General features: G+C 37.6%; 2 protein-coding genes and 1 pseudogene across 2 annotated transcripts; all 3 read left to right on the top strand.

Moving 5' to 3' along the window:
• The first annotated feature begins 47,217 nt into the window (after positions 1 to 47,217).
• On the top strand, positions 47,218 to 50,848 carry LOC144997912 (uncharacterized). Its single transcript, XM_078957785.1, has 3 exons — positions 47,218 to 47,355; positions 49,565 to 50,285; positions 50,354 to 50,848. The coding sequence occupies exons 2-3, from the start codon at positions 49,613 to 49,615 to the stop codon at positions 50,818 to 50,820; spliced, it is 1,140 nt and encodes a 379-aa protein (XP_078813911.1). The 5' UTR covers positions 47,218 to 47,355; positions 49,565 to 49,612; the 3' UTR covers positions 50,821 to 50,848.
• On the top strand, positions 48,325 to 48,848 carry LOC145005957 (L10-interacting MYB domain-containing protein-like). Its single transcript, XM_078965058.1, has 2 exons — positions 48,325 to 48,642; positions 48,723 to 48,848. Exons 1-2 carry the CDS (start codon positions 48,325 to 48,327, stop codon positions 48,846 to 48,848), a joined length of 444 nt encoding a protein of 147 aa, XP_078821184.1.
• Positions 50,849 to 53,565: 2,717 nt separating the features above from the next.
• On the top strand, positions 53,566 to 54,278 carry LOC144997904 (RING-H2 finger protein ATL70 pseudogene; annotated as a pseudogene).
• The last annotated feature ends 17,811 nt before the right edge of the window (positions 54,279 to 72,089 follow it).

Here is a 72,089-nt window from a genome sequence, read left to right as displayed (position 1 = left end):
CTATCCTGCCGTCTTTCTGCACCTCCCACACTATCTGGCCGCTTGTAAATGTTACGGCTGCCCCGTAGTCTTACAACACTTTCCACACTATTTGACTACTAGTGAATGCTACGGCTCCCCCGTAGTCTTACAACACTTTCACCCCTACTGACCATTAGTAAATGTTACGACTCCCCCATAGTCTTACAACAATTTCACCCTAACTGACTATTAGTGAATGCTATGGCTCCCCCATAGTCTTACAACACTTTCACCCCCAACAGACCATTAGTGAATGTTACGGCTCCCCCGTAGTCTTACAACACTTTCACCCCAACTGATCATTAGTGAATGCTATGACACCCCCGTAGTCTTACAACACTTTCATCCTAACACAACTGCAACCCAATGCCTTACCCCTAATCTATCAATTCGAAACACATACATAGTCGATCACGCACTCGACCGAACACCCGAACTGAACTCAATTCATGACTGGAGTCCCAACCCGCTTCCTCAAATTCTGCTATTTGACGACATCTTATCTTCAATGGAAACGGGCAGTGGCGGCAACCGAGGAATGCAACGGCAACGCTCTCCAGTGAGGTGATGTGCGAACAGATGGTGCTTGAGCTCGACTGTTAGCGGCGGCAGCGTCTTCGCTCATTCAACGCCCAACAACCCCGTCGTCCAAAATCTCCAACTCGTTGAACTCTCCCTCGCCTGCAACAAACATGGTGGAAGTCTGGTGGTCGTTGTGGTCGTTTGCTGATCGGAAAAGGGATGGTGGCGACGCCGGTGGGGAAACATAAGGGTGGTGGTGGCGGCCGATGAGGGAGCCCTAAGGTCAGGGTTATGCGACTGTATATACCTGACACCCTTTGGAACTTCATTCTATAATGACACTATTAGTCCCTCATTTCCATATCTTTTTCAAACTAAGTCCATAATTTACCTTTTTAACCCCAGCCATCCAAAAACCCTTCAACTTAAGTCCCAAAATTTACTCTTTAGCCCCTGCTTCCATAAATTCATTCATTTAAGTCCAAATGATACCAAACACCCACTGACTTCTAAAAACCTTTACAAAATAAATCCTGAAATTACACTTTAATTCCCAAATAATCCAATTCATATCATTTGGCTCCCCGTAACCAACACCCCGCTAAATCTTATTGATTTGGCTATAATAGTATAAAATAAAATAATAATAAGAATTACATCTCAGGGATTTAGAGTTCCATGTTTATTTAATTGATTTTAAATGGAGTGTTACACTTGGTGCCTTCGACCCACAAGTACAGTGAGGAGAACTCACCTCTCAGTCTGAACAGATAGTTAAATAGGACACTGCTCTGAATATCAGCTCTATCAGTCACCTATACATCAGATAATGACAAATATCAACTACAACTCAAAATACCCAAATACCGTTAGGTCAAACTTTGTCAACATCTGGTCAAAGTCAAAAGTCAAGAATATCAGCCGAGTCAACTCAGCTAAGTACATTGGGCGTACTCAACTCGTATGCGGGGCGTACAAGCACCTTGACCAAATTGCGGATTGTTGACCACGTACACGCAACATACCATTTTGTACGCCCAACGTACGTGTCTGCCAACCACCTTTTCTAATAAGTGCTTATTCCATTAAGCTCTTCCGTCCAAAATCCAAATCTAGTCCATAAATGTTGTCCTAAGTCATAAAACTTCCAACTTTGTGACTTAATATGTCTAGAAGGTGCCCAACAACAAAACCCTAACTTATTAACTCCTTAAGACATTCTAGCATATGCATGGAAAGAATCTAAGAGCGAAGATCACATTTTTTGTGCTTCTAAACACTACAGAATGTCTTAAAGGACAACTTGTATGAATTAGAGTAGCCCATACTCATACTACCAAGCTTATAGGACCAAAATGAACACAAACCCATGGATAAACAAGATCTAAGTGTAGCTTCACCAAGTTTAAATCTTTTTACCTTCAAAGGGTGTCAAATGATGATGTGAATCTAGATCTAAAGTGCTCAACTATTCTAGGATGGTTTCCTCTTCCTCCTTTCTCTTTCAAGAACACCAAAATGCACACTTAAGGCTCAAAAATGCTCTCAAATGGATTAGGGTTTGCAAAGGGGTCAAAATGGGGCTGGAGGCTGATGAAAGAAAGGTTAATGGGGGCTATAAAGTGTTTAAATAGTACATGAACCCTAAATATTAGGGTTTTGGGTCCAGACCACGTACACCCAGTATACGTAAGGAATGTCCAAAAATTACAAAAATGCCATTAGGACCAATTTGAAAACAATTCTCATACCAAGGGGATACATGGAATACCTGAAATCAAGATGTTACAGTATCGTAAAAAATAAACTTTTGATAAATTAGTTTTTAGCCTAATTGGTCTAAACAAAAGTTGTAGTAGTCGTTAAACCGAGAGCGTGCACATAAAGAACGTCTAAATCTGACTTCATTAAAGGAAGTTATGATTTTTTTATAAGATTTAGCGTAGCCATATACAACTCAAAAATTGAATTTTAGATCGGTCGATTTTTAACCGAAACAATTTAAACAAGAACTGGAGATCTTGTTAATAGGAGTCCATCGATATAAAGATAGTTGAGAACGGACGCCGGATGAGAGAGTTATGAATTTTTAACGGACTTTAACAGTCTAAGAATATTAAAAATATAACTTTAAAAATAAAGTCAAAATTAGCCGATAGAGTCTAAATAAAAGTTGTAGATCTCATCGATAGCTACACGTGAATATATAAAACCCATCGAAAAACAGAGCACGTATGAATTAGTTGTGAATTTTATAAAAAATCACATGCAGCTGCGCGCACAGAGAAGATGTGTGGTGGACATCGACAACCCATGAGATTGCGACACGTTTTACCATTAGATCGATGCCACGCCACCACTCTCGACCATTTGCACGGCGCGCAATGCCTTTTTCAAGTATAAATAGCTTTCGAATTTAGTTCATTTCTCACACATTCTCTCTCTCTCTCTCTCTTGTTTTAGTGGTAATAGCCCATTTTTTTTAGTTCTTAGCCTTCAGCGAATCCCTGCGAGCCCTAGGAGCCCGATAGTTAACAAACCAGGGTTCTGCCAATTCTCAGACTTTTGTCTAGGGAATCGTTGTTACGTCAAAGGAAAAGTCAGTTGCTAGAAGCGAAGCATTGTCCAAGTTTAGAGTCATCATTTTAATAAGTGAGTGCATAATTACTTTCATCTTATATATAGATATGAAGTATGTATGATAATTACATGTTATATGTGCCTATTATTTGTATCTATGTTAGATAAACGATTTATACATGTTTTACTTGATTTAAATTGTATATGTGTTTTATACCTATAATGGATTGAGTGGAAATATGTGAGGAGGGTTGAATAGAATAAAGAGGGGGATAGGTGATGAAAGATGAAAAAAATAATAGGCATTGACTTTAAAGACGATGTCATCTAACAGAGTATAGATAAAAAGCACAAACTATTCTAGATAGGCTCGCAACCCATTGGTGTTGTAAACCATGTGTTCACCAGATGTACTCTAAAACCTATTGACATGCATTATGGCTGGACTCCCTAAAATAATACTATCAATAAAAGAAGATGGTCCCTAGGATAAATCCTTAGGAATAAATATAGAAGAAACCCTACTGACAAATATCATGGAGGAATCCTTGAACTTGTACTGTCAGCATAGACGATCCTTAGGGTAGATCCTTAAGAATAAAGAAGATATTGATGATGAGAAATTGGGTTAATTATTAGATAATTAAACATATAAACTATATTATTGTGGGTTGAAAACCTTATGTACTCACCAGGCTTCCGAACCTGACCAACTTAGTTTGTTGTATCACAAGTAGCGATATAAAAGATACATTCTGCTGAGAGATTCGAGGAATATTAGGCCACTAGTTTAATTATTGTAAGGCATGTAAGATTTCGTTATGCTTATGTTTTTATATTGACAATGACATCCCAACCTTTTAATATAAATAAAATACATTTCTTATGAAATGCTTTGATAATATCATTATCATATTTTTTTGGAACAAATTCCGCAATATTATTCTTTAGAAATGATACTTTGGTTTTAAATAAGCATAAACAAATCGGTCTTTTCTGGTCGTGAAATTGGAAATGTCACAATATATATTACATTTAGAATATTGCAATTGATGGCTTGATAAGTATAATTATTGAAATGATATGCTGACATGATAGGTTTGGTGGGTATATGGTGGTATTTGTTGGTAGGAAATATGTGGCAAGATCAATCATTGCCTTTGTTGCAAACAATACCTACATCGTCACCAGTTTTACCCTCGTAAGATTATATCATCGACTACCACTAACATGTCACAATTTCTTTGGGCATCACTTTAAGAAAAAGTTTATAACTTTTTTCACTACAGGTGGTGGAATTCCAAAATGGTAGACTACAATATTTGTTTTGGAAAAGGGATAGGTGCGCTTAATGTTCAAGAAGAAACAATTTTATGTGCCTTAACAGATAGGATTGTGCAATCAGGACAAATTATTGTTTGAATAGAGGAGGGGGGGGGGGGTGATTGTAGCATTGGAATACAACTAACATCATCTGGAAGTGATAAACATGAATCGGTTTTTAATTCATGGCACGAGGTTAAAAATCTTCATTAGCAATTTTTGTTTGGGCTTTATCAAAATCTTAAAGATTCGCTCACCGGTCAACACAATAGTTTCTTTAAGTTTTAAACAATATATATATATATATATATATATATATATATATATATATATCAAAATCTTAAAGATTCGCTTACCGGTCAACACAATAGCTTCTTTTAAGTTTTAAACAATATATATATATATATATATATATATATATATATATATATATATATATATATATATATATATATATATTGTTCATTCACGAATCCTTTTATGTTTTGTGTGAAGTTTGGATTTGAAAACACACTAATCAATTAATATCCGGGTAAAAAGTCTCTAATACTTATGTTTACTTTTCTTAACTCTTGTACATAGGAAATGAGATTCAATCTTTTACTACAAAATGATAAACCGTCTCTTTCATCCATATAACTATTTGGTTTTTCTTCATCAACCCCTGAATAATGAATAAAAAACGAAAATAGATATTCAAATCATGACACTTCTTTCCTAGAAAGAAAAGAAGTAGGGGTCAATTTATGTTTTAACGAATCACCCGTAGAGATATTGATAACACACACACACACACACACACACACATATATATATATATATACGGTGGGGTTCAATAGGGAACCATAATTAATCAAGGAACCAAAGAACCAATCTTTTTTAGAACTTATTTTTTATCAAAAAAAAAAAAAAAAACTAAACATATAGAAATTCATAACTTTTTATCCTTTTTACAATGATATAAAATTCAATTTTTTTTACGTCAAATTCACAATGTGAATTTTCAAAAATTCACAACGTGAATCCGGATTCACACGGTGAATCTGAAAAATAATTTTCACATTCACAATGTTAATATATGAATTTAAATATTTTTAAAATTTTTTTCGATAAAGAATAAGCTCTATAAATTGAAAAAAAGATTTGGTTCCTTGAAGAACCCATAATTATGGTTCTCTATTGAACTTTTCCATATATATATATATATATATATATATATATATATATATATATATATATATATAGGGTTAGGTTATTTTGTTTTTACTAACTATTGTGTGCCAGAATGTACAGATCTGGACCATTGGATGGAATATAATCAAAGATCATGATCTGAGGGTCTATAATAGTAGAATAGGATATCATGTCACATATAATCACACAAATTTGAACATAAGGGCATTCTAGTCAATTAACCTATATTAAAAAAAGGAAATTTTTGGATTTTTAGGGATAATTAATTCCTTTATTTTTAAAAATCTAAATATTTTAAATTAATTTAAAATTAAAAATCCGATTTTTATTCTGTCAGAATGATAGAATTTTAACCATAAAGTAGTAAACATATTTTTCGATTTTATTCTGTCAGAATGACAAAATGTCAACCATAAACTACTAAATATATTCTGAAAGAATACGCAAAATCGATTCTTGAACTAATAATATACCAAATATATACATTGTACGATTGTGATTCATTGAATTATAACAAACATTCTGAAAGAATAACAAGTATAATTTTTAAAAAATAACAACATTCTAGATGTCTTGTGTATGTTTGACCTCTAAGCCAATTCAAAATATGCTAGCATTCTATGAGATTGATATTTTGTGACATTGACATTCTGTCAGAATTGGATTGCATGAGAATGATTTTATACAAGGAGTCTTTCCCATCAAGTCTTCAAGCCATTCTTCCAAGCCATTTTGATCACAAATTCATTGCCAAATACTTTGTAGTGATACACTTCTAACAACTGCACATTAAACATATAATTAATTAACTACAAATTCTATCAGAATAAAGCAATAATATTCTTATATAATAAACTATTCTTTCAGAATGGAAATATTATAAAAAGGTAAACAAGGTCAAAGCTATGATCAGCCCATATGTCTGTTTGCTTCAACATCATAAACATAAGGAAAAGTTAGTTTGCTTCAACATCAAATCCTGATCTATGTCTGTTTGCTTCAACATCATAAACATAAGGAAAAGTCAGTTTGCTTCAACATCAAATCTATGATCAGGATAGATATTTGCTTCAACATCATAAACATAGATTGAATCATCTATACTTCAAGCTACAAGTTCTTTGCCATCAAAGAATGGTGTCTCTGAATTTCTGAAAAAAATAAAAAATTACAAAAACCCAACTCAAAAAACTTAATCAAAGATCAATAAAGTTCATGTAAACTTACCAGCATCTCCTCATTAACTGGTGTTCCATTACTAACCATGAATACAATCTGAGACTGTCATATTTCTCTTTGGCATTTCATCAAACACTTTAAGGGCGCTCCCTAAATCACCAAATTTTCTATGAATCATGAATGAAAAAAATACCAATTCAGAACCAGCAACATCAAATGAGTTACACAGGAGGGTATACCTCCTGTGTTCGGTTTCCATACGATCGAACAAAAAAAAGCATAAATGGTTATGTGGCTTTGGTTTTGATTGAACTGATAATATTTGAGAAATATAATTACATACCTATGACTGGTGAGTATAAATCATTGTATTCTAGGATCGGTCCATGGATTTGGAACGAGAGAGATAAAGATAACGACTGTAAAATAAGATCGAATAAAGCCTGAATCTTGTTGAAGGTCCTTGCAGGCGGTGGTGCAAATAGGTACATGGAAGAAGCAAGGTGCCAGACAAGAGGATACATCAATTGTAGAAGAAGAAGCATAATCGGCGATGGTGAGCCGATGATGAATGTGTTCAGCCCCAAACATAACTAGGTCAAATATATTAACTTTATTTCCTTAATTGAATGAATTCAATTAAATCATTTCCTTAACTATAAGTACCAAAAGTCTAAAATACCCTTTAATGATTTAATTAATTCTTTATTATTTCTTGAATTCTCATTGGTGCATTTAGGCACACAATAGTTGCTAAAAATATTTGAACCTAACTCTCTCTCTCTCTCTCTCTCTCTCTCTCTCTCTATATATATATATATATATATATATATATATATATATATATATATATATATCATTCACGAATCGTTTTTATGTTTTTGTGAGTTTGGATTTGAAAACTATGTGTTTTTGTAAAATGTTATATCCCACTAAGTTGATATATTAACCGTGTAAGATATCCTATGGGGACAGGTAATCAGCTACCCCTCTACCTTTTTTTATCCCCTCCCCTATGAGATTTGACATTTTTTAATATATATATATATATATATATATGAATATTGTCCATCAACTTAACCCAATTCCTTTATTGTCCCCTTACTTTGTCGGATGGGGTTAAATTCCACAAATATTCATAAACTTGGGTTAAATTCCAATTCCACCTCAACAACTTCAATTTCCAATTCCATTTAGTCTTTTTTAAATATATAATTATATAAGCATATTTTTCAATAAATATTATTATAAATAATTAATCAATGTTGCAATTAAATTGTCAAACAATAAAACCAAAAAAATTATTATTATTATACATATTTAATCATTAAAAAATAATTATCTCCCATACAAACACAAGTTTAAATGCCATAAGTTTCAAAAGTAAAGGGACTATAAGTGTAAAATATAGATTTTGTATGTGAATGATAAAAAAAAAAGGGGGCGATTGATTTAAACGCCAAAAAGAAAAGTTCCAAAAGTAAAGGGACCAAAAGTGTAAAATAGATGAAAGAAAAAAAAAAAAAAAAGGGCGATTGATTTAAACGTCAAAAAGAAAACTACCAATATCTAAACAAAATTGCAAGAAGGGAAATGGTGTATAATTATGCATTGAAAATAATGTGTCAAAGAACATTTAACTACCACGAAACCAAACCCTCACCAAAAACTTGTGTACGAAAATGACAACTTGGAACAAATAGAGAAAATAAAAAATTAAATGGTGTATTTGATTGAGACATTTTTTTTGAAGGATTTAGCTATTATTTATGGTTAGATGTTGTTAATAACGTGTGTCGTTATACCAAATGAATCCTTAAATTATTGTAAATATTATTTCAAACTAGTGAAGTTGTGTTAAAAGTTTCATGGCTCAAAATGAAAACCCCTTATTGCTTTAGGGGATCGATTATGAATTAGTCCATGAGTATTTGACTCTCCAAAAAAAATTGTTCATATAAATTAGGGAAAATGACACAAAAACCCTACAATATTTCTAAAGTTGGTCAATTTAGTCTCTTTTTTGTTATTTTGAGGCATAAAATGAATGTCCACCTGTTTATTTTTTGGTCACTCTTAACTAAAAGTTTTGAGTTCTTCATCGTCATCCATTTCTTTGCACTTAATTCCTTCATCTTGTATTAAATAGTTGATTAGGGTTTATTGAGATGTGAATTTGGTTTTTTTTAGTAAACAAAAGACTTGAAAATGGGTTTGACCAATTAGGTTATGATAAATGAAGGTGGATCAATACAAAGTGAAAGAGGAAAATTGGTGTAACATCCCATTTTCATTATCAAAAATTTTCATTTTTATAAGGTAAACTTCCCAATATATTAATCCATTAATTATGAAAACCATTTATTCCGAATTACATTTATTAAAAATCAGAGTACTGTAGAAACGTTGAATCTTCAATGTTGTTGATGAGAGTGTACAGTTTCTCCTTCGCCTTGCAGCAATAACCGATGATACCTAACACCATAAACAACTGGATAAGCATAGTGCTTAGTGAGTTTCCCCCGAAATACCAACATATAAACAGATCACATATACAATCAAACATGTCAGGTCCAGTCAGCCAATATACAACATGTCCAATCAGCAATAGGGCTGGAATACCCAGGGTTTGTTAGCCTACTGCCTCAACCCTACAGCTCTTCCCGAACCTCCATGTCTACGGCTTACAACCAACCCGCACCGGGTATCTTGGCCTACCGCACAAAGTAGGATCGCCTAAACCTAAACCAAACACAATATGTCGACATATAAACAATCAGGATCAAGTAGACACATAATACAGACAAACAACAATCATACAACTCACTACTACCTACTAATCATCTCACAACATACAATCCCGCTACCAGCTAACCCCCATAAAATGTGTAACCATAAGTAACCATAGGTGATATAGCCACCCGGACAAATGGTCTACTCTAGAGCCACAACCAAACAAGGAACATGTAAGAGGGCCTAGACCAAGAGTTTAAGGCTATCCTTCATGACCACCGTCAGTCCCTAAGGGCACTCCATAGATGATAACAAGCAAGCACATATAAAATACAGTTCTACAGATTATTAACACAAAGCAACATACTCAATACTAGGAGTCGGATCTAACAAATCACTTCAGCATAACAACATACTTGATACCAGAACACAGATCTGAAAGATCATTACAACATAGTAGCATACTCAATACCATAACACACATCTAACAGATCACTACAACATATCAACATACTCAATATCAATAATCCAAGGAATGCATGGCCATATATACTCAGATGTGAGATAGTCACCCGGACAGATGATCTCACTCTAGAACCACAACAAAACGAGGAATAGGTAAGATAGCTTGGATCAAGAGTCCGCATTCTATCCTACATGACTATATACAGTCCTTAAGGTATTCCTTTACTAACAGGTAACTAAAACTAGTGGGCCGACATCGGTGCCTTCGACCCAAGGATATAATGAGGTGAAACTCACCTCGATATGCTCGTAGGTAACCACTGTAGCAATGAAGAACTCTACCAGCTTCAACTCACTTTCAATCACCTACATGAAGATACTTGAGTCAATACCTTACCACAAGTTATAGTCACCGGCAACAACGACTATTCCACACGAAATAACGATTAGGGTTTCACATAAAATGACGATTAGGGTTAAGTGAGAACACTTAACCCATTAAGGAACTAATCACCTAAGGGTAGGACTGATTAAGGTTTGAATTAGTCATTCTTGGGTGTAGTAATAATCCAATCAATATCCCAATTACGCACCCAATCATTGCTTATAATAGAGTTCCACGATTTTAGGGTTTTTCACATAAAATGATAATTAGGGTTAGTGTTCCACACTTAACCTCTTAAGGACTTAATCCATTAAGTCCAATATTGCATTAAGTTAAGTGTAGGGGATTTATTAAGTATTATTTAAAGCTTAATTAACAGCTTCAACGCGGGTCCCGACCAACTCTAAAAACTAGAGTTTCTTAACATTAGGGTTTTCTAAACCCTAATTAGGGTTTCCAACTCCTATAGTTAGATTGGGGAAGAAGCCCAAGGGATCAGATGTGGGGCCGACAGGCCAACAGGGACGGGGCCGCTGCAGGAAATGCGGCAAGACGCACGAGGGGCCGTGCAGGTTGGGATCATCAGGCTGCTATAAGTGCGGCAAGTCTGGGCACTATAGCAGGGATTGCACTGCTCCGTCAGCAATTATTCAGACGTCTGAGTTGTTGTGTTTCCACTGCAACTAGAGGGGCCACAAGAAGACCAATTGCCCCCAGTTGACAGTTTCAGCGCCAGTAAAGGCGCCAACTCCAGCGACCCCGCGGATCACAGATGGCCGACAGGGCAAGGCAGAGGCTCCAGTGGTGAGGAGTCGGGCATTTCAGCTGACCGCCGAGGAGGCACGCGCTGCACCCGATGTGGTGACGGGATCGTTCCATGTGAACGGTACCCAGTCCAGGTGTTGTTCGACTCGGATGCTACCCGATCGTTTGTTTCCCTTGCGCTTAGCAAGAAGTTCGCTGAGTCCTCGGGCATGTTGGATTGCCCTTTAGAGGTAGAGATTGTTCATGATCGATCGGTGCGAGCATCAGCAGTGTTCAGGGATTGTGTTTTGAGGTTATTTGAGGAGCGTTATCTGGTGGATTTGGTTCCCATACCGTTGCGGGGGAACAAGGTGATTATAGGCATGGATTGGTTGAGCCCTAATGGGGCGGTGATAGATTGCGCACAACAGCTGGTGCGAGTCAGGACCTCAGGTGGGGGAGAGTTAGTGATTCATGGCGAGAGGCCACAATGTGGACCCTCAATCTGTTCAGCAGCAAGGGCTAGACGATACCTTCAACAGGGATGCGCAGGTTATGTCGTGTATGTGATGGATACCCGCGAGGCGGGTAAGGTAACGGTGAGCGAGGTTCCGGTGGTGCGAGATTTCGCAGATGTTTTTCCAGAGGAGCTTCCTGGGATACCTCCGGAGCGACATGTGGAGTTCAGGATTGACCTTGTTCCTGGTGCGGCTCCAATAGCCAAGGCACCGTATCGGTTGGCTCCTTCTGAGATGCAGGAGTTGTCTACGCAGCTACAGGAACTGTTAGACAAGGGATTCATTCGACCGAGCAGTTCACCCTGGGGAGCCCCAATCCTGTTTGTGAAGAAGAAGGATGGGTCGCACCGGATGTGTATAGATTATCGGGAGCCGAATAAGGTGACGGTGAAGAACCATTACCCACTCCCGAGGATTGATGACCTCTTTGATCAGTTACAGGGAGCATCTTGGTTCTCCAAGATCGATTTGCGTTCAGGCTATCATCAGATGAGGGTTAGAGAAGAGGATATACAGAAGACTGCGTTTCAGACGCGTTATGGCCATTATGAGTTTGTGGTGATGCCGTTTGGGCTCACCAATGCTCCTGCCGCGTTCATGGACCTCATGAACCGTGTGTGTAGACCGATGTTGGATCGATCTGTGATAGTTTTCATTGATGACATCTTGGTTTATTCCAAGACTCAGGAGGAGCATGATGAGCATCTAATGGAGGTTTTGGAGACCCTGAGGAGGGAGAGCTTGTATGCCAAGTTCTCCAAATGTGAGTTTTGGTTGCGTGAGGTGCAGTTTCTTGGGCACCTCGTCAACCATAACGGGATTTCAGTAGACCCGGCCAAGGTGGAGGCCGTGATGAGATGGGAGGTTCCGAAGTCTCCATCTGAGATTCAGAGTTTCCTAGGATTAGCAGGCTACTATCGGAGGTTCATTCAGGATTTCTCCAAGATAGTCGTACCCCTGACACGGTTGATTAGGAAAGCCGTGGTATTTCGATAGGGGCCTGAGCAGCAGGCAGCGTTCGAGACTCTAAGGCAAAGATTGTGCGAGGCGCCGATCTTAGACCTGCCCAAGGGCATGGAGGATTTTGTGGTATATTGCGATGCGTCGATCTCAGGCTTAGGCGCAGTGTTGATGCAGAGGGGGCATGTCATTGCTTATGCCTCGAGGCAGTTGAAGCCTCACGAGGTGAACTACCCGACACACGATTTGGAGTTGGGGGCGGTGGTCTTTGCACTCAAGATATGGCGGCATTACCTTTACGGTGTTCGTTGTACCATTTACACGGAACACAAGAGTTTGAGGTACCTCATGGATCAGCCGAATCTGAACATGAGGCAGCGTCGGTGGTTGGACGTGGTAAAGGATTATGATTGCGAGATCCTTTACCACCCGGGGAAGGCCAATGTGGTGGACGATGCGCTTAGCCGCAAGGCGGCACCGATCAGGGATGTTTGCACGAGGACGACCGTGGTGACTCCTTTGTTGGAGCAGATTTGAGAGGCCCAACAGGAGGCTATGAAGGAGGAGCATCGGAAGAGTGAGCGTATAGTGGGTCAAGTCACCTCTTTCGATTATGACAGTCGGGGGTTATTGACACTACACCGTAGGGTGTGGGTGCCGTATCATGGAGGCGTGCGCCAGATCTTGATGGAGGAGGCGCACAAATCCCGATTCTCTATTCACCCAGGGGCGAAGAAGATATATCGGGATCTTCGCCTAGACTATTGGTGGCCCTGCATGAAGCGGGATGTGGCATGGTACGTCAAGCGGTGCTTGACCTGCAGGAAGGTTAAGGCCGAACATCAGAGACCGCGTGGAAAGATGCAGCCGTTGGACATCCCGTTGTGGAAATGGGAAGATATCACGATGGATTTTATCACGAAGCTTCCCAGGACCGTGCGTGGAGTAGATTCGATTTGGGTCATCGTAGATCGATTGACCAAGAGTGCTCATTTTATTCCTATCCAGGAGAGCATTTCGGCCGAGAAATTGGCCGACATCTATATTAGGGAGATTGTAGCGCGGAACGAGGTGCCAGTATTTGTTATCTCGGACAGGGATGTGCGTTTTACTTCCAGGTTTTGGAAGAGGTTTCATGACGAGCTGGGTACTCGTTTGCATTTTAGCATCGCCTTTCAACCGCAGACAGATGGTCAGAGCGAGCGGACCATCCAGACTCTGGAGGATATGTTGCGGGCGTGCGTGCTAGACTTCGGTGGTAGCTGGGATACTTATCTTCCCTTGGCTGAGTTCTCGTACAACAACAGCTACCACGCGAGTATCGACCGCCCTCCATTCGAGATGTTGTACGGACGAAGGTGCAGGACCCCGATATGCTGGGGAGAGGTTGGTCAGAGAGTTATGGGGAGCACCGAAGTGGTGCTCAAGACTACCGAGAGGATTCAACAGGTTCGGAGCAGGCTGCAGACTGCGCAGAGTCGGCAGAAAAGTTACGCCGACAAGCGTCGATCAGACCTGAAGTTCCAGGTCGGGAATATGGTTCTCCTGAAGGTGTCGCCTTGGAAAGGTGTCATTCGATTCAGGAAGCGGGGCAAGTTGGGCCCGAGATTCATCGGTCCGTTCAGGGTTGTAGCCCGGGTGGGCAAGGTGACATATAGGCTGGATCTGCCAGCCGAGCTCAGCCAGATCCACAACACCTTCCATGTCTCCCAGATGCGGAAGTGTCTTGTGGATGATTCAACAGTGGTACCATTAGAGGATATACAGGTTGATGACAGCCTGAATCACATTGAGCGCCCAGTCGCAATCCTCGACTGGAAGTCGAAGGATCTGAGGAACAAGAGGGTGGAGTTAGTGAAGGTGCAGTGGCATCACCGAAAGGGGTCCGAGTGGACTTGGGAGCCGGTGGAAGAAATGATGGAGCATTACCCCGAGCTATTTCAGGATCGAGCAGCAGACTTCGAGGACGAAGTCTAAAATAAGTGGGGGAGATTTGTAGCACTTGGTTCCTGGTACGAAAAAAATTTATCTAAGTAATTGTCATTTTAGCCTTGGAGTCGGCGAGTTGTAGGTCCGACTCGCCGAGTAGGGACGCGGTCCGGGGACACGCTTAAGTTGGCGACTCGGCAAGTCCATATCCTAGACTCGGCGAGTCATCGCTGTTTGATGAAACCCTAATTCAAGGGTTTGCCCCCTATTTAAGCTAGCTTGTGCGACCCAAGCTTGCCCCCATTCACCCTCAGATCCCTATATCTCGTCCAAGCTTTGTTTCCTTGTGAGTTTGAAGCATTTGGTGTGTCCTCTTGAAGTTTTGGAGTGGGAAGAAGAGTAGATCTAGAAGAAGAAGAGGAGGGCAAGCATCTTTGAGCTATCTCAGTGTGTTCCCTAAGGTATAACTCGTTTTCCCCCTTGTTTTCATGCTTATCGTCCCTTATAGCTCCATTAAAGTCCTTCTTGAACCATTTCAAAGATTAGGTAGGTATGGGGGTTCGTAATAAACTGATTAACCTTTAGATCTAGGCATGGTTGAGCTCCAGGAGCTCAGATCTACTGTCTTTTTGGAACCATATTACATGAAAGACCTAGATCCACCCTTTTGGTGCATTTTGGACCCTAAAACTCTCATGGTTGCCTATTTTCACGTAAAGTTGGAAACTTTACGTGTAAATCAAGCCCCAGGATCACGGATCTATGAATGGCATGAGCTGGATTCGAGCAAAATCGACCATATAGTAATTGCATGGTAAGGACTCGGCGAGTCGTTCATCGGACTCGGCGAGTCGAGACGCGAGTCCCCGAGTTTTCCCCCTTTTCGTTATGGTGAGTAGAGTAGTGAGTCCGGGGTGGACTCGGTGAGTTGGAAGCCGAAATCATCCATGAAGGAACTCGGCGAGTCAATGCCCTGACTCGGTGAGTTCAAGACAATCTTCCTAGATCAAGAACAGACTCAACGAGTTGTTCATACAACTCGACGAGTCACAGCGTAGAGTGTTCTTCGGATGAAGGCGAACTCGGCGAGTTGTTCATACAACTCGGCGAGTAGGATGCAGGACTATTAAGACTTGGGTATAGAGAAAGGGACTCAGCGAGTCGGCAAGCCAACTCGGCGAGTCTGGTCAACTGGCAGTTGACTATGACTTAACTCATGACTTGTTAAGAGTAAATGGACAATTTACCCTGAGGGCGGTTAGCAGTATTTGACTAAGTGTTTGGTGGGAATTACAGCCGAAGGATTTCCGGTGCAGCAGCAGCAGCAGACAGACTATTCCCACACATATCAGCAGCTACTAAGAGGTGAGTTACCTTCCAGTAGCGGTGGGTCTAAGGCCACAATGTCGGCCCACCAGTAGGAGATGTATGTTAGATGATTGTCTTTGTGATATCATCTAGGTTTGCTACTACCTGATATGTTATATGCTAGCATGATATGTTATATGTGATAGTAGTAGAGTTCGGTTGTTAGGACCGAAGGGTAGTCAGACACCCCAGATACGTCTGACAGTATGTGATTATATGTTTGCATGCTGGCTTGTTATGTTATATGCGATAGAGGTAGTAGGAGGGGACCAATCTCCGAGTTCGGTTGCTAGGACCGAAGGGTAGTTCAGGCACCCCATATATGTCTGATAATATGTTATGTTATGATATATGTGATAGTAGCAGTAGGGGGTGAAATAGTCCCCGAGGTTCGGTCGACAGGACCGAAGGGTAGTCAGCACCCCAGAATGGCTTGACATGGGTAGTCAGCACCCCAGAATGGCTTGACACGGGTAGGTCGGCACCCCAGAATGGCCGTACCGGGTAGGTCGGGCACCCCAGAAATGTCTGGCAATATGTATGATATGTGATTGTATGGTATATGGTATGATGGGGGAACTCACTAAGCTTCGTGCTTACAGTTTTCAGTTTTGGTTTCAGGTATCTCTTCTTCGAAGGGGAAAGAGCTGGCGCGGTAGCGGTCCATCACACACATGTTTCGTATTCCGCATCATGAGATCTTCCTGGGGATGTGTACTCTGACATTATTATGTTTTATGAAATGTTTTCCAGACATGTGATATGTTTATAAAATGTTATGATCAGTAAACGTTTTAATTCGAATGTTTTGCTAAGTGTATGTTTTCAAAAACGAAATTTTTGGCTCGAATTTTTGGGGCGTTACATGGTGGGTTTTCCTTGATTTTTCAGCCAAGGATTGTTCATACAACATCATATCCTTAAAACACACACGTTCATGCCATAATACTCACACACAGTCACCTCTCACGGTGGTTAGTGGTGACAGAAGATAGTAACACAACGACAACCACCATGGTTGGCTGTCATGGTGGTTTTCAACCCAGATTCCGGCCGACAAACACCCACACGTGCCTCATCGACTAGAGCACGCACACACTCGTCGACCTAGACTGAAACACACACTCACACACACGAAAAACACACACAACACCGCCACCCTCGTGGTGGCAGGCGGTGGTCAGAAGAATGTTGTCAAATGTGACAGCCGCTGGAGCGGCGGTGGCGGGATGAAGAAACAAAGGAGTGAAAGAGGGTGGGAAGGGATAACACCATTACCGGAAAGGAAGAGGCAACAACGGCCACACTTTCGTCGATCTTCATTGTCGCTGGCAACAACAGCGATGGTGGTTGGCTTCGGCGGTTTCCAACTTCAACTGTGGAGGTGGCGGCGGCTGGAGGTGAGGGGGTATAAGGGTGGCGGCTGAAAGAGTGTTGTAAGGTTATGATTTTCGGGTGAGTGAGAGGCAAGGAGTGTGATGGGTTTAAGTCCCCGTCTCCAACTCCAAACCTAAACCTATTTTGACACTTCCAGTCCCTCCAGCCACAATTTTTTTTAGAATAAGCCCATTAATTACCAAACAGCCCCCAACTTCCAGAATTCTTTACAATTCAACTCCAAAAGTTACCAAACAAACCCCAAATTTGAAAATTATAACATTTAAGACCTCGCGCTAACACCCTGATAATTTACTACGGATTTAGAGCTAAGGTAAAATAAAAATATAAAATACATCTCGGGATTATAAGGTTTATTATTTATTGATTTATTTAATTTTTATTTTAAACGAAATGTTACAATTCTCCCCCACTTAAATTAGATTTGGTCCTTGAAATCAGCTCTCGCTTCAACTTAAAGATGCACTCCCCCACAACAACTAAGACGAATAAATATCCGTAGAATTAATCGGTTTCCGAGCTTCTCGGCCAAACACTAGCACTCTAATCCCGCACCAAAAGGGCATCACCACAATGAAAACTAACCGTTCTCATATCGAACTGGACCAAGCTACCCATTATCAACACTCGGGCTCACCCCTAATCAAACATAACAGACAAGTAAACCCTCACTCGGACTCCTAACACCTTAGGGTTTAAGCGCAAGCACGACCTACCGATGCTATCATATCTGAGATTAATACGAATCGATGGGAAAATCCAACAATTGTCGATGCTCTTGTTGCGAAACCAGAAGATTTAGCAGTTGCGCAGATATCTGGAACTCAAATACATCTGACTGGAAAAACCGAATCTTGGCACAAAGTCTTCCTACTATGAGGTTCTACTCTCCCCCACTTTAAATGTGCTTGAATATGAGAACTTCATAGTCCTTCGATACCCTGGCTAACTCGAACTCTATTACTTGATCCCAACCACTGATATCCATATACATAGGAGAATCTAAACCTACACAAGATTCCCAAATTCCAACACGCCTACAATCGAGGACAAAGATAATTAATCCATTCATAACAAGAATTTAATTAGAATAGAGCTAATAAGATAATTCCATTTAACTGATCATCCGAAATTACAACTAAACCTTGAAACACAAACAAAAATTACAAATAGACACCAATACTACCACAATTGCTAAATAGAAGAACCGCCAACACAAATCTCAGTCCCCAGGACCCCGACGGTCCCCTGACAACCATCGGGTAATTGCCAATCTAAGGTTGTAGGATCCAACACATCATTAAAAATTGAACATTGAGCTCTAATGTGGATCTACTGAACGCAATAGAAACAAACTCGCGCACTCCGCGCCGTTAATAAACAACCCTCCACATCAGACAACCATTACATCGCCATGATCAAGTCCGAGACCCCTCAAACACTGGGGGCTTCGTACGATCTTAGTCTCAATATTGGAAATCTTTCTTTCCTAGAGCCTTAATGACAGCAACAGTCGCAGTGGTTGCATCAACAACGACAACCTCATAAAGTGTAGCATATCGGTCATCGAAGTACTCCATCATAGCTGCCTTGACAGACCCAACCAGCTCCAGCATCTGCCATCGGAAAAAATAAACAACCTCCTAACAAATGATCTCTCTAACTTGGTCCTCTTTTAATCTTGGCCCATCCTTGCCACTAGTTCCGGTTCCTAATCCTGATCTCCAATATCCACCATACTGAAAATATATCAAGGAAATACCAAACATCACAATATAGTGCTTCACACGAGGTGCTACTCCAATTAGTTCCTTAGCAACCTTAAAATTCCTTATGAATCTCATACGGATCCTGTGCTTTCAGTAGTTTGAGCCCATACTACCTTCCACACTTATCAGTAGTTGATTCATAATTCATCCAAAGTTCTAAGTCACTGAACTAATCCACTCCTAGGTGTGCTAACACCCCCTACTCCTGTAAGTTACAACTAACTTCCTAGGTACTCTTCCTAGGATTACCCTCGCACCCGCACCATTGGTTGCTTTTGTGCATGCGTGGTGTACATAATAAAATATTAAATAGACTGCTGAATAATCGAATCTACACTAAATCCACAACCAAACAAGGAACAGGAAGTAAGGCCAAATAGAGCATTCTAGGGTTATTCAATCCTGACCATATACAACTAATCAACATACACGTAGCAAATACACAATCAAAAGCATATATATATATATATATATATATATATATATATATATATATATATATCAAATAAGAACTCCTTAAATCAGGAAGTATCACAGAAATCATGCATCACTATCCAATAGCTTTTAAAAACACCTTATGCACTAGCATGCTTTTCTAACAATTCATATATCAACAAAATCAAACTCAACAAACATAACAAGTATGGGTATTTTGGGAATCACTCTCCTGTTCGGGCTCTAGATGACTGTACACACCGCATCCTCCTGAAAGTCAAAGTTAAGTCAAGGTCCACATTCCTGATTCAATCCAAAAATCAAACAAGAACATGACAAGGGATCGAGACCATGTCCTTAACCCAAGTCTTTTTATTATAATTTCTCTTTGAAAAACATTTGGCAAAACCTCTCGCATCCTAGTTTGAGACCAGATTCACACAAGTGTTCCTCCAATTCACTCAAACCAGGGCTCTAATACCAACCCTATTTTTGGTCGTTTGAGCATAAAAGTCCCATGCATGTACGTAAAGTTCTTGACTTTACGTGTTATATCTACTTACGGAGCCCAGATCTACCTACTAGATGAGTTTTTCCCATCATAAATCGAGTTATTAGACTTCGACATGCATGGACTCAGCAAGTCGTTCTTGGGACTCGGCGAGTCGTGAGTTGGTTCCCAAAAACTATTATGGCTCCGAGGAAACCATTTTAGTTCATAAGGGATTTGGATGAGTCCGAGGAGGGGACTCAATGAAATGGACAAAGCTATGGATCTGGAAACCATGGGACTCGACGAGTGTAGGAACATACTTGACGAGTCCAAGGCTATCTCCCAACTCATGAAGACGGACTCGACGAGTTGTTCATACAACCCGGTGAGTCACAGACTGGACACATTCTCAATATGAAGATAAACTTGACGAGTTTAGGAAGAACTCAGTGAGTCAGATGAAGATTGTCTCGATGTTATGATTGAAGGTGAACTCATCGAGTTCTTACTAAATTCGATGAGTAGATTCGGGTTAGGGGTAGCTGTGAAGATCGGGACTTGGCGAGTCCGGTCAACTGGGAAGTTGACTTTGACCATGATGTTGACTTTAGCCAGGGGTAAAATGGTCATTTTATCCTAAGAGTAGCTATCAGCTTCTGACTAAGTACCTTTGTGGGATTTTATAGTCAGAGAGTCGCCGAAGCAGCAGACAAAGATTCCCCACCCTGAGTTACAACAGTCGGTCACACGATGTGAGTTTCCTTCCAGTAGGAACGACTCTATGGCCACAATGCCGACCGTTTAAGTAGTTGTAGTATGCCGGGGTAAGCCCGATGCAACTTATATGTTTCTGGACTTCGGTCTGATACTGGGGTGGTCCCGAGAAGTAGTTGTGTATGCTTGATTTCTTTGTGATTCATGCATGTTTATGTGTTATGCGTTATATGTTCCGGACTTCGGTCCGATGTCGCGGCAAGCCCGAGGCAGTATGTGCGATTATGTTATATGATATGTGTTCCGGGGTAAGCCCGATGTATGTTAGTTATTATGCCATTAAATATATGTTCTGGGGTAAGCCCAATGTATGCTAGTGTATATGTGTTGAGAATGAATCCGAGATGATGAATGCGGAATATCATGAACAATCAAGAATCAATCACCATAATATGCAAGTAATCTGATAAAGGGTTTTTGTATATTGATTATCTCATGAACGTATAGAGAAAAACCCTAATCTGGTAAAAAGCTTACACCAAAAGTAAACCTAATGATTATTTATAGGGAACAATAAATATCTACCATAAATAGAAAATAAATGCCTAATATAAAACCAATGCCTTAGCAGAGCTCGATTAAGAACTTCTACTGTAAAGGCACTGCAGGGAATCATAAAATGATTAACCCTAAAAAGGCTTCCCTAAATAACCAAATATGCCATATCAGTTTCAATATCTCAAATACTCAACAATCTCCCCCTAGATGTTAAAACTGATGAGGATCACGATTTCCGATCTTCTTGGCATTTCTCCCCCTAAATTGTGGGAATCATCAGTACATGGGGTCTTCAAAGCGAGAGAAAAAAGAATAATCTTCCAAATACAAACTCCCCCTTGAATAATCATCACTCTCCCTTGAATCTTCAACAAATACCATGGAGAGAATCCGAAAAATTAAGAAGTATCACCAACAATCTTCAAAACCCGTCAGATATGATGAAATAAATCCCGTTAGAATAAACCCATTTCTCAAAAATTAAAACCGGAAAAATAACAAAAATTAATTTTGTATTTTCCGATATTTAGACAAAAGAATAGAATAAGAAGCAATTATTTAGAAGGGTTTAAAAAGAATAAGACCAAAGAAAAAGATTGGAAATGAAAGTATTTTGGTAAGAAGGGGTAAAAGGTGATAAAAATCCAAAAAATTTGAAAAGAATTTTGGATAGGCGATTAAATCTGTGAACTTCTGAAAGTCAGGGGGCTAAGAATGAAAATATATCCCATATCTTCAATTTAACGTTGAAATAAGTGGCATCTTCCAAGAGGGGTAGAAACTAGAAAGTTTGTAAATAGTGAGTGACCGGAACTGATACTTTTAGTCATCTTCTTCGTTCAATTAGAGAACGACGCTTCTATGACTTTCAAAAGTCAAAATCGAAGAAAATAAACTTCCAGTGCAACGATTTCAGAAGACAGCGAACCATAAGATCTGATTTTGGATTTCCGAAACACAATCTCTCTATTTCCGTTCCGACTGTCTATCCTGATTTTGATTTACCTTTGAATTCCCGTTGCTTATCACAAATCTCCAATGTCAGTTGCGATGGAAGAAAAATTGTGATACCAGATAGGTCGATCAAGATTATTAATTACGAGATCTGTTAAGTATGAAAGAGTCGATTTTTCGATTTCGATTTTAAAGCTGCAAGATCCAATTTTAACAGCCAAGAACTGAATGACTTTGCGATCTTGATGAATTCCGATTGCTACGAGTTCGTTTGCAAATCTTCTTTTACAGATGATGCTGATACACAAAAGTTCCGACACCCAAAGCGAACCAATTTCAAACACGAGCGTGATGTACTGGCAAGCGAACGTTGATACAGAAAAGTGCCGACACCTTGACTCTCGCTCCAATTTCAAATGTATATGGACCGAAAGTGAACTGCAGGTTCGCTCCCAATCAGTTGTTCATGAACCGAAAGCTAATCAAGGACCGAAAGCTTAATTAAGGACCGAAAGCCCTCAGAGAAGGATGAACCGAAATAGGCCGAACGTTCGGTCCAATTCGGTTCCAACTTTTTGCAAGTTTGCTTCTTCATTTTTGCTTGTGATTGTAAGATTCGCTTCATACCTTGAGTTTTGCCCGTGAGTTCGTTTCTTGACGTACGCTTTTGTTGATAGGTTCACTTTTGATACTTTCGATTCTGAACACAGGAATAAGTTGCGATTCCGTGACCTCATTTCACCGTGAATGATAAGAACTGATGAAAAACGCCGAAAACCACAATTTCGATTTCGAGAAACGAATCCTTCTGTTTGATCAAGTCAGAATGAAATTTTCGTTTTTAACATCTGATTTTAGAATTTATAACTCCGATCGACTCCAAACTCTAAATCGATTTCAACATAGAGACGAAAACTTTTAACGATTTGATTAACCTGTAAATACCGATTCTGAAACCATCAATGTCGAATGTGACTCTCGCTCCGATTAAAAATCCGATTCCAAAGTTTTGCTTTCAGTCTTCACATTTGAAATCAAACTCTTTTGATTTGAGCGAGAGTAACCTGCTGAGTTTCGTTCCGATTCAGTTGACCATGGACCAAAAGCGAGTCTTAGGTTCGCTCCAATTCCAATTGCAGGTTTGTTCCCTTAATAACACAACCGAAAGCGAAATCAACCGAACGTTCGACTGTGAACAGTAGTTTCGGGTTCGGTTCTTGTGGGTTCGGTTCATTAATTATGAGGTTCGATTCTTAATCTGAGTTTCGCTTCTATGATTTCGGTTCTTGTGAGTTCGTTTCTCAGAGTAAGGTTCGGTTCGGTTCTTATTCCTAACAATCGCATTGCTTTTGGATGTTCGGGTCGTTTCTTCATTTTTAGTTTCACTTCTTGACTTTCGCTTTTGATTGCAAGGATCGGTTGTAAGGTTCGATCCGTTGATTACACACCCAAAAAGCGAATCCAACTGAATCGTTCGGTTCCAATTTTTGGACACTAAACCAAGTTCGCCTTTGGTTGTTCTTAAACAATAACCTGCGAATGTGATTGTCGACGACGATATACAGGAACCAAGTGTGAGCAATTTGACCAAAGTTCCATTACGAACCCTTTTCGTTTTAATGAACTTGCAGTTTGTACCCAAAGACCGAAAGTGACAATCATTTTGTGAATAACTCCGAATCTAACAACAATTTTCCAATAAAACCGAATCTGACCCTCCTGATTACAGAGAACTGATATTTTGTACCCTTTAAGAAGAAATCTGTCAGGTGGCAGACTATTTTTATCAGAAAATGTCATTTTTCACCCCTTTTTCAACTTTTCCAGCTTTTTGTCAATTCCAACACACAAAAAAACAAGAAATTTGATTTCCTCAACAAGATTTCATATCTTTGACCAAATATTCACCAGATTTCATCAAGATTCTGTCCTAATTTTCGTGTTTTTTTTTTATTATTACAAATAGAGGACAAAACTTTTATGGGACTTTTAGTACCCATTTATGGTTCAACTTTGAAGTTGGTTTCTTGCACACCCACTTATTTGAAGAAAATATATCATCCTCTGAAAATAATACCCGCTTCTTAGTTGGAAAGCAAAAATTTCCATAAATTTCATTAAACCAACAAAATTCTCTTTTCTTTTCCTTCCAACTTCTAACATTTTTAACTGAAGAAAGATGAGAATCAGAGATTCTTTGAACATGCTTGACTTCAACTTTCTCAATTCTTTCACAAGCAATGGGCACTTGTACCTTGGGCATCCAAACTTTATTCATTTTACTCTTGTTCTTTCTCTTCTTCTTTCTTCTTTTCTGATTTCTAGGCTTCAGAAACAAATTTTTGATCTGAACAATCTTTTCATCTTTCTGAATCTGATCATCTGTAGTTGTTCCAATAGAACAAAACTCCTTCACTTTCACTATTCTAGAAGATTTACTTTGAGATTCTTCTTCAGAACAATTAGATTCGGACTGTGAAGCTACTGAAAAACTTGAAACACTTGACTCCCCCTCAACAAGAACATCTGGAGTCGCTTTTTCTTCAGAAAAATGAAGAACATCAAGAACTTCTTCAAGAACATCAAGAACATCTTCTTTTTCTTTTCTTTCTTTCTCTGACTTCTGTTCTATATGCTTCAAAAGTAAGTATTCTTTGATAATGATAAATTTTTTTAACAAATCTTTATCTTGCTCTAGACAATTACTTTTAAATCCACCACTAGAGATCTGTGTAAAATCACCAATCTTCTCATCAACATAGAGATTATACATCTCAATGGCATTCTTCAACATAGATTGTTCAGGAACATCCCAAAACAAATATCCTTCTTTAAGACGAAACTTTGGATCAGTAACTTTTAATCCTAGTCTCTTAATTTCTTTTAACACCTTATAATCCGCCATTTAATCTTCAACAAGAAAGAAAACTTGAAGAGAGAGAAAGTAGATCTGATGAGAATTCTAGAGAGAGAAAAACGAATCTGAAAGGGTTTTTAGTGAGAGAAAACAGATCTGAGATGGATTTTAGAGAGATAAAGTAGATCTGAACACGAAAATTCAAACAAACACAAAATTTTCTTCTAACTCTCTTCCAGAACACGATTCAAGAACAAATCATATGATAGAATGGGTAGAAGATAACAGATCTGAACAAGATTTTGCAATAAAACGAGATATTAGACTTTTTCTTTTCAGAAAACTTACAAAACTTGAAGAACACGGTGAGATTCAAGATAAAATTTCGCCAAAAACAAGATCGATTCTTGCAATAAACACTGAGATCTACAAGAACCCGCTCTGATACCACTTGTTGAGAATGAATCCGAGATGACGAATGCGGAATATCATGAACAATCAAGAATCAATCACCATAATATGCAAGTAATTTGATAAAGGGTTTTTGTATATTGATTATCTCATGAACGTACAGAGAAAAACCCTAATCTGGTAAAAAGCTTACACCAAAAGTAAACCTAATGATTATTTATAGGGAACAATAAATATCTACCATAAATAGAAAATAAATGCCTAATATAAAACCAATGCCTTAGCAGAGCTAGATTAAGAACTTCTACTGTAAAGGCACTGCAGGGAATCATAAAATGATTAACCCTAAAAAGGCTTCCCTAAATAACCAAATATGCCATATCAGTTTCAATATCTCAAATACTCAACAATATGTTTATGATATATGTTGTGTATGTGTTGGGGGTAAGCCCGATGCCGGTGGGCAGCTCGATGCCCGATGCGGTCGGATGCCGGGGTGAGCCCGATGCCGGACAGGAGTCTGATGTCGGGCAAGCCGATTTCGGGATTCGTCCCACTGCAGTTGGGAGTAGTCCCAGAGTTATGTTATTTGTGATATGTGCTTTGTATGGCATGTGGTAGTTTGGGGGAGCTCACTAAACTTCGTGATTACCGTTTTAGTTTGGTTTCAGGTACTTCCAGGTAGCAAAGGGAAGAGCTCGGGATGATCGCATGGCACACACCACCTTCTTCAGCCCGGGAGTTTACTCTGATATTTTATATGAGATTGTGATATGATGACAGATTTTAAGAGACTTTGAGATACATGTTTTACGATTTTACTATGACGATGATATTTATGTTTGTTAAATGATTTGAAAACGAAATTTTTGGCTAGTATTTTGGGATGTTACAGTCACAGAATACCCCAGGTTGGAATGCCATTATACAACAGGTCTAATCCGCCATCGGGTTGGAATATCCATGGTTTGTTAGCCTACCGCCTCAACCCTACCGCTCTTCCCGAGCCTCCATGCCTACAGTTTAAAGTCGGACCGCATCGGGTATCTTGGCTTACCGTACAAAGCAGGACCGCCTCAACCCAAACCAAACACAATATACCGACATATAAACAATCATGATCAATTAGGCACATAATACAAGCAAACAACAATCATACAACTCACTACTGCTACTAATCCTCTCACAGCATACAGTCCCGCTACTAGCTAACCCCCATAGAATGCTTAATCATAAGTATCCAGAGGTGAGATAGCCACCATAACAGATGGTCCTACTCTAGAGCCACAACCAAAAAAGGAACGGGAAAGAGGGCCTAAACCAAGAGTTCTTAGGCTATCCTACATGACCAATGACAATCCCTAAGGGCACTCCATAGATGATAACCAACAAGAATATATAACATATAGTTCTATAAATCATTACCACAAAGCAACATACTCAGTACTATAAGTCAGATCTAACATATCACTACAACATAGCAACATACTCGATACCAGAACACAGATCTAACAGATCACTACAACATAGTAGCATACTCAATACTATAACACATATCTAACAAATCAGTACAACAAAGCAACATACTCAATATCAACAATCCAAGGAATGCATAGTCATATATACTTAGAGGTGAGATAGTCACCCGGACAAATGATCCCACTCTAGAACCACAACCAAATGAGGAATAGGTACGAGAGCTTGGATCAAGAGTCCCCAGCCTATCCTACATGACTATACACAGTCCCTAAGATATTCCTCTACAAACAGGTAACCAAAACTAGTGGGCCGGCAGTGGTGCCTTCGACCCAAGGCTATTGTAACGATAGAAAATTTTCCATTTTTAATTTCATAAAAACACATGTCATATTATTTAAACACCAAATATTAGTCAACAAAAGTTTTTAAAACATTAAATCAAATCCAGGATCCATAACTCCATCTCAACTGTGTGTGTGTGTACAATCATGTCGGTGCCTTCCTGTGGTCCTCCGAAGTACCTGAAACACATATCACATAACACGGTAAGTACGCATGGTTAGTGAGTTTCCACAAAATACCATGTACATTTAGCCACTCGAGGCTATAGCTCTATGAGACCTTCCGGTCAATTGTGTCTCAGTGGGACCTTCCGGTCCTACCCATGATGACCTTCCGGTCCAAACTATGCAAACATATACATATTACATAGAACACATATCACATAACACTTATAAACACATAAGGCCTTCCGGTCACACATAATTACCACTCGGGGTAAGGTATAGTGAGAAAACTAACCTGTCAACAATCGGATAGTCTCGAACTCGTCTCACCAGTCTGGCCTCCGCCTAACATACACAATAGATATTCCTAATTAATAACAACACTCATAAGGCCAAACAAACCATTCCTATGTACTCTTAGAAGGGTAAAAGACCATTTTACCCCTCTATGGGTCCAAAAGTCCACTTGTTGACCAAACCCTAAAAGTCAATGAAACTCAATAGATTCACGTACAGCCTCGCCATGCATCAGGGAATTCTTAACCATATGTTGGGCATACCAGAATTACACTCAGCGTATGACCCAATTTTGCTCTTTCCACTTATTTGGTCTTAACCCGCTAAGACCTTAGCTCCAATCCCAGATCATGACTTCCTACAGGCTCTTACTCTATAAAGACTGAGAATTTAAGCCTTTGCATGGCTGAAGAAGTCTCAAACACTAAAACCACCACTCTTTTCACACAAATGGGCACATAACTCATGCATGGGGTGGTCATGAAGTCCAAGATCCCGTTTTTATGATTCTACTATACTAAGGACACTCTAAGGAGCATGTATTAGGTCATGGAGTTAAACAAACTCATAAAGTTCCAAAATTTGGGACCAAAACCATAAAATGGTCCAGACATGCACATATCAACGAGATGATAATGCTTTGAGATTTTTACCTCCAATAGATGCTCCAACCTCAGAAAAGCTTAGATCCAACGCTTTCACTCCAACTCTATCTTCTTCAAGGCACCTCCTTCACTCTAAGAATATCTCAAGGTTACTTCAAGCTCACAAATGGACTCTTAGAACAAGGGACGTGATTTAGGATTTATGAGAGGGTTGGAGAGGGGAAATGGTGGCCAGAAATGAGGACACGATGTTCCTTATATAGGGTTCACTCCTCATTTAGGGTTTTCCTCATGAGCCTAGTACGCCCAGCGTACTGGGGGACCTCCGCGTCAAGAACACGCTCACGAGTACGCGCAACGTACACTCCCGTACGCCTAGCGTACTCGATTATTACAAAATCTTCTCAAGGACTAAATTTGATAACTTAAGGAAAGAAGAAGGGCCAGAGAGAAATACTTGATCATAGGATGTTACAATTCTCCCCCACTAGCATTAGACTTCGTCCTCCCAGTCATGTTCTGCAAATAGTCTTGGATACTGCTCCCACATCTCTGACTTCGGCTCCAATATCAAATCAGATCCCCTTCGATGTTGCTACTATACTTGCACCAGGGGCACTTCCTGGTTTCTCAGGACCTTTACCTTTCAATCCAAAATCGCGATCGGCCTCTCAATGTAATTCAGGCTCGCATCCACCTAAATATCCTCTAGCAGTACCACTTCCGTTTCATCGACCACACACTTCCTCAGCTGGGACACGTGGAAGGTGTTATGAATATGACTCAACACTTCATGCGGTTCTAAACGGTAGGCTGCCTTTCCTACTATGGTGGTCACTCTGAAAGGACCAATGTACCGGGGTCCCAACTTTCCCCTTTTCCTGAATCGGATCACTCCTTTCCAAGGGGACACTTTCAGGAGTACGACATCGCTGACCTAAAACTCGAGCTCGGATCGTCGTCTATCAGCATAACTCTTCTGGCGACTCTGGGTTGTTAGTAACCTCTGCCTGGCCTGCTGAATCTGCACAGTCATCTTAAGCACTATCTTAGTGCTACCCATCACTCTCTGTCCCACCTCTCCCCAACAGATAGGAGTCGGACACCTCCTTCTGTACAAAAGCTCAAAGGGAGGCATACCAATACTCGAATGGTGGTTGTTGTTGTAAGAAAACTCATCCAGAGGCATATATGTGTCCCAACTCCCACTGAAATCCATAACACATGCTCAAAGCATGTCCTCGAGTGTCTGGATCGTCCACTCACTCTGCCCATCTGATTGAGGGTGGTAGGTTGTACTAAAGTGCAATCGCGTACCTAACTCCTCATGAAACTTCTTCTAGAACTTGGAAGTAAAAGGCACATCCCGATATGACACTATCAAAGTTGGCACTCCATGTCAACCCACCACCTCTCTCACATATAGCTCTGCCAGCCTCTTTGCGGAAGAGCTCTCACTGATAGCAAGAAAATGGGTGCTCTTCATCAACCGGTCTACAATCACCCAAATTGCATCGACACTCCGCGCGGTCTGAGGCAACTTGGCGATGAAATCCATAGAGATTTGTTCCCACTTCCACGGGGGAACCTCCAGTGACTGCAACTTGCCATGAGGACGTTGGTGCTCAGCCTTAACCTGGCAACAAGTCAAGCACCTCTCGATTACCCAAGTAGCAAATCTCTTCATACAAGGCCACCGATAATCTCTCTTCAGGTCCAAGTACATCTTAGTGGCCCCGGGGTGGATCGAAAACCCCGATCTATGCTCCTCCTCCATCAGTGTACGTTGAGCTCCACCCGTATAGGGCACCTAAATCCTTCCTCAAAAGGTCATAAGTACCCGGCCGTCCGTCATAAACTCGGACACCTACCCAATCACCTGCTCCATTTTGCGGTTCTCCGGTCTCACAACTTCCTCCTGGGCCTGTCGAATGATATCTAAGACTGGAGTTATCACTGTCATCCTCAAACACACATCTCGGATCGGGGTACTCTATGCTCTATAGATTAGGGCATCGACTACCAAATTAGCCTTGCCCGGATGATATAGGATCTCGCAGTCGTAATCCTGCACCATGTCTAACCACTTTCTCTGTCTCATGTTAATGTTTGGCTGATCCATAAGATACTTCAAACTTTTATGGTCCGTGTAAATGGTACACCGAACCCCATACAGATAGTGATTCCAGATCTTGAGGGAAAACACCACCGCCCCCAGTTATAGATCGTGAGTGGTATATCTAGTCTCATAAGGCTTCAACTGCCTTGATGCGCATGTACCCGCTTTATATCAGCACCACACCCATGCCAGAAATAGATGCATCGCAATAAACCACAAAGTCCTCTATCCCTTCAGGAAGGGCTAACATCGGGGCTTCGCACAATCTCTGGCGAAGAGTCTCGAACGATGTCTGTTGCTCGAGACCTCAAGTAAAAGTAACGCCCTTCTGGGTCAATCTGGTGAGAGGAACAACAATCTTGGAGAAATCTCTGATAAATCTCTGATAGTAGCCGGCCAATCCCAGAAAACTCCTGATCTCGGTGCGGGATCTCGGATCCTCCCAGCTCATAACAGCCTCAATCTTGGCCGGATCGACCAGTAACCCATTCTGATTAACGAGGTGCCCCAAGAACTGGACCTCTCGTAACCAGAAATCACACTTGGAGAATTTTGCGTAAAGCCTCTTCGATATCAATACTCCAAGGATCTCTCTCAAATGCTCCTCATGCTGCTCTCTGGATCTCGAATACACCAAGATGTCGTCGATGAACATGATCACTGATCGGTCCAACATAGGCTTGCATACCCGGTTCATGAGATCCATGAACGTTGCTGGTGCATTGGTGAGCCCAAAAGGCATCACCACAAACTCGTAATCCCCATAACGAGTCCTAAATGTTGTCTTATGAATATCTTCCTCATGCACCCTCATCTGATGAAACCCATATCTCAAGTCAATTGTGGAAAACCAAGTCGCACCCTGCAATTGGTCGAACGGATCATCAATCCTCGGTTGTGGATAACGGTTCTTGACTCCAAACATTAAATGAAATCCAGGATCCATGACTCCATCTTAACTATGTGTGTGTGTGCAATCATGCTAGTGCCTTCCCACGGTCCTCCGAAGTACCTGAAACACATATCACATAACACGGTAAGCACGCATGGTTAGTGAGTTTCCCCAAAATTCCACGTACATAAAATTATCCACTCGAGGCTATAGCTCTACGAGACCTTCCGGTCAATTGTTTCTCAATGGGACCTTCCGGTCCCACAACTTTGGTAGACCTTCCGGTCCTACCCATGATGACCTTCCGGTCCAAACCCTGTTGACCTTCGAGTCCAAACTATGCAAACATATACATATCACATAGAACATATATCACATAACACTTATAAACACATAAGACCTTCCGGTCGTACATAATTACCACTCGGGGTAAGGTATAGTGAGAAAACTCATCTGTCAACAATCGGATAGTCTCGAACTCGTCTCACCAGTCTAGCCTCCGCCTAACATACACAGTAGATGTTCCTAATCAATAACAGCACTCGCAAGGCCAGACGAACCCTTCCTATGTACTCACAGAAGGGTAAAAGACCATTTTACCCCTCTATGGGTCCAAAAGTCGAGTTGTTGACCAAACCCTAAAAGTCAACGAAAGTCAACATATTCATGTATGTGGGACGTATGAACTTTTAAACTGGGCGTACATCCTTGCCATGCATCGGGGGATTCTTGGCCATAAGTTGGGTGTACCATAATTACGCTCAGCATACGACCCAATTTTGCTCTTTCCACTTATTTGGTCTTAACCCGCTAAGACCTTAGCTCCAATCCCAGATTTGGACTTCCTATAGGCTCTTACTCCATAAAGTTTGAGACTATAAGCCTTTGCATGGCTGAAGAAGTCTCAAACACTAAAACCCCCACTCTTTGCACACAAATGGGCTCATAACTCATGGATGGGGTGGTCATGAAGTCCAAGATCCCATTTTTATGATTCTACTCTACTAAGGAAGCTTTAAGGAGTAGGTATTAGGTCCTGGAGTTGAACAAACTCATAAAGTTCCAAACTTTGGGGCCAAAACCCTAAAATGGTCCAAACATGCACATATCAAAAAGTTGAGAAAGCTTTGAGCTTTTTACCTCCAACAGATGCTCCAACCTCAGAAAAGCTTAGATCCAACGCTTGCATTCCAACTCTATCTTCTTCAATACACCTCTTTCACTCTAAGAATATCTCAAGGTTACTTCAATCTTACAAATGGACTCTTAGCACAAGGGACGCGATTTAGAGTTTATGAGAGGGTTGGAGACTGGAAATGGTGGCCAGAAATAAGGCCATCATGTTCCTTATATAGGGCTCACTCCTCATTTAGGGTTTTACTCATGAGCCTATTACGCCTGGCGTACCCTATTGTACGCCTAACATACTGGGTGACCTCCACATAAAAAACACGCTCACGAGTACGTACATCGTACACTCCCGTACGCCCAACGTACTTGATTATCACAAAATCTTCTCAAGGACTAAATTTGACAAATTAAGGAAAGAAGAAGGGACAAAGAGAAATACCTGATTCCAGGATGTTACAGGTATAGTGAGGCGAAACTGTTAGATTTGGTGTCTAATCCCATAACTATAATTGGTATGTGCTTGAATTGATAGCAACACAATCCTTTTGGGTTGCCCTCAAACCTAGCAATTGGACATGGAAATTATCAAAGGGGATAAATTAATTTATTATATTATTAATAAATTATTACAAATGATTTATTAATGTGTTATGAAAATAATATATTAATTAGAAGTCATAATGTTTGATCACTAGTCAGCCAAAAATTAATTGGAACTAATTTTGGGGTTAATTGTATGAATTGTAAAGTACAAGGGCTAGTTTGCAATTATTAAATAGTTGGAAGGAATTTTCCAGAACCTCCTTAGAGGATGTGGACAAAATTCTTAGGGGAAACTCTAATGAATTCGTCCAAGAGCCTTAGATAAGGCATCTAGACTTGCTTAGGCCCTAAATAGGGGAATCCTAGGGTTATCCCTGAAATCCTAGCGTTGGGACTAAGTTACCTTGACTATTTAAGGAGCCTCCTAGCTCATAATTTTGGCTATCCCTTCCTTTAGAGAAACCCTGGCCGAAAATTGCATTGCTTCTCTCCTCTCTCTATAGTTTCCTTCTTGCTAGCTCTTGGGTGTGATTCCATTAGAGGCACGACAATTGTGGTGCTAGGCTTCCAAGAAGATCAAGATCTATGGATTATCAATTGTTTACTTTAACAATTAGAAGGTATGTAATTCTAAAACCCTTCTTAGTTATTTTTGAAATAGCTTCTTCCCTTAGGGTTCTTGTTTTGCAAATCAAAGTTATATGTTCCATAGTTTAAACATAGACCCAAAGTAGGATACATGTGAACTTAGGAATCGTTTTTCTAGTTTATTTTTTTTTACCTAAAACCCATCAGTGGTATCAGATCCATTGGTTTTGTTTTAAATTGAATTGCTATAATAGTTGAATTGCAAATTAGGGTTTATAGCTATTAAACCCTAAAGGCCAAAGTTTTCGTTTTTAGAGTTTTGGTTTTAGGGGTTTTCGAAAAACCCTAGCCTCCATAAACCATAATCTAATTAGGGTTAGGGTTTTGAAAAACCCTAGCCTACCTCCCCTGATTTCCAAATTGCCTTAGGGTTTTAGGGTTCCTTTTTTGATAATTGTTACTTAATTTGATTAATTCGATAATTGTTAAATAACGAAATTATCCTATACCCTAAATTTTGAAATCTAGAGGGTTAAGGATTTGGATTAAATTAATTTTTTAATTTAATTAGATAATCCTCACAAGATTTAATAAATTAATTAAAATTTAATTAATAGATAACTATTAAATCTAGTTTTTGTTGGTTTACTTTAAATTTAAAATTAATAGTTTAATTTTTCGAAAATTTATATAAACCTTAACGTTTTAAAAAGTTTAAAACACACCTTATATATATATATATGTGTGTGTGTGTGTGTGTGTGTGTGTGTGTGTATATATATATATCATTAAAAGTTAAATATTATATGTGTATATGAATTGGTCAATCGAATCGCTAGTATGCTTCATTCACGAAGGTAGTCTATAAGGGGGGTATAAGGAAATTGCCTATAAAATAGCGGTTGAATGGGTGTCCACTCTTACCCACCACTTCCTTGCTTAGTGCAGGGTCATTAGCAGAACAGAGTTGATAGGACAAGTCATTAAAAGCATAATGTTGTTAATAAAGTACTATAACATTGTTTTTTTTTTCCAAAATCCCAACTCTAGTTACTTTAGGAAAAATGTGAATAGTATGCTAACCCATGAAATTGCACATTACACTATATAAGTCGTTAGTGGAGCGTGTGTGGTTAACCGACACTAATAAGAATAATAGAGTCGTAATGGGTATCTCATAATTATTATTGTTGATGGAGCGTGTCTGGTTTACCAACACATCAATAGATAATGATAAAGACAATAAGGTTAACAAGCACCTTTTCATGGTTATTCACATCTTGTTTGTGATCCTCGACATCCCAGTCACAAACACAAGAGCATAATCCGTGATTAAAACATACCATCGAATAGTTTCAATGTATCTCAAAAGAATTATGAATTTCACTTCATTTCGTTTCTTCTTGTGGTGGAATTAGTGAATCGTCATTCAGTTACCTTTATGAAATTCACACTTGGATCTTGACATCCCATTTCTAAGTAGTGAACCCTCATAGTTGGCTCATAATCTTAATATTATATATTTTGGTTATTATATTGAGTTATCCTAAAATCTAACTAAAACTATCTTCTTTTGCAAATTTCTTCTCCTGGAAACACTTCTGCTTCATCATCCTCCAACCACAACTTCTCTTTGCTGTGCATTTGATCCAAAGTCGTTATCTATGGCTCAAACTATAACGATTGGATGCGAAATATCAAAATGATGCTTCGATTTGAGGACAAGGAATATTTCCTTGAAAAGGAGCTCATTAATATTGATGAAACCAAAGCCACTCACGAAGAATATGTTGCCTACAAGAAGCATTATGACGTTGCAACCAAGTGGCTTGCATCATGGTCGCAACCATGTCTCCAGAATTGAAGAGGTACTATGAGGACTACTGGCCTTTTGAGATGAACAAGTACCTTATGTAAAAGTACCATAAGCGAGCTCATCAAGAAAAGTTTGAGGTAGGCAAGTCACTCATGGCTTTCAAGATGAAGGATGGGGACTCGGTTGTTAGTTATGTGCAAAGAATGCAATGCTACATAGAGCATTTGGTCAAGCTCAACATGTATTTTGATGAGGAATTCACCATTGACATGGTCTTGAACTTGTTGCCTAATTGTTATTTTCAGTTCATCTTAACTTACCATTTGAACAACATGTGTTTAGATATTGGCCCAATTGCACAACTTGTTACAGATGACTGAAGCAGGGATGAAGGGTAAAAGTATAGCCTCCACTTATGCTAGTGCCCTTGTCTTCGCTATTAGACATGGAAAGGGGGAGAAGGGGAAAGGTCCTCCTAAGCAAAATTGGAAGGGCAAGGCCAAAGCTGGGGTCATCTGGTAGTGGTCTAGAGGCCAAGCCCAGTGTTGTCATTCCCCATGTTTCTGACCCAAAAGATGTTGATTGCTTTTATTGAAATGACAAGGGGGACTAGAAACGAAGCTGCCCATTATCTTCTCATTCTTGGGTACTTGATACAGGATGTGATTTTCACATCTGTTCTGATTTGTAGGAGCTAAAATAAAGTGAGGAGGTGGAGCAAGGGGGAATAAACTTGATCATGGGAAACAAAAAGTCTTCACTAGTAACCAAGATCAGAGTATATCAACTTTTGCTTAGTATTGATGTTACTTAGATTTATTGAATTGTTGATATTCGTCAGAAATGATGCAAAACATTATTTCATTTCATGCATTATTCAAACAAGGTTTTAAGTATTCTTTTAATGATTTGAATGGTTCAGTTTATGTTTATAAGAATGGCATTTTTATGTTTGAATATTTACCTTGTGATGTTGTGTATGAAACAGTGACTTGTGTTGATAGCTTAAGTAATATTTTGTTTATTGACTTGTATAATAGTGTAGACAAGGCATGCTTGTGGCATTGTTGTCTTGTACACATTAACAAGAAACACATAGCCCAACTCCAGAATGATGGAGTTTTGGAATCGTTTGACCTAAAATCAGATGATATGAGTGAATCATGTCTTTTGGGAAAGATGACAAAGTCACCTTTCACATGATTATGTCGAAGAGGTGAAGGTTTGTTGGACCTCATACATACTGACGTATGTGGACCCTTCAGATCAACCACAAGGGATGCTATTTGATTCTATGTGACTTTCACTGATGATTATAGCAAATATATCAATATCTACTTAATCAATCATAAGCCAGAAACCTTTGAAAAGTTCAAGGAGTTTAAACATGAAGTCGAGAATAAATTGGGTAGGAAGATAAAGATACTAAGATCCAATAGAGGCAGAGAGTATCTTAGTAACGAGTTCAACGACTATCTAAAGGAATGTGGAATAGTTTCACATTTAACTCCTCCTAAAAGACCATAGTTAAATGGTGTGGCTGAGAGGCGTAATTGAACATTGTTAGACATGGTTCTTACTATGATGATTCGTTCTTCACTTCCTATTCATTTTTAGGGTATGCCTTAGAGACAGCCGCCCACATCCTCAATCTTTTCCCTACAAAGAAGGTTGCCAAAACACCTTACGAGATGTGGACAGGGAAAGTGTTGGGTTTCGAGCACTATAACACTCCTATAGTGCACATGCAACCCTAAATGCTTTGGATCTATATTTTCTCTAGTTATACATGCATATTTACAATGTTCCAAAGCATTGTCCTAACTAGCGTACATCTGAACAATTGAATGATACAACTAGTTAGGTGACATACCTTTATGAAGGACTTGTTGTTCTTGGCCTTTGAAGATTAATCACCCCAAGTGTGATGCATCTAATGGTTCACAAAATATGCAAGAGGTGGCTTAAGAGAATAAGTTGCTTAGCTCACTAAGAAGGTGCAACCAATTTTGGTCCATGAGGGTTCTATTTATAGTGCTAGGTTACATCTTTGCAAACCCTAATGCCCTTTCACATTCTTATGCTCCACGAGTTCAATCTCCGTGGACTATCCGTGGACTATTTCATTGGTTTAGCCCATCTACATAATCATGGATCATTGGCCCACACTATAAGAATCATTGATTTACATTATCAATCACCATATATTTAATTAGTCTATTTTGACCACAAAATTAATTCCAAATTAATTCTTGATCAATACTAGTTAAATAATAATATGATTTCATATTAATATATTATACTTGTAATATATTAATAAATCATAAATAACCTTATTCTCAAAAGTCCATCCTATCAAATTGTACTGGTGAAGGCAACCCAAAAGGACCATGCTACAATCGGGAAGTTAAAACATGTAAAGTGAAACACCTTTTATTTAATCACCATATTGATTACACATTATTCATTGTATATTGTTTAGATTTATCAACTAATACTTGAATTAAAACAATAGTTATCCCATGCTCCAAGCATTCATACTATGTTTACCTATGGTCCTTAGTTTGTGAAATAAATCAATTGTAAACATTTTCAACGATACTCATTTCACAATTCCAAATCCTTATCGCAAGTGTAAGAACACCAAGTTCTTGCCACTTACTGTAATTTGTTAGATTCTAAACTTATATGAAGTGATCCTTTTTAATGACTATGTACACAAGTCACAGAGACTTTGTCAATTACAAAAACTTTCCATTGGAGATTGTTATAAGATAATTCCATAAATCCGAAGTCTCATATCCAAAGCACATTCCTTTGAACATCCTTCTTGCATAAAAGTTTCTGACCAACACATAGATTCTTAATATCCAACTCCCACTATGGAAACATTTCCATATTTTCCATACGACAACTCATTATTAATATAATCCTATCTTGCAATAATAATGTCAACATGGTCCATTGATTACTATACTTCCAACTTCCCATAAGCGACAAATCCTTGGCGAACCTTAGATTGTCCTTAACAGTTATTTAACCACTTTATTCATATCTGGTTCTATTCCTTTTTCTCTCTTAATGCCTTAGGCATTTGGAAAATTAGAACACATGAATATCATAGCATATGTAATCAATCCTATACTCGAAGCATATAGGATACGATTCATAATGTCTTACATAAAGACATGATACTTGACCAATCTTTTGCTATAATATTTCCATATATAGAATTTCCAATGTGAAGCATTTTAACATGGTATTCATATAAATCCTTGACTAAATTTAATTAAAATCTCAATCTAAGCTTTTAGAATTGAAATGAAGTATAAGTGTCTCTCCCTTAATTATAGCAAAACGACTTTTCAACCCAGAAAATTTGTGAATTGAAAACTTTGTTTTCTATAACTAACATTGCTAAATTGCAACACTTACCATAACAATTATGCTCCCACCATCATAACAATTATTTTGTTACTTGCGTGACATTTATGCTCCCACTAGCTGTGACATAAATCTAGAAATCAGTTGGACTTCTAGAAATCAATACTTTATTGACTTTCTTACCAAAGTTTAGATTTCTGACATGAGATGCTTCGATAAGCCTTTATCAAAGCTCACACACTTTTTATTAGAAAACTCATATGTGTGTCTAAACAATTTTAGAACTTACAACAATAAGTCTCAAATGTTTAGATCTTTTGCCATTTCTCACAATTCAAACTATGAATAAGGATGTTGTAGTCATAATCGAATTTGAGAATGCAAATATCACAATTGCTAACTCTTTAAAATCTACTTAGTGAAAGCGTTTCCTCACAATCATTTTTCATGAATTGGAGAGAAACCTTATGACACTTATATTCTTATGGTGTATGTGTTCCTATCCATGTGAATTTGTCAAAACCATAGTCACAAGACAAGGTTAGTGACAAATCCAAACTCATATGGATTGAACTTGTTCAATCTTAATTTCTTGTCACCTAACAGCACACGGGCCTACCATTGCTTCCAGGTTGTAATGCAAACAATTGAGAACTCATAGAACTCACATGAATAGTTAAACAACTGGAATGGGCAATATTAAGAAGATGTCAACACGATAGGTTACAAACCTCAAGTGGTGTGCTAGTGATTAACAATAGGTTGACTCTTCATTAGTTCTTAAAACTTTTCAAATTCTTTAAGACTCTCACTGACCTCTTGACATATAAGTTTCTCTCTGTCAAGAAACATTACTTGACAAACAAATATTCAAGAGTTAGTGCAATTTCTTATCAAGACAAACACATTTGAAAATTAGTCTTAGTTGATCTTTGTTTTATCTAAAACATTACAACTTACCAATTTTAAATGTACAAGAGTAAAAAACATTTTATTCTACATTTGCTGATATGTCACTCAATATACAATCTTGGAGGATGACTCTAAGATTTGATTTTGGAACGAAGTATGATCCATCTTAATTGATTTAACCATTTCAACAATTCTTAATTCCTCTTCTTAGCTAAACAAATGCACTAAGGCGTCCTTAGAGGTTCAAATTGTGATATGGTTTTTCATAATCATTAAGATGATTATGAAACACAATACTCAAGTACTCTCTCATCTTTTCATATTGGAGAGACTTTATATTTCTACCGACTTTGATTCTTCTTATTCACTATACTATACATTAAGAATTTTCAATGACTCGGAATTATACTTAATCTTGTAAGCATAACCATATTTACTAACTTTAGTAAACCATAACGAATAGTCTTATCGTTCTTTGTGGTGGACCTGACCAGTGAACAACTAAGTGTACCCGATCCCCCAGTCCTTCACTTAACTCACCTCTATATGTGAACAAGGAGTTAGTCCTAATTTCCTAAAGACGAAGGTTCTCATTCATCATACAATACAAGTTGCATGATCCCAAGTTTCTGTCCAATTGAAACTTGGGTGATGAGAATCTTTCCTTATTTGGTAAATTTAGACACTACCACAAACGAAAGAATCAAATCCATATTGCTAAAAAATACAAACATCAATTTTCACATATGCCATTGCAAAGAAATATAAAATAAGATAAAATAATTTTTTCTTTATTTATATAATTGCGGAAAAAACTTTTCCTTACAATGTAACTAGAAATGAAAACTATGTTATTACAAATTTCTAAGCAATCTATTATAACTCTTAAGCAGCAGCTCAAAAATCCGATCACCGAACAATGCGATCGAAATCCATCTCTTCGCGATCAAAGCTTTTAACCATGGACAATTCCCTTCCTTTAGGAGAAGGAATCATTTCTGGACTATCGATGTCATTGCCTATGTTCATGGAAGCTTGGGAAGTAGATCTTCCAATCATGTTTGCTTGATCATTGCACCAAATCCTTGTTGATTCAGCAAAAATTAGCAAATAGGCAAGATCAATAAGGGTCATGTTGTGATCTGTCACATAGTAGTCTTTAACGAGATCACTATATGATTTGGGAAGTTACTGAAGAACCAAGTCAATATCCAACTTCCTTGGGAACACGACACCCAACATTCCCATCCTGTCAATATGCAGCTTCATGTCCAAGCCATGAGCACATATAGACTTTCCATCTTGATGTTTCATTGCTAGTAGGGCTTGAGTGACCTTGAACTTCTCAAGTCTTTGATCTTGTGGGTTACGGAGAATAATTGGAGGAGGTGGAGGAAGTGAAGTATGATATTGTGGAATATCATCTTCATGTGGAAATCCATTTCCAACAAATTCGGGAAGACCATAGTTGTCCGACCTAGACATCTATAAAAGGGAGAAATTCAAGTTAGTTGATTTAGGTCCTTAATATAACACCCAAAACGAAATATTAAGGCTAGGACCCAACACAATATTTTAAAAATGCGAAGAGGGATGCCGTAATCAAATTTTAATATATCCATAGGATCTTTCAATTTTCAAGTGTTCTTAACATGAAATCATTCATCTTCACCACTTTATCCACCAAGAAACACACTTAAGGTGAGTTCATACCCCTCATTTTCATTCTTATCCATGTTTTAGGGGGAGAATACAAGTAAACTTGTATAAATGTACAAGTTGTTATGCATGCTTTACTTTCATGTTGTAACGCCCGTAGATCTGGGCTAGTCAATTTAGAGACAATAAGTGTCGAAAACGAATTTTCTAAAAAAGATTATTTAGAATAAATAATCTTAACCAAGTTGTAGAACATTTCACAAGGTTTCCGTACATATAAAGAACGCCGAAATCCGAGTTATAACGAAGAAGTTATAACCCGTCGAAGTTTCGCGACGGAACCGGCACGGCACCGGGGAGCGTAAATAATGAATTTACGACAGAGCGAGATTTAGCCTTAGCGATCTAAACGAAAGTCGTAGAATATGTTAAACTAAGAATATTGATAAAAATAACGCCCAAATCTGACTTCGTATGAAGAAGTTATGATTTTTCGAAGTTTCGAATTAGCAGTGTACAACCCGAAATTCGAATATTAGATCGAGCGGTTTTTAGCCGACACAACCTAAATGAGAATCGAAGATCTCGTTAAGAGTAGCGTAACGAGAAAAAGATGGGTGAAAACGGACGTCGTATGAAGAAGTTATGAGGATTTAACGGACCAATCCTGTCCCGGTCTGTTAAAAATATAAAATTTAAAATAGAGGCAAAATTAGCCAACAAAGTCTAAATGAAAATTTTAGAGTACATTTCCACCTTCGCGTGGATATAAAGAACGTTGAAAACGGAGATCGTATGCGAAAGTTATGATTTTTAGAAGTCGGAGTATGAAATTGCGAAATCTGTTGCTAAATCGATGACGTGGCTGCATCTGGGCCGTTGCTTGTTGACCAAGGCTTCGCTTCAGATTTTAACGTGTCACCCTCGAATTACGCCCCACGTAACCAAGGGCTACGCCCAGCATAGTTCGAGGTCTCATGCCTATCAAAGGGAGTGCGAAGGTTGCCGAGTTCCTCACTCTAAAATCTCATCTTTCTCTCACTACTTTCTCTCTCTAGCTCCCCTAAACATCCCTAAAGCCTAGGTAAACCCCCTAGCACCCAAAGGAATCCCCGAGGCTCCCGGAGTCCCGATAAAAAGAGCCTTTCGGTTTCGAAACGCTGCTCCAAATAAGTTCCGGTTTTCGATAAAATTCGTTGTAAGTGTGCTACGCTTACGCAATCTTTAATATAACTTTCGAATAATTATAGGAATGTTATTAGATCCTTAAAATAATTATTTGGGTTATTATTATGAGTTATATTGAGTGTTATTAACGCTTATATAATAATAATAATAGTCAAACTAATTAATTTTTCGCGGTTATCGTTAGACTAAACCCTGGTGGTATTGGTACTAGGTTTTATCGAAGGAAATTGTTTTGAGATTATTGAAGCGCTGTTCGAGTACTAAGTCACCACCTTTCAGGTGAGTGCATAGTCCCTTTCATCTTACACATAGATATGAAGTATTTTAATATAAATTACGTGCTATGTATGCATATTGTCTGAATACTTACTGTCTATGTTCGGTGAAAGATTTTTTATACATGTTTTAAATGATTTAAACTATATATGTATTTTATATCTACAAAATGTGTTGGGATGGGTAGATGAAATAGTTTTTTTGTGATAACACGATGGGAGACATCAGTGTTGTCAGTGATCCAGTCATCTAGTGGAGTATAGATGACGACCATGGACGATACTAAACGGTCCAGTGGAATGATAGCAGGCTCGTAACCTGTAGGTGTTTTTGAACTAGGTGCTCATTAGGTATTTTTGAACTGAGTGTGTTCACTAGGTATCTTTGAACTGAGTGTGTTCACTATGTATTTTGAACTAAGTGTGTTCACTAGTTACTTTTGAACTAAGTGTTTACCAGATGTTTTGGACTACGTGTTCACCAGATATATTCTATAAGCCTTGGTAATGATGGACTTCGTGTCGATTACTTAGGAATAAATAAACGAGGAATAGCTAATTCTTAGGGTAGATCCTTAAGACTAAAGAAGATAATGGGGATGGGTAATTGGGTTGATTGTTTGATTGTTTAAACATAATAATTATATTATTGTGGGTTGAAAACCCTATGTACTCACCAGGTTTCCCAACCTGACCCACTCAGTTTATTTATATCATAGGTGTTGATACGAAGTCACTTTACACTGAGAGATTTAAAGAGATGTAGATCACTAGTGTAAATAAATGTAAGTTCTATTTATACTTATGTTTATGTATTAACGATGACATCCCAAATGTTTTGAAATGAATAAAATACGCTTCTTCGAAAATGTTTTAATAACGTATTTATCATGTTTTTCTGGGAACAAATTCCGCAACATTTTTATTATAAGAAGTACTCTGATTTTTATAAAGCATAAACAAAATCGGTCTTTTTTGACCGTGAAAATGGGGATGTCACACATGTTGTGTAAAAAATGTTATCTACATGAAATAATGTTATTTACTTAGTACTATGAACATTTATGTGTGGGATATTTTTTAAAATACAAATCAATGAAATTGGTTTTGAAACATACAACACTTAGAAACAATGTAACATTTTCCATTATATTTATGATGGTTATGTTTGCTTAAAACACTATTGTATATTATATTGTGATACTGTTCATAAAGTCATCCACCCCTAGACGTTTCCGCCATCCTGGTTTGGGGGTGTGACACTACAACACACAATCATATGATAAAGCAGGATAACAAGCCAAATGGCCGACCTTGGTGCCTTCGACCCGTAAGTACAGTGAGGAAAACTCACCTCACATTGTCGAAACTCACAGAAGGATCTATGGCCACTGCCTCGCTAAAATCCCCGCACTACAATTACCAAAATAATCATCCATCATTAATAACTAGGTCCAGACTCACCTTAAGATTCCAAATTAGGGTAAAAGACCTTTTTACCCTTCCTCTAGCATGGCCCAATGCCAAAGCCCAATCTAAAAGTCCAAAATAACACCTAAGGCCCAACTATGACCCAATTTTCTAAATTGGGCTTAATCCCTTTCTTAGGCCTTCACCCAATAGAGTCCACTTAAAATATCTATAACCCGATCATAACCTTCTGATGGCCCAACATGGCCTAAAGCAATCAAGCCCAAACTTAAACCAAAACCGAAGCCCAAAAAAATGAGACCTAAGTCTGCTGAGTACGCGGGGCGTACTTAGCTTGTACGCTCAACGTACATCTTAGAGGACCTATAAGCGTTGTGTATAGGCTTGTACGCCTAACATACTCACCAACTTTGACCAACTTTCCAAATTAGCTCTTAATCCAATAAGACTTCGATCCAAACCTAGATTTGACTTCCTTAAGGTGGTTAATCACATAAAGTTGCCAAATTTATGTGCATGCATGGCTAAATGGGGAACTAGAGCTCAAAAGAGCTTAATAACTGACTTAATACATGCATGGGCCCAAAAACACCATAAAGTTTGCACCTTTATGCCCAAAGAACCCATAATATATCCAGATCTATAAGGTTACTTTCCAATAATGACCTTACTCCCAATCACCAACCAAAAGGACCAAAATAACCAAAAATACGCGAAAAAGTAGATCTATGAAATAAAATGGCGAGGTTTGAACTTTATACCTTCCAAGCCACCAAAAGAGAAGATGCTAATATTGGATCTAAAAGCCCTACTCCAAAGAATGAGTCTTCAAGCTTCTTCTTTTCTTGCACAAACCACCATAAACACTCTTCCAAGCTCTAAAACTCACTCAAGGCTCTCTAGGGTTTCAATATAGGCTAGAAGAGATGGAGGCTAACCTAAAATATCTAGAAGAAGGATATAATGTTGCTTATATACGGGTAAAACCTCAAAATCAGGGTTTGATGCTAAAGGGAGTATGTCCGCGTACCCCTTAGTACGCTTGACGTACTAAAGGAGAACTTGCAACCAAGTTACTCGGTACGCCCCGCGTACTAGATGATTCTCCACTACACTTAACTTTATTTAGCCATAATTCATTCGTCTTAAGTCCGTTTCCAACGAACTTTATATCCATGGAAAGCTGATGAGAAACCCTACACTCCTAACCGCTCCCCCTTGCCTTAGAACTTCCCAGGCAATTACACAAATTCATAAAGGCCTGAACTGTCAAAATTATGATTATACCCTTGAGCTCTAGAACACGAGCGAACACCCAGATCACTCATACTACGTTATCCCCACCCAAAGGGGCCTAATTCTCTTTCTCCCCAAGGCCCAAATCCTTATGATAACCGATAATTAGGCCACGGTCCCGAATAATGAAACGATTCAAAACCGTGTTACAATAATCATATTTATATAGTGTTCCACACATTTGGAAAGAAGAATCTGGTGCAGATCCAACATATATGTTTTTAAATATAGGTGGACGATTAGGAACGTTAAGGTCGTTAAGGGATCCAGGAGAACCAAAAAAATTGTGCCATATCCACTGATCTTGTGATGCCACCGCTTCAAGTATGACCGTTGGATGTCCATGATCACCTCTGGAAAATTGACCATGGTGTGAGATAGGATAATTTTCCCATGCCTAATGCAGACAATCTAAACTTCCTAATATTTCAGGAAAGCCATGTATGCTAGCATGATGAGATTGCAATTTTATGATGTCATTGCGTGTTGACTTATGTAAATATTTTGGACCATAAAACTAAATAATAGTTTTGCAAAAATAGTGTAGACTATATCGTGCAGTCCTAGCGGACATCCTAAAATTATCGTCCAACACATCAGGAGGGATGTCATATGCTAATTGACGAAGTGCAGCTATGCATTTTTTTAAAGGGGTGAAACGGGGTGTACCTCTAGCATCGGGCCGTTGCTCAAAAAAATCACACTCCCTCGTTAAATATTTGACTACACATTCGTACAAAGGTTTGAACATTCTAAAGCGCCTTTTGAAGTAGTATCTTTGAAAAGTGACATTTTCTTGAAAAAAGTTTTGTATCAAACGTTGGTTTGTATTTTCACGATTTCTACAAATAAATCTCTTGGTTCTCCGTTCAGCACTGCCGGCTGCGCTATTGCATGCCGCTTCATACGTTTGTTCTGCTAATTTAGCAGCAACGACAGAAACAACGAACATAACATCAAATTCTTCAGAAGAATTAGACAACGATATTTATTTTTATTTTTTTGAGAAAAAATGTAGTAGAAAGATAAAAAAATGTGAAGGGTTGAGAGGTTCAATAGAAGTTAAAGGTTAAAAGGAAAAAATAAAAATAAAAAATAAAAAATTGAATTTATGGTCGTTTGCAACGGTCACAAAAACCCACCAATCACAAGCATTCCTCAAGTGCATCCTCTACAGCCGCATTGCACCATTACCACACCATTACCACGGGTGGGGAGGCGATGTTCCTACACACGTGCAACCAAAATGCGGCAGTGGCCGCACCCTACTCGGCGCTCTTTTAAAGGATGTATAAAATATCATCCTTATTTTTCTAATAAAACAAATCTAGTCCTTCCTTTCCTTTCTAGTAAACACTAAGGGGTCGTTTGATAAGGTATCTAACTGGGTCCAAACAGGGACTGGGTCCATAAAAAACCAATTGGCATGTTTGATTTTGATTATATGTGGAAGGACTCGGTCCAACATTAGGATCCGGTCCAAAAAAAAGAGAGGACTCGGTCCTTGTTTTCTAATCGACAGACCGAGAAAAGAATAACAAAAACATACGCTTGCCCTACATTCTACCCAATCGGATTAGCGAACATCTCTCCCACGTTTACCTTCCAGCGACTACCACATCGGCCAACAGCAAGAACTTCGATTGCATGAACAGAATTGGTGAATCAGAACAATCGCAGGTTTAAATTCCATCCACGAATTCCATCAGCAACATACGCAGGAGGTTTGTTTTCCTTGTGTTGTTCTATTTTTTTTTTGCATTCATATTTAGGGGCAAAATTGTCCACAAGTGATAATTTTTTCTGCATTATAAACAACAGCAGCAACATAAATTGTTATTTTTGTTCCTTTAGAATTCAATTTTCATGTTCTTGATTCCTAAAATTTCCATGGGAGCATACATGTTATTTCATGATGCAGAAAAAATTATGATGCAGAAAATTGAATATGTATATGTATACATGTACTTGTGTTTTTGAATTTTAAAGGAACAAAATTAACGAGGAAAAATTATGATGCAGAAAATTGTGTATTGATTAATTACTGTATATATGTATAGGAATTAACAAGCTAAACATATGTATAGTAATTAACGAGCTAAACATGTGTATTGATTAATTACTATATATCCTCCAAATATGTTTATGTGTATATGTATATGTATACATGTACTTGTGTATATGTGTAGAAATATGTGTGTATACTTGCATAACGAGCTAAACATGTGTCTATTAAAAGGATCACAAAACCGGGTGTTTTTAGCACAACCCCAGCCAGGGGCTCTGCCCCTTGGACCCCGCCAGGGGCTACCGCCCCTTAGACCCCGCTTCCAGGGGCGCTGCCCCCGGACCCCCGTCAGTTCAGGGGCTTCACCTCTAAATAGTTGCAGTATACTTTCAACAATGACAAAATCAAACAAATGTGCACTCCGCACCATACTAATTTGTTCGATAATTGTCAAAGTGACATTGATCAACAAATTAACCCCATTACACTTAAATAATATTAGTGATATAAAATCACCAACATATATGTGTGCAAATTTATGAGTATATTGGTGTATTTATTTGTGTTACATCTTTTGTATATGTATATGTATTTGTGTTTTTGTGTGGAAATATGTGTATATACTTGCATAACAAGCTATACATTTATTTATTCCTTAGAAATGGCATTTATTTATTCCTTAGACATGGCTGAAAAGAGAAATAGAGCTAGTTGGTCTTCGGATTTTGTGAACAAAACTTTTCTTGATGCATGTATCGAAGAACTAACAAATAACGGTCGGGAGGGTAGTGGTCTTAAAAGTACCTCATGGAATACAATAGTTGAAAAACTAAAAAAAGAACACGACTTTGTTGTTGACAAAAAACAAATGAAATATCGTTATGACTACTTGAAAAGCAAGTATGCAGTTTGGTTGAAATTAAAAAACAAAACTGGGAATCTCTATAATCCTGTCACAAACACGTTTCAAATGACGGATGAAGAGTGGAAAGCGGAAGCAAAGGTAATCTTTTAATTTAAAACACATTATTATTTATTAAAAAGTTTAATAATAAAATTATTTTTTCAAACGATTGAACAAAGATGGTTGAGAAATTAAGAAATGCACCCCTCCTTTACCCTGATCTATGCACCAAGTTGTTTGATGGTGCGACCTCGATCGGTACTGCTAGTTGGGGACCATCTTCGACACTCCCTCATCCTGCATAAGCCTTTACCACACAAGATTATGAGGATATCGAGATGGTAGATACTCCGCCTCAAATGGATATCCCAGCCTCAGCTTCAACAGTACCCCCACCTACAAGTGCATCACATGCAAGTGGAGATTTGTCTGCCCGATCTAAAAATAAAAGAGGAAAAAGGAATGCACCCACGGAAACACTAGATGATGACATAAGAGAGGTTGGCAAGGAAATTATGAAGGCAGCTCAGGCGTTCGCGCAAACTAATAATCTTGACAAGGAGATGGATGAATGTATTGAAAAATTGAAAGGCTTGGAGTGGGGAAATTCTGAGCCTAAATACATCACCGCTCTTATGTTGTTCGCTGAAAATGCTGGTAACAGGAAAATTTGGTTACGCCTCGAGTCTTCGACTTGTGAGTTGTGGGTGAAAAGTGCGGGAAAGAATTATGGATTACTTGGTTGACTGTAGTATGACTTTAGGATGTTTTTTTCTTTATGCTTTATGGATTTATATTATGGTACACGTTATGGATTTTTATGTGTAGGGTTGTCTCGTGTTATGTTTAGGATTTTTAAGTTTAGGTTGTTTATGTGTTATGTTTAGGATTGTTAATTGGTATTGACTTTTTTGTTATGGATTTTTATTTTATGGAGTTATATGCCATCCATTTTAATGTTATTGATTAATTTTATGGTTTATGTTATAAAACTTATGTGATTTGTATTAATATGTAACAGGTTACATATGGATAAGGAAGGAGAGTTTTTAGGTTTCCTTATACTCTCATGCTATTGGTTGATGTTGGTTCGGAAAAGAAAAAAAGAATAGAAAGAATAAAAGCTAACGAATCGAAAGAAAATGGGCATGCATATACACAAGATTTGATACACGGAGATCCTATACAATGTTTTGATATGATACGTCTTTCACAAGATGCATTTGTTTTATTATGCAATCATTTTACTCAAAGAAATTGGTTGCAACATAGTAGGACAATAAGCATTGAAGAGAAGATGGCTATATTTTTACATGTTGTAGGACATAATGAACGTTTTCGAGCTGTTAAAGAAAGATTTCACCACTCCATACAAACGATTCATCAATGTTTTCATGAAGTGCTAAAAGCAATGATGTGTTTTGCAAGAGAAATTATTGTACCAACATCTTCTAATACAACAAGAAATACCTCGGAACGTTATAGACGGCTAAAAAACATATTTCCTGGAACATTAGGTGCACTAGATGGAACACTTGTACATGCAATTGTGCCCGTTGATGAACAAACTCGCTATAGGGGAAGAGGAAAAGGTGAATGTTATCAAAATGTAATTGGAATTTGTGATTTTGATATGATATTCACCTTTGTATGGGCTGGATGGGAGGGCGTAGCACACGATTCTAAAGTTTTGAAAGAAGTTGCATTTAATCCGACTTCTGGATTTCCATTCCCTCCACCAGGTTTGTCATTTTTCTATAAGTTTTATTATCTATATTATTTATATGATTAATTTTTCACCCATCTACAGATAAATATTACCTTTGTGATGCCGCATACACCAACACCCGTGGATTTATGGCTCCTTACCGCAATACTAGGTATTGGTTAGCTGATTTTCGAAGAAACAGAGCTTTAACTAAGGAAGAAAGGTTCAATCATGCTCATGCACAACTTAGAAATTACATTGAACGTGCTTATGGTGTATTAAAGGCGAGATTTCCAATTTTAAAACGTATGGCTCCTTATCCTTTTCCAGTGCAAAGAGACATAGTCATTGCCTGTGTCGCGATCCATAATTTTATAAATAAGTACGATATTGAAGATGACCTATTTACGAACTTTGAACAAAACAATATGGTTACTCCTAATGTGGGAGGTGGAGGAAGTGAGGGCCAAAACATACAAGGCATAGAATGGGGTTCGGAAGCCGTTGAGTATATGACTAATTTGTGTGACCAGATTGCTAATCAGTTACTTTCAAATGGTTCACGTTAAATGATATACTTTTTTATTATATATGACAATGTGTATTTGGATTTTGTAGTACACTTCGTATTTGGATTTTTAATTATGTATGTTTAATTTGGATTTAATGTGATAATTTTTATTTGTATAATTATTTTATCCAGCACAAAAGGACAACATAAGGATAATATGGTCATTTTAATCATTCAGCACAATCAGTCAGATAAATAATCAAACAACATAAATTCAGTCAGATGTGGACTCAATCAGCATTTCTAACCCATTCAGCTCCTAACTCAGTCAGCTCTAACCCAATCAGCAACTATCAAACGACCCTTAATCCCTACCCAGGTTGTAATTAATTTGTGATAAATGTTATATAATTAAAAATTATAAAATTTCGCATACAAACAAAATATGAATTATTTTAATTTAAATATTAAATTAATTGGTTGATGCATGTCAAATTTTTAAATCAATAATGTAAATTTATTATATAAGTGACGTTACAAGATTCTTTATCTACTGTACAATATTATATGGCATTAAACACGACAATATGCATTTAAGCTCTTTTCCAAGCTAATTTTTTCATATATAATATTATTTTATTTATTTATTTAATATTACAATATATGATTAAAATTGTAGGACCGTAAAATAATTATATTAAAAAAATCATATAATTTCATGTTTCTTAAGCTTTTTGAGTTGGTGATTTGAGGACTACGATGCCACTGCCACTGGAATAACAGTGGAATAGTAATGATTAGGCTAGAGGGTGTGGTGCAATCGAAACCGCACTCCTTCCCCGCCACATCAGCACCATGATATTTTTTACCATACAAGTGGTTTATTGGCACACAAAGGGAGTGGTGCCACAGTTTCAAAAAGCAAAAAAGAAAAATAAATAAATCAATTCATTTATGCCTCTAACGGTCACGCCCACCAACAACCAATCACAAACCACGGTCTTCAAGGACCGCGCTACGGTCTTGGCTGCACCTAACTGCACCCTGGGGGCGGTGTTCCCTGGCCACGCGTCATCATCGCGGTTACAAACCGCATCCCACTCCGTGAAGTCTTATCTATTATAAAACTAGTTTTTAATCTATGGAAATCAAGGTTATAATAAAAATTTTATAATTATTAATCAATTATTTTAAATAAGTCATTTTAAATGAATTATTAGTTAAGAGATATATAAAATGTTTAAAGTTATTATAATTTCAAATTTAACATAATTAGAAAATGTAAATTTGAATTTTGAAATTAGTTGTCTAATATATCTACATGACACATGGTATAATATTAATGAGAAATTATATTAGAGTGACAAGATTAAAACTATTCATTTATTAGAATAAGGACATTTTAAATGATGTTTATCCATGTTCGAATCCTATCTACATTAACTTTATATTGATCTATGTTAGAAAATTTATTACTCTATACAAAACTTAGTTTGAGCATATAAACTTCCCTAATAAATAAAGATTTTTTGACACATGTCATATTCTCATTTATTTTGTCACATGTAATTTTGTGGTTATTTTAAATTAATTTTTATTCCACATGTCATTTTATATTTTTTTTTTCATTTTATTAAATTCTAAATGGTATTTATATTCAATAAAAAATGCATATCAATTTCATTAATGAATTTTCCTTCTAATTTCAAAATTACCAAATTAAAGATTCATTAATTTTCTTTATTTATTTATCTAAATTATTTGTTTAAATTTAAAAGAGAAAAAATACTCTAATTTTTATAATTCAATATTTTTTTAACTTTTCTTATAAATTCATACTTTTTTATATTTAATTTTTTTTTAAATAAACTCATGTAATTCATGAGTCACACACCTAGTATATAACAAAACAAAGTTGAGACCCATCAAAACAAATAATAAAAGCTTAAAGAGGCGTTTGATGAGGGGAAAATAGTTTACTTTGTAATGAAAATGTAAAATTTGAAAATAACTTTGGTTGATTTGGTTTTTAAAATTTTCTAATAAAATTTTTAATTTTTAAATTGTATATAAATTATAAAAATAATTTTTATAGTTTTCCAATGTTTTTTGAATATGTAAAAAAAAAAAAAAAAAACTCTATCAGTTTCAACCCATCATATTTTTTAAAATTTTCACTAGACACCGAAAATTGAAACCTATTTTCTAAAACCATTTTTGAGAAAAAAACAAAAACAATTACTAAAAGTATTATTAAAGTTTTCAATAACATGATCTTATTCTTATGTTCTAATAAAAAATGATATCTTTTCTTCACCTTAAAACGTTGTGTATATATATATATATATATATATATATATATATATATATATATATATATATATATATATATATATATATATATATATATATATATATATATATATATATATATATATAATTGTATTTTCAAACCTAAAATAATCTCGATTACGCATCAGTCAAGCCTTGAAACTAAACAGTTGGTTTCATTATTTTAAAAAAATGCAGTTTGTATTTAATAATTTGGTCTTCGATTTCATAAGATTATTTTATTATCAAACTAATGATTAGTTAGAAAAATGACACTTCACCCCCTATTTTTTAATATATATGAATATTTTATTCTGTTTATATAAAAAAATAACTTATAAATCTCACTTGCCTTCTACACATCCATCCACATCTGCCCATCATACATACGCTACCGTTGACCTTTTTAATTAATCTTTTAATTTCATTTTATAAAAATCTTTTAAAACCCCTCCACATACCCACCCACCACCTACAACCCCCTAAAAATGGCCTACCAAAAGCCACACATCCAATCCCAAATCTCCATCTTCGAATTTCCCTGAAGAAAACATGAACAACACGGCGGCGCCGGCGGCTGACTCCGGTGGCTTTCTTGGGTCACAAAACGTCGGAGGGTTCGGGTACGGTATCGGAATCTCATTCGGCATACTTCTCCTCATCATAACCATCACCTTGGCTTCTTATTATTGTACTAGAAGTACACAACCGTCGTCACCACCACAGCAATTCAGTTCCCGGCGGCGGAGGAGTGGCAATGGTGCGATCTCCGGCCAACCAGACTCAGACCATTTCGTGGTGAACGTGGGTCTTGATGAGGCGACACTTTTGAGCTATCCGATCGTCGCTTATTCAGATGTGAAGATCAAGCGAAAAGATTCAGGCTCTTCGTGTTGTTCGATTTGTTTGGCTGATTACAAGGGGAAAGATTTGCTCCGACAGCTGCCGGACTGCGGCCACCTTTTTCACGTCAAGTGTGTTGACCCGTGGCTCCGGTTGAATCCGACGTGTCCAAATTGCCGGACGACATCTCCGATCCCGACGCCACTTTCGACTCCGTTGGCGGAGGTTGTTCCGCTCACCGGCAGACGGAGTTGATTCATTTGATCTCGAAACTATGATTTCAGGTTAATACATTGTACAGTGTTTTGGCATCGATAATAGTAATTTCTTGCTTTTTTTTTTCTTTTAAATTTTAAATTACTTTTTATACTCTGTATATTCTGCATTTCTGGGTAATGATTCAAATTTAAGGAAACATTACGAATTTATTTCATGTTGATTGTTGTATTTAATACATATATTTTCCAAGATCTTGATTAGAAAAGTTCTTTTTTGTTCTTTGTGGCCTAAAAAGGGTTTTTTATTTTTGTTTTTTGATGAAAAAAAACAAAAGCCTTTGAGTACATTGGCAATATTCGTAATCGTGTGAGTCAACTAAAGAATATTTCTAGTTCTTTTCTTCCATTTGGGAAGAACCCTTTGCTTGTGCAATGCTTTGAATTCAATGCCAAGTAATTGAAAACAAAGTTACAACTGCAATTAAACTTGTTTTGGTTAGAAATCAAATTGTTTCGTGTTTACTTAATCGTATACCCAAATTTATACCAATATAATTAATACCACATCTACTATTGATTTATGGTGTTTAGTTAGCAAATAAAGTTTTAGTTAGTTTTTGGATACCCTTACCAATCAAATTTAAATCCGCAATAAGTATTTTGTTTTTTAATAAGAAAGTAATTATTTTATTCATGACGCTATATTAGAGAAAAAAAAAAAAAAGGATTAATTTATACAACAAAAGGTAACATTGAATTTTGAGGAAAAATTTAATTCTTATAAATAAGAAAGATGATAAACGTCAATTTGCAGATTTTGTGTTTTAGACAATGAATACAACAGCCCATCTACACCACTATACTAACGTGTTGTTGTGTGAGAGTTGGTCATTTTCCATAGGCCTAAATGTTTAAGACCTTTATTTATACATATCATGAGGATGGTTCTTGTCACTATGGTTGACCACCACAATATGCATACTACTCCTTACGTATCATAATGGTTTTGGGGTTGTTGATTGTTGTCATGAGTACAATATGCACACTACTCCTTATGCATCATAGTGGTTGTGGGGTTGTTGATTGTTGTCCTGACCACGAAGGAAGACGACCAATAAAAGAGTAGCAAACTTTCGTCAAAACTCTTTCTACATGCAACTGTCAAAATAATGTTTCTATTTTAATTTAAAATCTAACATTTTCATTTATTTTCAATTAAAAAATGTGATGAGTAGTTGTGAGTATATCAAACTTATGCGGCGTTAGTATAGTGATGATGTGGCAGTAACATGACATCCTACCATATTTGTTGTAATGATTAATATACCAGATGACCTAGTGTTAAAACTATTAACATGAATTTAAAGAATCGTTCAAGTCAAAAGGTAGAGTTGCACACAAAACAAGGTTAACCAATATTAATTCGAAACCAATTTAAATATAAACGGAAAGGAATTATTTGTGTTGATCTGTATTATTTCAAAACCATTTAGACAAGGGTTAATAACTTGACAACTTAACGATTAGGTACTAAACTATTTTTTTTTATATGATTTAACATTAAGTTATCTTTAGTAAAGCTATCACTATAACCACTATTATAGGTTACATCGACTACCTTATTTATTTGGAATAAAAAAAGATTAAATGTTAATTACATGAATATTCTGTGCGATGTAATTTAAAATAAAACCGATAAAATTTAAGTTACCAGATAATATGGGGATGTGGTTAGTGACTTGCAAGTGTAATGCATAATGGTTTGTGTATACATTTAGTTGTGAAACTATTTTTTATTGTGATCGAATGTAACATCTATTTTTCATAGCAGGTATTTATGTGTAAGAACAAACAAGAATTAGTGGAAGAAAGTGAAAGATAATCAAAGTGAAGCGGATCGTTATTAAGGTAAGAAGTTTATAGCTAGAAGTGCTACATGTTAGAATGTGATTATATCACGTTCAAACATGAAGGAATGTATATACAGTTATGGAATTTGACTCTAAAAGACCTAAGTCTAAGCGTTGCATCATACGACGAGATCTCATTAGAACATGTCTCATCAATCTGTTACGGTAATCGAAGTAAAGAACTTATCTTGATTTAAGTATGTTTAAGAAAGAGCATGAGTCTCCAATAAGGACTGAGTTTGTAACTTGAAGGTTAAGATTGAAATTCCAACATAGGATAAAGAGCGGGTGCAAGATTGCGCACCGCCATCAGTCAAGGAGTCCTAGAGTTAGATACTCATTTGAAAGCACATAAGAGTTATGATTATTACCTAGGATGGAAAGAAAATGAACGATCAGTCAATGAGTCCTAGAGTTAGATACTCATTTGAAAGGACATAAGAGTTATGATTATTACCTAGGATGGAAAGAAAATGAACGGAGTCCCCCCCCCCCCCCCCCCCGGTCGGTATAATTATTTGTGTTTGTCGTTTGTATTAAAATAGTGTCGGTAGGATGTGACATAAAGTGTAAGACCCTCCATAGTCTAGGGGTTTATATTGAAAATTATGTGTATCGTTTTGCAATCAAACGATTGCAACAATAATTGTAACCGGCTCCTTCGAGCCTATAAATATGGCCTTCGTCCATATGAAATAAACAAGTTAAGTTTGAGTGTTTAAGACTTGAGTTGATCTCAAAGTTCTTCTCTGTTGAAATAGTTTGTCTATTTCTGAATAGCAGAGTCCTATCCAAACTATCCACATAAACATTCAATTATTAAACACAATCCATCATCAAGACAATCCAACGCATCAATCAGGTATAATCTTATCCTAATATTCATTTATCTGTCATGTTGTTAAAAATTGTATCAGAGCAATTAATCCGTCATCATGTTATTGTACGGAGTCATTAAACAACCCCCCCCCCTTTTTTTAATGATTCCGGGACGTAATCATCCTAAAGAGGGATAATTATAACATCCGCAGATTTGGGCTTGTCAATTAAGATATAATAAACGTTAAAAATGATTTTTTTTATAAAAGATTATCTAGGATAAATAATATTAACCAAAGTAATAGTTAGGGTTAACAATTGTAACCTATTTGACGTGATAAAAAAATTAATTGAACATTATATGTTTCATGATTATTATAATATAATAAGAAACATCAGTCGAATCGTTCGTAAATCATAAAAATAAGTGCATCAAAACATATATATATATATATATATATATATATATATATATATATATATATATATAGCAAGTACACATCGTCCCGATCCCGAAAATATAGATTTCGTCGAAATCCGAATCTATATGAATTAGAAAGAACTTCGTCGGACTAGTGGCTATAAACATTGTCAAACGACCTGAAAAAGTCAGAGAAACCACCTGAAACATCCTATCATTTAGTCAGAGAAGCCGCCAGAAATATCCTCCTGGTATCGCTCTCACTCTTTTTGGTGGCGGCTAGAGTATCGCTCTCATTCTTCTTGGCGGCAGCTGGAATTTATGTTGTTAGGGTTAAGAAAGTAAGCCTTTTATATTTTAAAAGACAAAACTGCAAAAATGGTCCCTGTGGTATGCAAATTTTTTTGGGTTTTAGTCCAAACCACGACTTTTTTGGATTGGTGGTCCTTTTGAGCTACTTTCTTTGCGTTTTTGGTCCCTCAGTAAACTGAAAAGACTATTATGCCCTTCTGATATATATTTTTATTCTTTTTCTATTTAATTTAAATGAAAAATAAAATAATTACCTAATTTGGGGCCCACTTCTCTCTCTCTCTCTCTCTCTCTCTCTCTCTCTCTCTCTCTGGATTACAACCAAAAACACATACGACTTTGTTCTTCATCTTCTTCCTCCTTTCACCATATTCTCTCCTTCCAAAAAACCTAATTTCTCCCATCAAAAATGCTCAATTCCTACATGTAGAAAACGCAATCAAGATTCATAAACACATAAGCCACCATCATTCGCCACCAACAGTCTCCACCCCCCTTATCTTCACAATCACAGAATGAAACGATGGTATTTGAGACTCGACGATTCAGAGATCTTTTTCGACCCGAAACGCGCTCCAGCTGCAGCGATTTTCCATTTTCTCACAGCTTTATTGTTATACACATATTTAATCCCGATTTCTCTATACGTTTCAATAGAAATCGTGAAAGTTCTACAGACGATTTTCATCAACAACGACATTCATATGTACTACGAAGAAGCTGATATACCCACACACGCGCAAACTTCAAATATCACCGAAGAACTCGGCCAAATCGACACGATTTTCTCAGATAAAACCGGGACTTTAACCTGCAATTCAATGGAGTTCATCAAGTGTTCAATAGCAGGAACAACATACGGACGTGGTGTTACAGAAGTTGAAAGAGCTATGGCGAAAAAGACAGGATCACCATTGGTTGTTAATGGAAGAGTTCTTGATGACGATAATGATGATGAAGACGATGATTCTGGGTTATCTGTAAAAGGGTATAATTTTGAAGATGAAAGGATTCCTGAATGGTTATTGGCTTCTTGAACCACGTTCTGATGTTATTCAGAAGTTCTTTAGATTACTTGCGATTTGTCACACAGCGATTCCTGATGTTGATGAAGAAACAGGGACAACGATTCCTGATGTTGATGAAGAAACAAGGAGAGTTACTTATGAAGCTGAATCCCCTGATGAAGCTGCTTTTGTTATAGCTGCAAGATCAAGGGGGGGGGGGGGAGAGAGAGAGAGAGAGAGAGAGAGAGTGGGCCCCCTATTTTTATTTTTTATATATAAATATTTATAGAAAAAAAAGAAAAGTGGAAAATAAATATAATAAGGGCAATTTAGTCTTTTCAATTTATTGAAGGATCAAAATCACAAGCAAACTACCTCAAAAGGACCACCAATCCAAAAAAGTCATGGTTTGGACTAAAACCCCACAAAATTGCATACCACAGGGACCATTTTTGCAATTTTGTCATTTTAAAATTTTAAAATTTTCATGTTAACATCCCATTAATTTAAAGATATTTTATTTTAAACCTTCCCAACTTATACTCTACATTTATTTATTTATTTTAATGAGTAGAGAGTATTATTAATCATTCTATAATTTTCATAAAAAAAGATAGCTTTTATTTTGGTAATTGCTTTCTAATTACTAGCCGTTACCCGCGCACAGCAGCGGGGACAAATAGCTTCTTTCAACGATATTTTTTTAAAGAAAAATGTTATGTTCCAAAAGAAAGTTCATGCCGTGGGTGAGAGGAATGACGGTAGTCGTGATAGTGGTTGGTTGAAGGCGGAAGGAGGCAGAGCGGCTGTGGTGGTGGTGGTTATACTGTCTTGGTTACTGGTTAGGGTTCTTCGAGAGAGTGTGCGTATATTTCTTACTTTGAAGGGATTACGAAGATAAATATTATGAGATGACTTGTTACCAATGTGAGAAAAAAAATCCTCTATAAATTGTTGACATTGACCGCTTCAAATGGATGAAGTGTTGAGATTGACGGGTTCAATTTGCAAATTAATTTTTCTATTAATTTGATATGAGATTTTTAGGGGATAAAGGATAAGGTTAAAGTTTTAATATTATTATATTATAAATGGGTTGTACTTCAAGCTTAATAGTTTGGACGTCTTAAAAAATAATATTATTATATTCAATCTATTTATAGAAATAGTTAGATTTCTTTTATAAGTAGTAAAGATATGTTAACGTAAAAAATGATCTCGAGAATACAATATATATTAAAATTATGTGAATTTTATTTTGTTGTCTTCATTCAATGTATGATTTGTTTTTATTTATGAAAATGATTGTTGAAACTTTATTAAAATACAGATTTATTTAAACACTTTGTAAAGGACTTAATTTTTATTCAAGTGATGAGGAATTATCAAATCCCATGACTTAATAATATCAATTATATTAAGAAAAAATATTCATCATTCTTTAATAATGAGTAATAATTATAGGTAAAAAAGATAAACATAATTATCTTAATTAAAAAAATCAAACTTTAATCATTAAGAGGTATAGATAGACTATTGAAAGTGTATGAATAAACTAGCTATTCATACCTCCTTTTAATTCTAATAATACCCCTAATCATTATATATAATCATTAACATAATAATCAAGTCATAATTACATAAAAACCTTATTTTTTGACTGATAATTGTAAAATATTAATAAATAGTTTTTCTTAACATATAAATAATTAAACATTTTTATATACAAAAATCAAAACAAAAAATAAAATTGGTGTAATTTATTTAAAAAATAAATTATATGCAATTTATAAAAGTGACGTAATAGAAAAAAAAAAACATGTATAAAATGTATGAAGTAATTTGTAAAAATATTTATTAAAAAAATAAAAAAATAAATATATACAAATGTAGATATAAAGTGTATGGATAGAAAATACAATAGTGGGTTGTAAGTTTAAATTTTATAACTATAAAGTATTTGTTTTTGTGCGAAGTACTAGCGTCAATAAAAAAAACTTACAATATTATATTAAAAAAAATTGGTGAAGCTTTTTAACAGAATTGTTGTAAAAAAACTTAATAGTTAATATAAATAAATATACTTTATTTAAAAAAATATACACTGGAACCCTAAGATTATCCCCATTCACAACCAAACTCAACCCAACTATCTATTAAAATATTAATTTTCCTCTCTTCTATCTATACAACCAACTAACCTTAATTTTTTACACCCATTAACAATTTTATCCAACCAAACCCAATCTAACATTTTATATAAAAAAGATATAAAAAATTATCAGAAAAATATATCAATAGTGATATCATTTTGTAGATTATTGTTTTCTACATATTTTAGTATATTTTATTTATTTATTTTACAAATATATATCATTTAATTATTGATAAAGTAAATATAATAAAAAACAAAATTAAAAGAAAAACTGAGAAATAAACAAGTGGCAGAGAGAGAAAGACCAACTACATGTTTGGTGGACCAAACAGGTTGGTGGGTTTTTGTGGTTTTTGTGGTTTTTCAATTTCTTTTTTATTATAATAGACAACCAACCAGCCTTTTAGTTACAAATGAGAGTAATCTAAGAGATATAAAATGTTCTTTTCTCCTAAACTCTACCGGCCGTCAAGAAGAGAAAAAGGGGGAGAGGAACGCTTCAGTGCTCTGACGATTCTCACACTATTTATTCGACACTCCGACGAGGATTAAGGTGGACCGATGTTCCCACGACGTCCATTGTGGTCTAATGGTGAGCAGCAACACGTTCCGTTGTTCTCTCTCTCTCTCTCTCTCTCTCTCTCTCTCTCTCTCTCTCTCTCTCTCTCTCCTGCAACTCCCTACAGTGGTGGCCGACAACGGTGGTTAGCTTACACTGGGCTGAAGGCGGTCTCTCCCTCGTTTAGTCTAGTTTCTAGTACAATCCGAAAGAAGAATTTGATGACGGTGGTTAGTGGCGGTGAATAGTAACCGACCGTTGGTTAATGGGTATGGTTTTACTGATGAATGTATAAAAATACTTAACAATTTATATTCAATTTTATAAAAGTAATTTATACATTTATTGTTGTATTTACAATTTTGTGTAAATGTTCAATGTGCTTGCTTGCATAGTCTTCCAAACCAACAAATAAAGCATATTCTGATTGTTTGCAGCATACATTATTCAATGTATTAAAAGAATACTCTAATGTATTAAAAGAATACATTGATTAGAATTTTAAAAAAAGCTGCAATAAAAATAAATGATGTAAAAATCTGGTACCTAACCAGGTATTAATAGTAGTACCCGTATGAATAATCTATGTCTTATGTTCAATTATTTCTACTTCTCTCCACTTAATCATACACCATAATAATTACATTATTTCCTTTTAAATAACTAAAGATTAGGTAATAATTATGATTTTTTATTTTCTTTAAATATATAAATGATCTAATTTATTTTTTCTTTTATTAATCTTGTTTTTTATTTAATTTATTAATTTACTTTTGTTTTTACGATTTAAAAGTATTTTTTTTATATTTTGTTTGAAGACATTGTTTAACGTAAAAAAATACATTTTGATATTTTGTTCTTTTACATTTTTTAACATTTTGTTTGAATATTAGTATATTACTTAAAATCTCCTCATGTTTAGGAATAGTCATGTTTGGTTACTTCTCAAATTGACCAAGCATGTTGTTTCATATATTTGGCACATTTGTTTCATATTTTTTAATCTTTATTGTTTTGGTCAAATGCATATTTTAAAGTTTTGTTTGTTTGTATTTATTCCAAAATTTTATTTTTAAAAACTTAAATGATGAATTTAAAAAATATGACCCTTTGTTTTAAAAACTTGTTCTTATTTCAAACGATGTTCCGTCCTGAGCACGTGTCCACTAAGCAGGCACATATGAGCCGCTACCTGAGCATTTTGAGACGGGATATTCGGGAGTTCGCCGCAAACTCCTCGTATCGTACATTTGCTGAGCTTCAGGCAAATGCCCGGAAGAGGGAGATTGAACTTGAGACACAAGCTAAGGAGGAGGCGGAGTCTCTGGGGAGGGATCGGCGGCCGGCACAGTCCCAGCCGGCAGCCAAGCGGGCCAAGCCCGCTGATCCCAAACCCGGGAGCCAGAGGGGCCGCACTTGCGGGAAGTGCGGCAAGGGTCATGATGGAGTCTGTCGAGCAGGATCTTGCTACAAATGTGGCAAGGAGGGGCATATGGCCAAGGGGTTTGCAATGTGTTTTCACTGCAACCAGACCTGACACCGGAAGGCGGAGTGTCCGTTGCTGCGCGGAGCATCTCAGGGATCTGCCCCTGCCGCCATCAGAGCTACAGAGAGTCGGCTCGTGAAGGCCGAGGCACCGAGAGCTCGAGGGAGAGCCTTTCAGCTGACTGCGGAGGAGGTCCGCGTTGCACCCGACATTGTGGCTGGTACGTTTCCTTCTATACATTTATTTTGGTGTTGAGATATTATGCTTATATTATGTTATGCATAGGTACTTTCCTTGTGAACTCTGTGCCTGCTTTAGTGTTATTTGACTCGGGTGCGAGTCGGTTTTTTGTATCTTTGGCCTTTAGTCAGCATATCAGTGTTAGTCGTGAGCATTGAGTCGGCCTCTGCGGGTTTCCATAGCTGCCGACAGAGTGATTTATGCCACGGAGGTCCTCCAAGGATGTGTGTTAGAGATTTTTGGGGTTGAGTTTCCGATTGATCTGGTTCTTATTGCGATGGGTGATGTCTGTGTCATTGTGGGCATGGACTGGTTGAGCCGTTTCGGCGCGGTTATCGACTGCGAGTGTCAGCTGGTGACCATACGAGATCCTAGTGGGGGAGTTCTTTCGGTATACGGCGAGGGTACACGTTCTGGATCAGCCTTTTGTTCGGCCGCTAGGGCGAGGCAGTGTTTACAGCAGGGCTGTAAGGGTTTTGTGGCATATGTGATGGATACGCGAGTGATCTCCGAGAGACCGAGTTCAGTGGATGAAGTTCCGGTGGTGCGTGAGTTTCCAAATGTTTTTCCCGAAGAATTACCGGGTGTGCCTCCCGTGAGGCAAGTGGAGTTCAGTATTGATTTGGTTCCGGGAGTCGTGCCTATCGCTAAGGTGCCTTATCGTCTTGCACCTCCAGAGATGCAAGAGTTATCCTCGCAGCTTCAGGAGCTGCTGGGGAAGGGGTTTATTCGGCCGAGTAGCTCGCCGTGGGGAGCACCCATTCTGTTTGTGAAGAAGAAGGACGGCTCGCATCGAATGTGTATTGATTACCGAGAATTGAATAAGCTGACAGTCAAGAACCGTTACCCGTTGCCGAGGATCGACGATTTATTCGATCAGTTACAGGGAGCATCTTGGTTCTCCAAGATTGATTTGAGATCGGGCTATCATCAGGTGAGAGTGCGGGACGAGGACGTCCAGAAGACAGCGTTCAGGACGCGATATGGGCATTATGACTTTGTGGTGATGCCTTTTGGGCTCACCAATGCCCCGACTGTGTTCATGGATCTCATGAACAGGGTATGCATACCGATGTTGGATCAGTCGGTGATTGTATTCATCGATGATATTCTGGTATATTCGAGATCTAGAGAGCAGCATGAGGAGCATTTGAGGGAAGTTCTTGGGGTTTTGAGATCGGAGAAACTTTATGCAAAGTTTTCCAAGTGCGATTTCTAGTTGCGGGAGGTCCAGTTTCTGGGGCACCTCGTTAATCAGAAAGGGATATTGGTCGATCCGGCCAAGGTTGATGCGGTGATGAGTTGGGAGGTGCCAAAGTCACCCTCTGAGATCAGGAGCTTCCTTGGGTTGGCAGGGTACTATCAGAGGTTTATCAAGGATTTCTCCAAGATCGCAGTGCCACTCACCAGATTGACCCGGAAGGGTGTTACATTTTTATGGGGTCCCGAGCAGTAGACCTCCTTTGAGACGCTTCGCCAAAGGTTGTGCGAAGCTCCAGTATTAGCTCTTCCGGAAGGGATGGAAGATTTTGTGGTATTTTGTGATGCATCGATTTTAGGGCTGGGAGCGGTGCTGATGCAGAAGGGACATGTGATAGCATATGCATCGAGGCAATTGAAGCCTCATGAGACGAGATATCCCACACATGATCTAGAGTTGGGGGCAGTGGTGTTCGCCCTCAAGATTTGGCGTCACTACTTGTATGGGGTTCGTTGTACGATATACACGGACCATAAGAGCTTGAAGTACTTGATGGATCAGCCTAACCTAAATATGCGGCAGAGGAGGTGGTTAGATGTGGTCAAGGATTATGATTGTGAGATCCTGTACCACCCGGGCAAGGCTAATATGGTAGCTGATGCGTTGAGCCGCAGGGCGGAGAGTACTCCACTGCGAAATGTATGTTTGAGATTGACCGTGATAGCTCCAGTTCTGGACGCCATTCGTGGGGCACAGGCCGAGGCTGTGCATCCGGAGATGCAGAAGAGAGAACGGGTCGTTGGCTTGGTTTCAGAGTTCGTTTCGGATAGTCGAGGGCTTATGACTTTTCAGGGCCGGATTTGGGTACCGTTTGTGGGTGGTACACGTACTACTTTGATGGAGGAAGCTCATAGATCGAAATTTTCGATCTATCTCGGGGCTACGAAAATGTATTTGGATTTGAGGAAGGAGTATTGGTGGCCTTGTATGAAGAGGGACGTCGCATGGTTTATCGAGAGGTGTTTAACCTGTCGAAGGGTTAAGGCCGAGCACCAGAGACCGCATGGCAAGTTACAGCCATTGGAGGTTCCCGAGTGGAAGTGGGAACAGATCACTATGGATTTCATCACCAAATTGCCGAGGACTGCCAGAGGAGTTGATGCAATTTGGGTGATTGTGGATAGGTTGACGAAGAGCGCTCACTTTCTTGCCATCAGTGAGAGTTCTTCGGCGGAGAAGTTGGCGAAGGTTTATGTGAGAGAAGTAGTATCTCGGCATGGGGTGCCTATCTCGATTGTTTCGGACTGTGATGTGCGTTTCACTTCCCGATTCTGGAAGAAATTTCATGAGGAGTTGGGTACTAAACTGCATTTTAGTACCGCATATCATCCCAGACAGACGGCCAGAGTGAGCGGACGATTCAGACGCTTGAAGACATGCTTCGAGCATGTGTATTGGATTTTGGGGGTAGCTGGGATACGTATTTACCCTTGGCGGAGTTTTCCTACAATAATAGCCATCATTCGAGCATCGGTATGCCGCCCTTTGAGCTGTTGTATGGTAGGAGGTGTCGGACTCCCATTTGTTGGGGTGAGGTTGGGCAGAGAGTGATGGGCAGTACAGAGATCGTGATTCAGACGACAGAGCAGATACAACGGGTCAGACAGAGGTTATTGACCGCCCAGAGCCGACAAAAGAGTTATGCGGACAGACGCTGGTCCGAGCTTGAATTTCAGGTCGGCGACTTCGTTCTCCTGAAGGTTTCTCCTTGGAAAGGAGTTATTCGGTTCAGGAAGAGGGGCAAGTTGGGGCCCCGGTTTATAGGTCCATTTCGTGTGATTGCGAGGGTAGGCCGGGTAGCCTATCGGTTGGAGTTGCCAGCAGAGTTGGGACAGATTCACGACACTTTTCATGTGTCGCAGTTGAGGAAGTGTATAGCCGATGAATCGGCAGTGGTTCCGTTAGAGGATATTTAGGTGGATGCAAGCCTGAATTATGCCGAGAGACCAGTGGCCATCAGGGATCGGAAGATCAAGGTTCTGAGAAATAAGGAGGTACCTCTAGTGTTGGTTCAGTGGCAACACCGGAGGGGATCAGAGATGAACTGGGAGCCAGAGCGTATGATGCAGGAGCAGCATCCGGAGCTGTTTTTATAGCGAGACTTCGAGGGCGAAGTCTAGTCCTAGTGGGGGAGAGTTGTAACAGCCGGATTTTTCAGGTATCTTGTATATTTGTGTTTTTGGTAATTTGAGAGGGGACTCGGCGAGTTGGAGCTCAGACTCGCCGAGTAGGGACGCGGATATGGTCGCGAGATCGCGCTTGGACTCGGCGAGTCCAGGATATGGACTCGGCGAGTCAGCGCTGTGTAATGAAACCCTAATTTCTCGGGTTTGAGACCTATTTAAAGGGCCTAATGGCCGTCATTTGTGCTCACCAGTCCCTTGAGTGAAACCCTAATCGAGTGTGAGCATTTAGAGCAAAGTAGGAGGCCATTATTGATCTTGGAGGTGTCATTGTTGCAAGGAAGGTGAAGAACTAGCCAAGGGAAAGCAAGTGGAGCCACTTCTGAGGGTTTGGAGTCCAGAGCATCACTATTGTGGTAATAATTTCGAGTTATCTTCTTCCTTGTTGATGTTTATCTAGATTTAGGGTTTGTTGAACCCTTTTGTGGCAAGATCTAGTGCCCTCTTGGTCCCTTATGAGGTTTGAACCATAGATCTGGACCCTTAGAGGTCCAGAGTGTCCCTTTACCCAAGCTTTTTGGGAATCAATGGAGGCTTTGGATTGGAATCCTCATGCCTTAGGTCAAAACTCCATTTATGAGCCATGGGGTGTGTTATGGGCACCAAGATAGAAGCTTTACGTGATGAATCAGTCTAGGGAGGCCAGATCTATAGATTGTGGAAGCAGATCTGACCTTAGAAGCAAGTTGGAGTGGTTGCATGGCATGGACTCGCCGAGTCTGTTCATCAGACTCGGCGAGTAGTTTGAAGATTACCTTGGGATTGCTCAGTGAGTGGTCCAATCGAGTCATGGGTAGACTCAGTGAGTCAGGGTGAGTTAGAGAGGGACGACAAATGGACTGAGTCGAACTGGGACTCGCCGAGTTGTTCTTGAGACTCGGCGAGTTGAGTCGGGGTGGCCCCGCGATTCTTCCAGGTGAAACTCGTCGAGTAGGGGGGAAATACTCGACGTGTAGGAAGGGAATTTCAGAGGGTCGGTGAAAACGTCTAGACTCGCCGAGTCGCCGTAGCACTCGCCGAGTCCGGTCAAAGTTGACCGTTGACCGTTGACCAGAGTTGACCTGTGTTGACTTCTTAGGGATAGTCAACCTTAGAGATATAAAGTGTTAATTAGGGACATATGATGTTATAGGAGGATTAGAGCTCGGAGGATCGAGCACGAGGGATTTCCAGGATTCGTGAGATACCGAGATACGCGAGGTGAGTCTTCTCACTATACTTTACCTTGAGTAGGTAACCAGAGTTATGTGATAGAGTATTTGTATGCTATGTATGTTATGTGTTGTACTGCATTATTTCTATGTGATTTATGTGGTGCATGTTTATCAGAGTTAGAACCTGAGGGTTCACAGAGTTTGGGTGCACGGACCCACAGAGTTATAGCCTCGAGTGGCTATTATGTGTTAAACGTGGTATTTTGGGGAACTCACTAAGCTTTGTGCTTACAGTGTTTGATGTTATTGTTTCAGGTACTAGTGACGACCGCGGGAAGGCGCCGGCTTGATCCGTACACACACACTCGGAGTTTTTACATTGTGATCTTGGGATTTTGTATTGACCTATATTGGATAATTAATATGGTTGTTTGATGAATATTAATCGAATTATGTTTTATAAGAAAATTGAAAATTTTGTTTTGAAATTTACGGTGTTACATAGTAGATGTGAAATTTTATCATATTAGCAAAGTATGATTTTTGACATTTTTATTATGAAAATGTGAATTTAAAAATGATTAAGGACGTGAAAAAATTAATTATTAAAAAAGTTTTAAAATCTATATTATCATAACACAATCCAGTGTAAACTTATTATCTTTAATTTATTGTTAATAAATTTATTTTTTATAGTACATGTGTTTAATTTTTATAAGATAAATTATGTTTTCACAAGATATTTATGTTTTCGCATTAACATATATATATATATATATATATATATATATATATATATATATATATATATATATATAGAGAGAGAGAGAGAGAGAGAGAGAGACAGAAAGAGAGAGAAAGAGAGAGAGAGAGAGAGAGAGAGAGAGAGATCTAGGTTCAAGTATTCTACTAATTATTGTGTGAATATAAGAATCATTGTGGACCAATAAAATATCATAAAAAAAATTAAATAAGATTTACATGTATATCAAAACACGTAATTTAATTAGAATTAAATTAATATAATATTTAAAAACTTATCCAAAATTCAATTTTATATATGATCTTCCAGTTATACCCTTTAGATTAAATTATTGAGATTTAATAATATGATCAAATATGGGATAAATATCATTCAATCGTATATCTCAAAAATTCTTTTGCAAAAGTCGATAGAATTGTTGAATCAATTAATTCATTCCAATTAAATAATATAACTCAGCTTACAATTGAATCATTTGATTATATGATTAATCAAGATAACTTTTTTTAGTCCTTTAACGTGTATGTATAAGGTCATTGACCTGAGTTTTTTTTAAAAAAAATCGATTGTGTAATACTTGAATGGCTCAAACTGTATGTATGATGAAACAGTTGTCTAACGTGTAGACAAATCATAATTGCAAAAGAAATTACACGTTTGGCCACCAATCCCACCCAACGAGTCCATGAATATCTCACTCCTTTTTTAATGGACTAAACACAGAACTTAAATGGGAATAGATACAAAAGCATGAAATTATATGTCACTCACCATCAAGTATTCCAGACCAAAACAAATCTAGAAAATTCCAAACCCTACCATACCATAATTTTTCTCCGACGGGTGAAGTACCATTGCAACTAAAAAGTAATTAATCAAATGTGGAAGAGAAGATACATGTGATGAAGAAGACATGTTCGTCCACTTTTGTAGAAGGGTTTTTGAGATCAACAAGATGAGATCGAATGAAATGGCATCTCATATTTGATATTTGATTGTAATATTAAATCTCAATTAAAAGGTTTTATATTACTCTAAAGGGTATAACAGGAAGATCATATATAAAATTGTATTTTAGATAAGTTCTAAATATTATATTAATTTAATTCTAATTAAATTATTTCTTTTGATATATGTGTAAATATTATTGTTTTGGAATGAGATACATGTAAATTTAAACTTTACAAGGATATAGATGTAATATCCAAACTTTAGAAGGATATATATGAAATTCCCCCTTTTGTTTATGCATATGTATAACTCCAAAAAAAAATATAGAAAAATTAAAAAGAAAACATTGTTAGGTAACGGATTCAATATTATCTTTTTGGACAATAAGTCATCCAAACTTTGAAATACATGATGATAATCGATAATAGATGAGAAATTTTATCATATTAGCAAAGTATGATTTTTGACATTTTTATTATGAAAACGTGAATTTAAAAATGCTTAAGGACGTGAAAAAAGTTTTAAAATCTATATTATCATAACACAATCCAGTGTAAACTTATTATCTTTAATTTATTGTTAATAAATTTATTTTTTATAGTACATGTGTTTAATTTTTATAAGATAAATTATGTTTTCGCAAGATATTTATGTTTTCGCATTAACATATATATATATATATATATATATATATATATATATATATATATATATATATATAGAGAGAGAGAGAGAGAGAGAGAAAGAGAAAGAGAGAGAGATCTAGGTTCAAGTATTCTAACTAATTATTGTGTGAATATAAGAATCATTGTGGACCAATAAAATATCAAAAAAAAAAATTAAATAACTAAATAAGGGTAATAAAGTAATTTGATAAATAACTTCCATAAATATTTCCTATAATTATGCTAGTTATTTTGACTTTGACCTAATTTCTTCTCATTCTTATATACGACCGTTCACTATTAAAAAACCCTATTCCACCATTAAAAAAAAAACTTCCACCGACGACTACCACCTCGATTTACAACAAGTCCTCACCACTTCCGCCGATCCCCATGAACAACCTTCTTCGTACCCAAGATCGTTATCGCCATCGTTCATAATCTCGAACCTAAAAATAAAAAAGGGGAAGAATGGTTGTTATTTTTGCACAATCGTTGAACCACACAATCGAGACCCATCATCAAGGGTCCTCAATGGCCATCATAGCACCGAAGATTTTTCAAACCTCCGACTATGGAAGAATAGAGGAAGGTTGGAGATGGCTTCCATTGCCGACGATCCCATCGGCTTAACGACTTCTACTACGCAAGGCAGCAAACAACGGCATACCCAGCGACCACTTTCGTTCTTCAGTGTCTGCTACTAATCGACGGTATAAAGAAACAACACAATACCATACTTCGATCCTCCACTCTGGAGCAATAGGGTGACGACGGACTCTGAATCAACTGCAGTTGGTGAAGGACGAGATCCTTGTATCAGCCCTGTTTAACCACCCGAATCTGCTGCCATTGTTGATCCATTCCACTAAAGGTAGCTTATTTTTATGCACAATCAGATCTGTAATCATATAAAATCATATCTTTTCATTTCACATAATCAATTTTTTTATTGAGTGTGATTGAAAAAATAATTTTTTGTTTGTTAACATGATTCTATTCTATTGGGCAGGCCATATCGGAACAACCTTGGACACATGAAGCATACTTTTTGTTTCTAGTTCATCTGTATGGGACTTTGTTGGACAATTCGGGATGCCACTTTTTTGCCTCATGAAAAACCCACCAGAAGTCTTCATAAAGGTATTGTTCTTGTTAGTTGCTTTAAATGTTGTCACATTCTGATTAACTAGGGTTATACTTTAACCCAATGCAATTGTTAGTATAGTTAAATTGGGTGTTTCTATCGTTCTCTCTATTGTAAGAATTCTATTTTTTTTTCAAGATTACTTTGTGATTTACGTTGAATCTTGTATCAAAATATCTAATGCGATTGTTAATATATTTAGTTCTTAATAACTATATCTCTATCACTCTTCTTTTGACTGTTTTTCACCCCATCTACTCTCTTTCACTAAATGAATTGGTTGCTGATGTAACTCATTTTCAATTTCTCATATGTTGTTATCTGATTGAAAAACTTCATTATAAAAGTGTTATGATGAAGCATGATCGGTTAAAACCCCTCTCTCCAATATATATCTAGGAGAACTTGAGGTAACATGAGTTTGTCTAATGGTTATTTTTATTAATCTATCAGGTGATACTGCTTGGATACAATCCTAAGATTGCTTTTTGGAGTCAAATAATGTTCAACAGATAAAGGATTTGAAGTGATTCCATTCCCGTTGTCAAGGGGATAAAGATAGAGTGAATTAGAATTATGTTGTTTAGATTCAATTACAGTTGCCAGCTTTCAAGACTTTCTTGGATCTTGTTGAGATTCATTTAACAAGGAAGGATTCAAATACATAGTGATGTGAAACAACTAGCATGATAATGACTTTGTATTCTTACAGAATGGACTTGTTATTTATTAAGAATGGATTTTTTATTCTGTTGGAATGGATTAACAACAATATTCCCTTAGAATGTATTAGTATTAACATCAATATTCCCTTAGCATGTATTAGTATTGTTTCAGAATGGATGTAATTTATGTTCATAATTGTATTCATTAAGAATGAATGTAGTTATTGATTCTAAAAC

The sequence above is a fragment of the Lactuca saligna genome, chromosome 1 (assembly GCF_052625555.1).
Source record: "Lactuca saligna cultivar CGN05327 chromosome 1, ASM5262555v1, whole genome shotgun sequence".
NCBI classification, from domain to species: Eukaryota; Viridiplantae; Streptophyta; class Magnoliopsida; order Asterales; family Asteraceae; genus Lactuca; species Lactuca saligna.
Note: the sequence above shows the minus strand (reverse complement) of the source record. Positions and strands in the feature narration are given on the sequence as shown.

Bases quoted from the DNA above. Each gene is read 5' to 3' on its own strand.
- LOC145005957 (XM_078965058.1), top strand. From the start codon at position 48,325: ATGGCTGAAAAGAGAAATAGAGCTAGTTGGTCTTCGGATTTTGTGAAC. The intron at 48,643-48,722 runs GTAATCTTTTAA...GATTGAACAAAG, and splicing joins AGTGGAAAGCGGAAGCAAAG to ATGGTTGAGAAATTAAGAAA.
- LOC144997912 (XM_078957785.1), top strand. From the start codon at position 49,613: ATGCTATTGGTTGATGTTGGTTCGGAAAAGAAAAAAAGAATAGAAAGA. The intron at 50,286-50,353 runs GTTTGTCATTTT...ACCCATCTACAG, and splicing joins ATTTCCATTCCCTCCACCAG to ATAAATATTACCTTTGTGAT.